Source organism: Carcharodon carcharias, chromosome 4 (genome assembly GCF_017639515.1).
Source record: "Carcharodon carcharias isolate sCarCar2 chromosome 4, sCarCar2.pri, whole genome shotgun sequence".
Lineage (NCBI taxonomy): Eukaryota > Metazoa > Chordata > Chondrichthyes > Lamniformes > Lamnidae > Carcharodon > Carcharodon carcharias.
The window spans coordinates 193,403,191-193,475,279 of record NC_054470.1 but is presented as its reverse complement, the minus strand read 5'-3'; the positions used below and the strand labels follow the sequence as shown (position 1 = coordinate 193,475,279).

The window sequence follows — 72,089 nt, the reverse complement described above, 5'->3', positions numbered from 1 at the left end:
ATACAGATAGAAAGATTAATGAGTTAATCTGGAAATGGCTGGAGAAACTATGAAATTAGTGCGTAACATCAAAGAAAGATACAATACTTTGGTCACATCATTAGAGATGGTAGACAGAGACAATTATTAGAATGAAAGATAGATGGAAAACATAGGAGAGGATAAAATAGATGACGGATTTAGTGGACTATGTGCAGTTGACCCATGTGGACTGTGTAAGGCCAGCACAGGACAGACAGAGGTACAGATCCATGGCAGTCAACGTTCTGGGAAAATGATGATACCATCAAAACCCAATAACAGAGAGATGTATCACCCAGCCCCAACTGCCACTGGGGTTCACACATGGGAGAATGCCCTTCAGAGGCTGAGGGAAGGTGAAAAAATTAGGAATAGTATTTTGAAAGGTAAAACTGACTCACTCTCTTCTGAATCAGCGACTGTGAGATTCCTGCCACCTTGAACTGAAGGAGAATGTTCCATTAGTCAGGAGGATGAATTTTAAACATTGAGAAATATCACTAAATGGAAAGAGGTGTAAAATATGTTGAACATCAGTTGATAGCCGGTTACCTTTTCTGCTGCTGCCAATCACTATGCTGGCATAGGTACAGGAACCAAGTTCAGCTGTAACACAAACAATATCCACTCTGAAACTGCATTATGTCTTCAGCCTTCTTACTCTAGATTCAAGGAACCTTTCAGCACTATAGCATCTTGTATTTATATCGCACATTTATCATCGTAAAGCATCACAAGTGCTGCCCAAGAATCAGACAATAATTCAACACCGAGACACATAAGGAGGTATTAGGACAGGGGATCAGACACTTGGTCAAACAGATATGGTACGTGGAGCGACTTAAAACGGGGAAAGACAGGGAGAGAGGAGCAGGAGATCTTTAGAGAGGGAATGCCAGAGCTCACAGCCTTGGTGGCTGAGGCGACGGCCATCAGTGGTGTTGCGATGAGAATCAGGGATACGCAAAAAGGCCATAATTAGAGGGATGAAGAACTCTCGGAGGTTTGTAAGGCTACAGGACGTTACAGAGATGGGGGCAAGGTTTTGTAGGGATTTGAGCACAAGGAGGAGAATTTTAAATTCTGCGACTTTTTGGATTTGTCAGCAGTTTGGGTCACCACACTTTAGGAAAGATATACTGTCCTGGGAGGGAGACCAGCGTACGTTGATGATATCGGGACTCACAGGGTTAAATTACAAGAAGGAATATCACAGTTAGGGTCACATTCCCTGGAATTTAGAAGGTTAGTGGTGATTTGATTGAAGTTCTCAAGGGAAAAAGGGGCAAATGGGATCTATGCTTCCAAAACTGTGGGTCTCAACCCTCAGTGGGGTCGCAAGACGTGATTTTGGAGCCACAAGCTCGAAGGCAGCAATGGCTGCTATAAAGCTCAGCCTGATTTCTGACATCGGTGAGGCCCCTTTAAACCTTCACTTTGGTGGGTGTGGCTAAATGGACTGCTCTCTCAGCCCCGATTGCTGCTGCAAAAAAAGCCTGTGAATGGGCAGGAAAAACCCTGCCTTTTCATTAACTCTCCCCACGAGGGAGATCGTGAGTGGAGTGGGTGATGAGGTAAAGGAGGGGAAGATGAGAGGTTGAAGGAGAGGGGGGAATTGGGAGGTGAAGGAGCTGGGATGGGAGTGAAAGGGAGAGAGACAGGAGTGAAGGAGGGGGAGATGGGGGTTGAAGGGGGAGGAATGGGGTGAAGGAGGGGGAGATGGGGGGGTTGAAAGAGGGGGAGACAGGTGTGAAGGAGGGGGAGATGGGGGTTGAAGGGGGAGGAATGGGGTGAAGGAGGGCGAGATGGGGGGGTTGAAAGAGGGGGAGACAGGTGTGAAGGAGGGGGAGATGGGGGTTGAAGGGGGGTGAATAGGGTGAAGGAGGGGGAGATGGGGGGTTGAAAGAGGGGGAGACAGGTGTGAAGGAGAGGGAGATGGGGGTTGAAGGGGGGGGAATGGGGTGAAGGAGGGGGAGATGGGGGGGTTGAAAGAGGGGGAGACAGGTGTGAAGGAGGGGTAGATGGGGAGTGAAGGAGGGGGAGGTGAGGGTTGAAGGGGGGGATGGGGTGAAGGGGGGGGATGGGGGGGTGAAAGAGGGGGAGACAGGTGTGAAGGAGGGGGAGATGGGGAGTGAAGGAGGGGGAGTTGGGGTGAAGGATGGGGCAGACTCAACTGTTCCCCCTCAACTCAACAACTGAAGCCTCTCCCCTCCCTTAGCAACTCTTGTTCCCCCCCTCCCCCAATATTTTCACCTGGGGGCCCATGATGCCTGAGGCATTAAAATGGAGTCATGCTGGCAAAACGTTTGGGGAGCTTTCCCCATGGAGGCAAAGAGTACAAAAGAAAAAAGTCACTCTAACCATTTATACGACACTGGCTAGGCCCAGCTGGAGTATTGTGTTCAATTCCAGACACCACATTCTGGGAGGGATGTCAAGGCCTTAGAGAGGGTGCTGAGGAAATTTAGTGAAATGGCACCAAGGTTGGGTTTTTCACTTTGTTGCAGAAGATGGAGGGTTTGGGATTGTTCTCCTTCATTCTTCAAGCAGAGAAAGTTTAGAGAAACCTTGATTGGAGGGTTTACTATCATCAGCCATCTTGACTTCATATTGGCTCACAAAAGGGATCAGTTTTAAGGCAATTGGTAAAGGCATCATCAGGAAAAAACATATGCAGTAAGTTGTTATAATCCTGAATGTGCTCTCTGAGAGCTTGGTGTTAGTCGTAACTTTGGAAAGGGGAATTGGATAAATACTTGAAGGAGAGATATTTTCAGGGCTTTTGGGTAAATAGCAGGAGAATGGGACTAATCGGACAGCTCTTTCAATGAGCCAGCATGGGTACAATGGGCTGAATGAGCTCCTTCTGTGCTGTATGATTCTATCTCTTGACACTCTTGCCTCATGACACTTCATCTACAACTCAGCCACGACCAATATGCCATGGTCATCAGCGCTCATGTCCTGTCCCTTGACTCTGATGAAGATACTGAGGAAAAATTCATCGCCTCTGTACCTGCAACCTACAGGCAACAGACAGCCCAGCTATCAATGATTGTTGTAACAGGTGAAGGGCCTATACTTCTGCGTTGCTTTGGTTGAAAGACATTAAACTCAACTGGTCAGAAATTTGTCAAGTTAGAAGAGGAGGAATTCCTGAGCAGTTAAAAAAGTATGACAGCATATTCCAAGACGAGTTGGGAAAGATAAAAGGCCTACAAGCAAAAATATACATAGATTCGGAGACAACACCCCAGTTATTTAAGGCCAGACCTGTGCCTTACGCCCTAAAGGGGAAGGTAGATGCAGAATTGTGCCGCTTAGAGAAGCGAGGAATAATCCAGCCAGTCCAATTTTCAGAACGGGCACGGCCATAGTCCTCGTGATGAAACTAGATCAAACTATTCGCATTTGCTGAGACTACAAATGAACTGTGAACAAGGATGTTAAATTAGTCAAATATCCAAACCCAAGGATTGAAGATCTGTACGCTAAGCTGGCTGGAGGAAAATCCTACACCAGACTGGACATGAGCCATGCATACCAACAGCTCGAGCTGGAGAACACAGCAAGAGGGTATGTAACCATCAACTCGCACAAGGGCCTGTACCAATATGCACACCTACTCTTTGGTGTGTATTCTGCCTGTGCGATTTTCCAAAAAACCATGGAAAGCCTACTGCAAGGACTTCCTCGAGCTGTGGTGTACCAGAACAACGTCCTGATCACAGGATCAATGGAAGCTGAACATTTGGCTAACCTAGAAGAGATTTTAAGGAGATTTTTGGAGGTTGGTGGACTATTGAAAAAAGAGAAGTGTGCTTTCCAAGCGACCGAAGTCACTTATTTGGGTCATCAAGTGGATAACAAAGAGTTGCATCCATTTTATTTATTCATTCATGGGGTACAGGTATCACTGGCTGGGCCAGCATTTATTGCCCATCCCTCATTGCCCTTGAGAAGGTGGTGGTGAGCTGCCTTCTTGAACTGCTGCAGTCCATGTGGTGTAGGTACACCCACAGTGCTGTTAGGAATGGAATTCCAAGATTTTGACCCTACGAAAGTGAAGGAACGGTGATATATTTCCAAGTCAGGATGGTGCGTGGCTTGAAGGGGAACTTCCAGGTGATGGTATTCCCATCAATATGCTGTCCTTGTCCATTCAGATGGCAGTGGTCATGGGTTTGGAAGGTGCTGTCGAAGGAGCCTTGTGACTTCCGGCAGTGCATCTTGTAGATGGTACACACACTGCTGCTACTGTACATCAGTGGTGGAGGGAGTGAATGTTTGTGGATGGGGTGCCAATCAGGCGGGCTGCTTTGTCCTGGATGGTGTCAAACTTCTTGAGTGTTGTGGGAGCTGCACTCATCCAGGCAAGTGGGGAGTATTTCATCACACTCCTGTCTTGATGGTGGACAGGTTTTGGGGAGTCAGGAGATGAGTTACTCGTCACAGGATTCCTAACATCCTGACCTGCTCTTGTAGCCACAATATTTATATGGCTAGTCCAGCTCAGTTTCTCATAGTCATAGAGTCATAGAGGTCTAAAGCACAGAAAAAGGCCCTTTGGCCCATTGAGTCTGCACCAGTCAAACAAGTACCTAATAATTCTAATCCCATTTTCCAGCACTAGGCCCATAGCCTTGTATACCATGGCATCGCAAGCGCACATCCAAATACTTCTTAAATGTTTTGAGGGTTTCTGCCTCAACCACCCTTTCAGGCAGTGAGTTCCAGATTCCCAACACCCTCTGAGTGAAAATATTCTTCCTCACATCCCCTCTAAACCTCCTGCCCCTTACCTTAAATCTATGCCCCCTGGTTATTGATCCCTCCACTAAGGGGAAAAGTTCCTCCCTCTCTACCCTATCTATGCCCCTCATAATTTTATACACCTCAATTATGTCCCCCCTCAATCTCCTCTGCTCCAGGGAAAATAACTCCAGTCTATCCAATCTCTCCTCATAACTAAAACTCTCCAGCCCAGGCAACATCCTGGTAAATCTCCTTTGCACTCTCTCCAATGCAATCACATCCTTCCTAAAATGCGGATTCCAGAACTGCAAGCAATACTCTAGCTGTGGTCTAACTAGCGTTTTATTCAGTTCCTGCATAACCTCTCTGCTCTTACATTCAATGCCTCAGCTAATAAAGGCAAGTATCCCATATGTCTTCTTAACCGCCTTATCTACCCGTCCATTACCTTAAAGGACAGGTGGACATGCACACCAAGATCCATCTGATGCTCAATACTTCCCAGGCCAGCCATTCATCGTGTATTCTCGTGCCTTGTTTGTCCTGCCCAAGTGCATCACCTCACACTCATCTGGATTAAGTTCTATTTGCCACTAATCAGCCCATCTGACCAGCCCGTCCATGTCCTCCTGTAATCTAAGTCTATCCTCCTCGCTATTTACTACCCCACCAATTTCTGATTAATGGTAACCCCCAGAATGTTGATAGTAGAGGATTCAGTGATGGTAATGCCATTGAACGTCAAGGGGAAATGGTTAGATTCCCTCTTGTTGGAGATGGTCATTGCCTGGCACTTGTGTGCCACGTATGTTACATGCCACTTGTCAGCCCAAGCCTGGATATTGTCCAGATCTTGCTGCATTCAGTATCTGAGGAGTCGTGAATGGTGCTGAACATTGTGCAATCATCAGCGAACATCCCCACTTCTGACCTTATGATGGAAGGAAGGTCATTGATGAAGCAGCTGAAGATGGTTAGGCCAAGGACACAACCCTGAGGAACTCCTGCAGTGATGTCCTGGAACTGAGATGACTGACCTCTAACAATCATCTTCCTTTGTGCTAGATATGATACCAATCAGTGGACAGTTTTCCCCTGATTCCCACTGACTTCTGTTTGCTAGGGCTCCTTGATGACACACTCAGTCAAATGTGGCCTTGATGTCAAGAGCAGTCACTCTCACCTCACCTTGGGAGTTCAGCTCTTTTGTCCATGTTTGAACCAAAGCTTGTAATGAGGTCAGGAGCTGAGTGGCCCTGGCAGGACCCTATCTGGGCATCAGTGAGCAGGTTATTGTTAAGCAAGTGCCGCTTGATAGCACTGTTGATGACCCTTTCCATTACTTTACTGATGATCAAGAGTAGACTGATAGGGCAGTAATTGGCTGGGTTGGATTTGTACTGCCTTTTGTGTACAGGACGTACCTAGGAAATTTTCCAAATAGCCAGGTAGATACCAGTGTTGTAGCTGCACTGGAACAGCTTGGCTAGGGGCTTGGCAAGTTCTGGAGCACAAGTATTTAGTACTATTGCTGTTGTATTGTCAGGGCCCACAGCCTTTGCAGTATCCAGTGCCTTCAGCCATTTCTTGATATCACGTGGAGTGAATTGAATTGGCTGAAGACTGGCATCTGTGATGCTGGGGACCTCCGGAGGAGGCCGAGATGGATCATCCACTTGGCACTTCTGGCCGAAGATTGTAGCAAATACTTCATGGACAGAGGCATCTGCGGCAGGCAGGTTGGTGATGAAGAGGTCAACTATGTTTTTCCCTCTTGTTGGTTCCCTCACCACCTGCCACAGACCCAGTCTAGCAGCTATGTCCTTTAGGACTCGGTCAGCTCGGTCAGTAGCGGTGCTACCGAGCCACTCTTGGTGATGGAAATTGAAGTCCCCCACCCAGAGTACATTCTGTGCCCTTCCCACCCTCAGTGCTTCCTCCAAGTGGTGTTCAACATGGAGGAGCACTGATTCCTCAGTGAGGGAGGGTAGTATGTGATAATCAGCAGGAGTTTTCCTTGCCCATGTTTGACCTGATGCCATGAGACTTCATGAAGTCCAGAGTCCAGGTTGAGGGCTCCGGGGCAACTCCCTCCTGACTGTATACCACTGTGCCTCCACCTCTGCTGGGTCTGTCCTGCCGGTGGGACAGGACATACCCAGGGATGGTGATGGTGGAGCCTGGGACATTATCTATAAGGTATGATTCTGTGAGGATGACTATGTCAGGCTGTTGCTTGACTAGTCTGTGAGACAGCTCTCCCAATTTTGGCACTTGCCCCCGGGAGTTAGTAAGGAAGACTTTGCAGGGTCGACTGCACTGAGTTTGCCATTGTCCTTTCCAGTGCCTAGGTGGATGCCGGGCAGTCTGTCCGACTTCATTCCTTTTTTGAGACTTTGTAGCTGTTTGATACAACTGAGTGGCTTACTAGACTATTTCGTGGGGCATTTAAGGGTCAACCACATCAGTATGAAACGCCGCCTTCGTACAAGATTGAGTCTGCTGTTCCCTGACTTGGAGGGAACCAAAGTAGTCAGGAGTGAATCATGATTTTCACAGTAAAGATTGAAAACTTACTGTGCGAGTGACAGTTATTCTGCGAAATTTTGGAACTGGACCGAGATGCATTCTTGGTACAATTGTCTCTGAAACAGGACCTTTGTCATACCAAATGGAAGCGGAAAACAGGATTGTTCAGAAACATGTGGATTATCTAAGAAGTAGAGAGACGCTCCAGCAATCAGTTCCTCCACCTGAACTTGAAGTTGAACCTTCAATCCCTGAGGCACCAGATTGACAAAGAATAGTCATACCTGATGTCCCTGTGGAAGTAAATAATTCTGAACTGCCATTGTCTAAGGATGTCCCTGATGCTGTAGTTCCTGGTCAAGTTGATCCAGTGGAAGAATATCAAGCCGTAGAGTTACATCGCTCTACCCGAATCAGAAAACCACCTCAAAGACTTAATCTATAATTCCATGAACTGTATGTATTTGTACATGTTATGGATTAAGATATTCTTTTAAATAAAAGATGTAAAACAAAATTAAAGGGGAAGGGATGTACTGATTGTAAGTAAAACCTTTTATACTGTTTTGAGGGTCATGTGACTGTACAGATGAATCAGCCCTAAGCGCAAGTAATCTTAGGGGCGGAGCTTTCTAGTGGTGGGCTTGGTGCAAATTTCATCAGCAGTTCTGTAAATAAAGTTTACTGTTTCTAAGAGGAAGCCTGTCCGGTACACCAAGTTTATTACAACTACCCTCATCAACTCTCTAACTTCAAATACCTCAATCAGGTTCCTCAGAAACAATTTGTGTTTAACACATCTGTACTGGCTTTTACTTATTAACCCAGACTTTCCCAAGCGCCAATTAATTTTGTCCCAGATTATTGTCTCCCTCTGCCAACATTTGACTCATGGGCCTGTCGTTACAAGGTTTATCTCTCCCCCCTTTAATTAACAGGATAAGAGAGCAAAGGAAGGAAAATGGAGTTGAAGTACAAATCAGGCATGGTCTTAATCGAATGTCCCCAGACAGATCTAATGGGCAAACACTTGCTGTGAGAGGGTATCATCCCAACTTACACACAATTTACACACCCAACAACTGGAATCATGCCCCCATCACTATGAAATTGACTGAATTTACAGTCAAAAGCTTTCATTTTGTCACATGACATTACCATCCTTCAATGGCATCTACCACTCCACAGCAGAGGAGACAGCTTAAGTCCCATAAATATTAACCCACCAGAGAAACCATGCTTATTAATGAGCAGACAGTGCTGCAGCTAAATGGGACAGTGTATAGGGGGCTTGATACAATATGCAACACCGGCTATACCTGCCCTGTTTGATGAGATAATGTAGACGGAGCTTTACATAGAAACATAGAAAGATTTACAGCACAGGGGAGGCCATTTGGCCCATCATGTATAAGCTGGCCAATAAAGTGCTATGCACTCTAATCCCACCTTCCAGCTTTTGGTCAGTAACCCTGGAGGTTTGGGTTCTTCAAATGCATGTCCAAGTGTTTTTTTAAATGTGATGAGGGTTTCTGCCCCTAACACTCTTTCAAGCAGTCAGTTCCAGACACTCACCACCCTGTGAGTGAATAAATTTACTCCTCAATTCCTCCTCCAAACATTCCACCTTAAATCCATGTCCCTGGTTATTGACCTCTCTGCTGTTGGAAATAGGGCCTCCCTATCCACTTTATCTAGGCCCCTTATTATCTTATCCACCTCAATTATATCTCCCTTCAGATTCCTCTGTTCCAAAGAAACCAACCTTTCCCATTCAATCTTTCCTCGTAGCTAAAACTCTTCATTCCCGGCAACATCCTTAAAATTCTCCCCCTAGCCTCTCAGGTGTGATCAGGTCCTTCCTATAATGTGGTGACCAGAACTGGATGCAGTATTCCAGCTGTGGTCCAACTGGTGTCTTACACAATTCTTACTTAACCTCCCTGTTCTTATACTCTAGGCATCGGCCAATATAGGAAAGTATCCTATAAGAATGCCTGACTACCTTATCTAAATGCCGTGCTACCTTCTACCGAGAGCAACACTCTAAGGTGCTTTTTCACCCCTACATTTCTCAGGATCTTGCCATTTGGTGTGTATTCTTTTGCCATGTTCAGTTTCCCCAAATACATTACTTCATACTTCTTCAGATTGAGGTACATTTACCACTTTTCTGCCCACCTGGCCAGTCCATTGATATCTCCCTGCAGTCAACAGGTTTCTTCCTCTATAAACCATACCACCAATTTTCATATCATCTGCAAACTTCTTAATCCCCTATGTGCAAGTCTAAGTCACTGATATGACATGAGCAGCAAGTGACCCTTTACTGAGCCATAAGGAACCCCAGTAGGAAAAGCATTCATAAGACATAGGAGCAGAAATTAGGCCATTCAGCCCATCGAGTCTGCTCCGCCATTCAATCATGGCTGATAAGTTTCTTAATCCCATTCTCCCACCTTCTCCCCGTAACCTTTGATCCCCTTACCAATCAAGAACCTATCTATCTCGGTCTTAAATACACTCAGTGACCTGGCCTCCACAGCCTTCTGTGGCAATGAATTCCATAGATTCACCACTCTCTGGCTAAAGAAGTTTCTCCTCATCTCTGTTCTAAAAGGTCTTCCCTTTACACTGAGGCTGTGCCCTTGGGTCCTAGTCTCTCCTACTAATGCAAACATCTTCCCCACGTCCACTCTATCCGGGCCTTTCAGTACTCTGTAAGTTTCAATCAGATACCCCCACATCCTTCTAAACGCCATCAAGTATTGACCTAGAGTCCTCAAACGTTCCTCATATGTTAAGCCTCTCATTCCTGGGATCATTGTCGTGAACCTCCTCTGGACCCTCTCCAGGGCTAGAACATCCTTCCTAAGATACAGGGCCCAAAATTGCTCACAATATTCTAAATGTGGTCTGATCAGAGCCTTATAAAGTCTCAGCAGCACATCCCTGCTTTTATATTCTAGTCCTCTCGAAATAAATGCCAACATTGCATTTGCCTTCCTAACTACTGACTCAACCTGCAAGTTAACCTTAAGAGAATCCTGGACTAGGACTCCCAAGTCGCTTTGCACTCCAGATTTCTGAATTCTCTCCCCATTTAGAAAATAGTCAATGCCTCTATTCTTCCTACCAAAGTGCATGACCTCACACTTCCCCACGTTGTATTCCATCTGCCACATCTTTGCCCATTCTCCTAACCTGTCCAAATCCTTCTGCAGCCTCCCCACCTCCTCAATACTACCTGTCCCTCCACCAATCTTTGTATCATCTGCAAACTTAGCCAGGATGCCCTCAGTTCCTTCATCTAGATCATTAATGTATAAAGTGAAAAGTTGTGGTCCCAACACTGACCCCTATGGAACTCTACTAGTGACCAGCCGCCATCCTGAGAAGGACCCCCTTATCCCCACTCTCTGCCTCCTGCCAGACAGCCAATCTTCTATCCATGCTAGTACCTTGCCTCTAACACCATGGGCTCTTATCTTACTGAGCAGCCTCCTGTGCGGCACCTTGTCAAAGGCCTTCTGGAAGTCCAAGTAGATAACATCCATTGGCTCTCCTTTGTCTAACCTACTCGTTACCTCCTCAAAGAATTCTAACAGATTTGTCAGGCATGACCTCCCCTTGATGAAACCATGCTGACTTTGCCTTATTTTACCATGCACTTCCAAGTATTCTGAAATCTCATCCTTAATAATGGACTCTAAAATCTTACCAACGACCGAGGTCAGGCTAATCAGCCTGTAATTTCCTGTCTTTTGCCTCACTCCCTTCTTAAACAAGGTACATTAGTGATTTTCCAGTCCTCTGAGACTCTCCCTGACTCCAGTGATTCCTGAAAGATCACCACTAATGCCTCCACTATCTCTTCAGCTATCTCCTTCAGAACTCTGGGGTATAATCCATCTGGTCCAGGTGATTTATCCACCTTCAGACCTTTCAGTTTTCCTAGCACCTTCTCCTTGGTAATGGCCACCATACTCACCTCTGCCCCCCAACTCTCTTGAACTTTGGGGATGTTACTTGTGTCTTCCACCGTGAAGACTGACGCAAAGTACCTATTCAGTTCCTCTGCCATTTCTTTGTTCCCCACTACTACTTCTCCAGCGTCATTTTCCAGAGGCCCAATGTCCACTTTTGCCTCTCTCTTACCCTTTATATATCTAAAAAAACTCTTGCAATCTTCTTTTATATTACTGGATAGTTTACCCTCATATTTAATCTTCTCCCTCCTTATTTCTTTTTTAGTTGTCCTCTGTTGGTCTCTGTAGGCTTCCCAATCCCCGGGTTTCCCACTGCTCTTCGCCACATTTTACGGTTTCTCTTTAGCTTTTATGCTGTCCCTGACTTCCCTTGTCAGCCATGGTTGCCTCGTCCTCCCTTTAGTATGCTTCTTCTTCCTAGGGATGAATTTTTGCTGTGTCTCCCAAATTACTCCCAGAAACTCCTGCCATTGCTGTTCCATTGTCTTTCCTGCTAGGCTCACCTCCCAGTCAATTCTGGCCAGCTCCTCCCTCATGCCACTGTAGCTGCCTTTATTCAACTGTAATACCGTTACATCTGATTCCAGCTTTTTCCTCTCAAATTGCAGAGTAAATTCTATCGTATTATGGTCACTTCCTCCTAAGGGTTCCTTCACCTTAAGCTCCCTTATCAAATTTGCCTCATTACACATCACTAAATCTAGAATTGCCTGTTCCCTAGTGGGCTCCACCACAAGCTGCTCCAAAAAGCCATCTCGTAGACATTCCACAAATTCCTTTTCTTGGGATCCACTACCAACCTGATTTTCCCAGTCTACCTGCATATTGAAATCTCCCATGATCTCTGTAACCTTGCCTTTCTTACACGCCATTTCTATCTCCTGGTGTATCTTGTACCCCACATCCTGACTACTGTTCGGAGGCCTGTACATAACTCCCATTATGGTTTTTCTACCTTTGCAGTTCCTCAACTCTACCACACAGATTCTGCATCATCTGATTTTATGTAATTTCTTGCTATCGATTTAATTTCATTTCTTACTAACAAAGCAACCCCACCCCCTCTGCCAAGTTGCCTATCTTTTCGATAGGATGTATATCCTTGGATATTTAGCTCCCAGTCCTGATCTCCTTGCAGCCATGTCTCCGTGATGCCCACTACATCATACCTGCCAATTTCAATCTGTGCCACAAGCTCATTTACCTTATTTCGTATACTGTGTGCATTCAGATACAAAACCTTCAGTCCTGTATTTCCCGTCCCCTTTCTCACTGTCATCCCTTTATCTGATGTGCTGGAAGTTAGATTCCTAGCCCTTCTCAAACACTCTGTCCTATTTTGTGGTCTGGAGACTTTAATAGCCTCTCCTGGGCTCTCCTTTCTTTTCCGTTTTTTCATAACTTTCCTTGAAGTTGAATCCGCCCTCCCCACATGATAACCTGCTGCTTTGTTTCCCATTGGTCATACTTTTGGAGTTTTACCCTTCCCTTCCCCCCCCCACTTTCTAGTTTAAAGTCCTGTTGACCACCCTATTTACCCTTTGCACCAGAACATTGGTCCCAGATCGGTTCAGGTGGAGACCGTCCTAATGGTACAGATCCCTCCTGTTCCAATACTGATGCCAGTGCCCCACGAAATGGAACCCCTCTTTCCTGCATCACTCCTTTAGCCACGTGTTTACTTCCCTTATTCTCACGTCCCTATGCCAATTTGCACGTGGCTCGGGTAGTAATCCAGAGATTATAACCCTCGAGGAATGTTCTTTAATTTAGTTCCTATTTCCTGATAATCCCCAAAAAGGTCCTCTTTCCTAGTTTTACATATGTTATTTGTCCCGATATGGACCACAACAACTGGATCCTCCCCCTCCCTCTCCAATATCCTTTCAAGCCAGTCAGTGATGTCCCTCACCCTGGCACCGGGCAGGCAACATACCATGTGGGACTTTCGATCCTGCTCACAAAGGAAGCTATCAATTCCCCTAATTATAGAATCCCCTACAACTACCACTTGTCTTTTTGTTCCCCCCTCTTGAATGGCCTCCTGTGCCATGGTTCCATGGTCAGCTGGCTCATCCTCCCTACAGCCCTGTTCCTCATCCACACAGGGAGCAAGTACCTCGTACCTGTTGGACAAGGTCAAGAGCTGATCCTCTGTTCCTGAACACAGGATCCCTCTACCTGCCTCACTTGCAGTCACACCCTGCTGACCCTGACCACTGACCGAACTTGAGGTACTTAATCTACCGGGTGTGACCGCCTCCTGAAACAAAGCGTCCAGGTAACTCTCCCCCTCCCGGATGTGCCACAGCGTCCGGAGCCTAGGCTCCAGCTCATCAATTCTGAGCCGGAGCTCCTCCAGCAACCAACACTTGTTGCAGTCGCCCAAAACTACCCATCGACCATAACACTTTGCTTCCTGCCGCTAAGACAGTTTTGCATCCAATTTGCCACCCTCCCTTAGATCCTGTGAGCTCTTAATTTTCTGACCAGTTTGCCACATGGAACCTTGTCAAAAGCCTTGCTAAGATCCACGTGGGCTACCTCAAACTGTGCTGACCCCATCCACCCTTCTGGCTACCTCCTGAAAAAATTCAATCAAGCTGGCCAGTCATGGCCTTCACTTCACAAGCCCATGCTGAGGGTGTGGTGCTGGCTGGGATGCACTTTATGAAGCAGCTCCTAAGGGGAGAGTTCATGGTCACTCAAGGCTGAACTGGGAGCTCTCATGTGAGATGAATTTCTGATGGTAGGACAGGCATGAATCTTGGGAGCGGAACGATCTCCCATTGCAGCATCCACCAACCTTTACTTAGGCTGCCAGACTCGCAAACAAGTCAGCTTTTAAGGATATGGGGGAGTGGGAGAGATTTGAAACTACATTTTTTCTCAGTATAAAAGGAGACATTCACTCACGGTCTTCTGAAGCACTAATTGTGAATCTCTTGCCACCTACAAAAAAACAAAACAAAAACTTCTGTTGGTTGGAGGATAGAAGTCTGAATACCAAATAACAACAGTAAACCATTAAGATGCAGTGTACCTGTTCTGCCTCTTTCAATCTCGGCGTAGGTGTTGGAATCGCCTTGCTCTGTAACACAAACAGGTATGAAACAGTGCCATTCATCTGACATAGCTGTCATTAGATATCAGCAGTGGCTCAGTGGGCAGCACAGACCCCTCTGAGTGAGAAGGTTGTTGGTTCAATCCCCCCACTCCAGAGACTTCCAACACTAAATCTAGCTGACACTTCAATGCAGCCCTGATGGGGTGCTGCACTGTCAGGGGTGCTATCTTTCAGGTGAGACATTAAACCCAGTTCCTGCCTGCCCTCTCAGGTGAATGTGAAAAATTACATGACTATGAGGGGTGTGGATAGGGAGCAGCTGTTCCCCTTAGTTGAAGGATCAGTCACAAGGGGGCATAAGCTCAAGGTGAGGGGCAGGAGGTTTAGGGGGGATGTGAGGAAAAACTTTTTTACCCAGAGGTTGGTGACGGTCTGGAATGCGCTGCCTGGGAGGGTGGTGGAGGTGGGTTGCCTCACATCCTTTAAAAAGTACCTGGATGAGCACTTGGCACATCATAACATTCAAGGCTATGGGCCAAGTGCTGGTAAATGGGATTAGGTAGGTAAGTCAGGAGTTTCTCATGCTGGGCCAAAGGGCCTCTTCTGCACTGTGATTCTGTGATTATTTCAAAGAAGAGAGGAGTTCCCCCTGGTGTTCTTGTCCACAGTCATCCCTCAATCAACATCACTAAAAGAGACAGGTTAACTGGTTTGAACGCATGCTGTTTATGGGACCTTGCTGGACACAAATTGGCTGTTGTGTTTCCTATATCACAATGAGTGAGGGGGAGAGTGGGTTTAGACTGGGTGGAATATCATAGGGTATGTGGGTTGGGGGGAAGAGTGAGATTAGATTGGATGGATATTGTAGGGTATATGGTGTGAGCAGGAGAGTCAGATTAGACTGGGTGGGGTATTGTAGGGTATGTGGAGAGAGCAGGAGAGTCGGGTTAGTCTGGGTGGGATATTGTAGGGTGTGTGGAGAGAGCAGGAGAGTCGGGTTAGTCTGGGTGGGATACTGTAGGGTGTGTGGGGTGAGGGGCAGAGTGGGATTAGACGGGATGAGATATTGTAGGGTATGTGGAGTGAGGGGGTGAGTGGGATTAGACTGGGTGGCATATTGGAGGGAGGTGGTGGCATAGTGGTATTATCACTGGACTAGTATTCCAAAGACCCAGGGTAATGCCCTGGGTACCCAGGTTCAAGTTCCACCACAGTAGATGGTGAAATTTGAATCCAATAAAAAAAATCTGGAATTAAAGGTATGATGGTGACCATGAAACCATGGTCAATTGTCAAAAAAACCCATCTGGTTCACTAAGTTCCTTTAGGGAAGGAAGTCTGCTGTCCTCACTTGGTCTGGCCTACATGTGACTCCAAACCCACAGCAACATGGTTGACTCTTTAAAAAAAATACCCTTTGAACAAAGGTCTAGGAATGGGCAATAAGTGCTGATTTAGCCAGCGATGCCCACATGTCATAAACAGATAAAAAAAATCTATTGTAGGGTATGGGAAGTGAGCAGGACAGTAGTATTGGACTGTGTGGGATAGTAAACAGTGTGTGGAGTGAGAGGGAGGGCGGGATTAGACTGGATGGGATTTTTTATTAATTCATGCATCAGATGTAGGCTTCGCTGGCTGGGCCAGTATTTAATTGCCTATCCCTAGATGCCCTTGAGAAGGTGGTGGTGAGCTGCCTTCTTGAATCGCTGCAGTCCATGTCGTGTAGGAAGGGAAGAAGCTTCCCCAGTTTTCAGAGAAAGTATACGTTCAAGTAGGAGAATGTCGTGTGAAGTGAGCAGGAGATGGTGTGACGAGCCTTGAATTAACGCTGCTCCCCCCCCCTCCCCACCACCAGTTACTGGGAGTCATTTTGGGTGACCGACACCCAACCTTCCTAGGCTGGTGCAAAAGGTACAAATGGTCTGTCTCATCAGATTATCGCCCAGACAGTGAAGGCGACAATCTGCTCCTAAATATCTGTCCAGTATTTCCTATTTGTCGATATTCTTTAAACTCTCTCGTTGCACTGTTTGAATAGACTTTGATCCAGCCATTGAAGTTCAGTCAGTACCCGGTGCAGACTTCTGGTGGGCCTGATCAGTCCTGGCAGTCATGGATGAACCTGGATCCTTCCTGAAAAATACACAAGGAGCAAAAATATTCAGAGGAAGCTAACAGTGTAATCCCTGGTGACATCAACCACTTGCTCGTGTTGTACAGAGAACAGTTTTCTGAGGGTGATGAACACAGTTAATCAATTGAACCCTGCTATAAATGATCATGATTGTGGATGCAATCAGGCTTGGCACAGTTGAATAGCTCGCCCATCGCTCACAGTCTACGCTTGGCACCTAGTGTGACTGGCACACGGAACCCAGGACATAGTCAAGCAGCTGCAACACCAGGAAGGCTGCGGAAACCAGCAAAAATCACAGTAACAAGTGATTCCAGGCAGTTCTGGTTATCTTTCAGTCACTAGATTCAGGATAGGGAGGGAGGGTATTGGAGGTATGAGTGAAATTTTTGCAAGGGTTTCTCGAGGCCATCTTTCGTAACTTTGGTGACAGAGCTGTAGAAGGCTTGGGAAACGGGGAATGACTGGGAGACCATCTCCTCACCCATTGGAAATTCTGCTCTTTGAAGGGGAAGGGAGAAAATAACAGGATGTAAAAGTACTACAAAATCAAATACTTCCACATTATTCTCAAGTATTCACTGCAAGCGATAATATTTCAATCTAGTAAAGTCTTTCCCTCCAGAAAGCATTCGTTGCAACTCAAAGTGTCCACAGGGGTAAACATGAGCAAGATCTTCATTTTTATACTGGGATGAACTGCAGGTTAATTTGGTGGAAGGAAGATTGCAGGTGAATCTGGAGTCAGGGGTTTATAAGTCTCTGGCAACTGGCAGATTTTACTCAGTAATGATTAATCTTTCATTCATCTCTCAGCCTATTTAGATCACTTTCCCCACAGCCAGTGTTTGAAAAGGATTACCATGTTAGCAGTTAATCACCAACGAGCTGCACTCTGTTTGTGAGCAAGAGATGTTCAATTCCACCCTGAACCAGAATATTTCTGCTACCTCGCATGTATCAATAACCAATCATCCTACCTTTTCAAAGATCTGGTGCATCCTATTAGACTTGAACACCCTAAAGAGATAAAAACAATTCATAAACGTTTAGATTATTTATTGCAAAATGTGCTACATTGTCTCTCCACCAGTGGAAGAATATCAGGCAAAACCAATCCTATTCAGCGATGGATAAAAATTGCCCAATTAAGTATATGTCTAGGGTTTGATATGCCTAAACTCTCTTACTCAAAAGTGCCCTACCTAGCCCAGTCCAATATCAATTATTGACCAATCCAGATTACCAATAGCAGGAATCCCATCCAACACTGAGCAAAAAACACAATGCACTTATCATGAGAAAGCTTGTGTTTCGACCAGTTCTCTCTATATTTATTCTTATCTATTTTCCTTGCCCACTCCTGTTTCTGTGATTCCATTAAAAAGCTGGTTCATTTCAGAAGAATCAAAGAATCTTACAGCACAGAAGGAGGTCATTTGGCCCAATGTACCTATGTTGGCTCTTTTGGAGCAGCTTTCCAATTAGTCCCATTCCCTTGGCCTTTCCTCATAACCCAGTAAATATATTTTTTGCCATATTTATCCAATTTCCTTTTGAAGGCAATTAATGAATCTGCTTTCACTGCTATTTCAGGTAGTGCATTCCAGATTACTGCTTATAGAAGCTGGTGCAGTAAAGAATAGATGGTCAAAGTACATCAAAGATCTACTTGACAAAGATGGCAAGCCAACAAAACTAGACCCAGAGACATCAAAGGCATTTCCAAGGATGATTTAGAAGCTGATGTTCTGGAGTATGAAATTTGGAAAAGAACAGAATAAAAGAACAGAAACCAGGAAAAGCAGAAGGATGTGATGGAAGTCCCACAGAAATAATAAAAGGGCTTGGAGAGAAGGCAACAAGAGAATTGATTAGCATCTGTAAGGAGATGGACTCAAAGGGAGAATGGCTGGAAGACTTCTTGAGGAGCACGATGGTCCCAGTGGAAATGAAGGCAAATACCACACAATGTGAAGAGCACTGCACTGTCACTTTTGATTACACAAGCACCAAGGTAATGTAAAAGATCTTAGCAAATAGGTTGGAAACTAAAGCATTTTGTTGACTGTAATCAATGTAATTTTAGGAAGGGCTGCAGAACTAGAGATTATAACAGTAATGAAAGTGCGAAGTGGAAGAAGCATAGAATACCAGCAAGAGGTGTACACCTGCTTTGTGGATTATGAAAAAGCTTTCAGCCAGGTGAACTGACAAAAGCTGTTGAAAATGCTGGGGCAATCAGAGTTAACTAAAGGGATAGAAGAATACTTGTAGCTCAGTACATGGGGCTGATTGGCTGAAACAATCAGGACAGTATTTGGAAAAAGTGAACCTGGAGTAATCATGTGCAAGGTGAGATAAGGGTGTCTATCATCATCATTGCTCTTTAACATCAATATGGAAGGTATGAAAATGAAGCAGTAAATGAATAACAGAAAGGTGTCTCAGTAGGAGGCTAACTGGTGAAGGGGGTGAGATTTACAGGCGACCAGGTCCTTATGGCTAACACAGCAGGAAGATCTAATGGATAGAATGAACAAAATGGTGAAAGCCTACAGAATAAAACTTAATGTAAAAAAGATGAGAGCTCTGAAGATTGGAAGAAATGATGGTGAGAAAGCTGGGGTAAATGGTCAACAGTTGGAACTGGTATCCCAATTTAAATCCCTGGGAAGGATCTTGTCAGGAGATGGTCATTGCCAGAAAGAAATCAGAGCTAGAACAGTAATGGCAAAAATTCACCAAACATAAAGAATTTCTCAGTAGAATAAGGAGCAGGGACTGTACGAAATGAATTATTAGGACTGGGATTTGGAGTGTCTTGTTATGTGGGGCTGAAACATGGATCGTAAGAAAAACAGACATTGAAAGTTGTGAAACGTTGTTCTGGAGAAGGATGGAGTGGGTCAGTTGGAGAGAACACAAGAACAATGAACAAGTTCTCAGGATGATGAAGGAGGAAAGATGGTTAGTGAATATCATCAAGAAAAGGCAACAAGGTTTGATTGGCCACATCCTAAAGCCCAAGAGCTTGCTGAAGGAGGTGATTGAAGGAAGATTAGACGGATGGAGACCAAGAGGGAGAAAGAGAATGATGATGTTAGACAGGGGGGAGGCGATGGCTTGGTGGTATTGTCGCTAGATGAGTGATCCAGAGACCCAGGGTAATATCCTGGTGATCTGGGTTTGAATCCTGCCACAACAGATGATGGAATTTGAATTTAATAAAAATCTGGAATTAAAAGTCTAATGATGACCATGAAGCGATTGTTGTAAATACCCATTTGGTTCACTAGTGTTCTTTAAGGAAGGAAATCTGTCATCCTTACCTGGTCTGGCCACATGTGACTCTTAAATGCCCTCTGGAATGGCCTAGCAAACCACTCAGTTGTTACAACCCACTACAAAATCACAAAAAAGGATTGAAACCAGGTGGATCACTCGGCATCAACCTAGGCACCAGGAACGACAATGGCAACTCGGCCCTGTCGATCCTGCAAAGTCCCCCTTACTAACATCTGGAGGCTAGTGTCAAAATTGGGAGAGCTGTCTCACAGACTAGTCAAGCAACAACCTGACAAAGTCATCCTCAAGAATCATATCTTACAGATAATGGTCCAGACTCCACCATCACCATCCCTGGGTATGTCCTGTCCCACCATTCAGGACAGACCCACCAGAGGTGGTGGCACAGTGGTATACAGTCGGGAGGGTGTTGTCCTGGGAGACCCTAACATCAACTCCGGACCCCATGAAGTCTCATGGCATCAGATCAAACATGGGCAAGGAATGCTCCTGCTGATTACCACCTACCACCCTCCCTCAACTCATGAATCAGTGCTCCTCCATGTCGAGCACCGCTTAGAGGAAGCACTGAGGGTGGCAAGGGCACAGAATGTACACAGGGTGGGGGACTTCTATGTCCATCACCAAGAGTGGTTTGGTAGCACCACCACTGAGCAAGCTGGCTGAGTCCTAAAGGACATTGCTGCTAGACTGGGTCTGCAGCAGGTGGTGAGGGAAAAACATATTTGGCTTCATCCTCACCAACCTGCCTGCCACAGATGCATCTGTCCATGACAGTATCAGTAGGAGTGACCACCGCACAGCCCTTGTGGAGACGAAGTCCCGCCTTCACGCCTCCGTTATGTTGTGTGGCACTACCTGCTAAATGGGATAGAGGTCAAACAGATCTCTCAACTCAAGACTGGGCATCCATGAGGCGCTGTGGGCCATCAGCAGCAGCAGAATTGTACTCGAACACAATCTGTAACCTCATGGCCCGGCATATCTCCCACTCTACCATTACCATCAAGCCAAAGGATCAATTCTGGTTCAATGAAGAGTGCAGGAGGGCATGCCAGGAGCAGCACCAGGCATACCTAAAAATGAGGTGTCAACCTGGTGAAGCTATACCACAGGACCACTTGCATGCCAAACAGCATAAGCAGCAAGTGATAGACAGAGCTAAGCGATCCCACAACCAACAGATCAGATCTAAGCTCTGCAGTCCTGCCATGTCCAGTCGTGAATGGTGGTGGACAATTAAATAACTCACTAGAGAAGGAGCCTCCACGAATATCCCCATCCTCAATGATGGAGCAGCCCAGCAAATCAGTGCAAAAGATAAGGCTGAAGCATTTGCAATAATCTTCAGCCAGAAGTGCCAAGTGGATGATCCATCTTGGCATCCTCCGGAGGTCCCCAACAACACAGATGCCAGTTGTCAGCCAATTCAGTTCACTCCACGTGTTATCAAAAAACAGCTGAAGGCACTGGACACGGCAAAGGCTATCGGCCCTGACAATACTCCAGCAATAGTATTGAAGACCTGTGCTCCAGAACTTGCCGCACCCCTAGCCAAGCTGTTCCAGTACAACTATGACATTGGAATCTACCTGGCTATGTGGAAAATTGCCCAGGAATGTCCTGTACACAAAGGGCAGGACAAATCCAACCCGGCCAATTACCGCCCCATCAGTCTACTCTCGATCATCAATAAAGTAATGGAAAGAGTCATCAACAGTGCTATCAAGAGGCACTTGCTTAGCAATAACCTGCTCACTGACGCCCAGTTTGGATTCTGCCAGGGCCACTCAGCTCCTGACCTTAGTACAGCCTTGGTTCAAACATGGACAAAAGAACTGAACTCCCGAGGTGAGGTGAGAGTGACTGCCCTTGACATCAAGGCAGCATTTGACAGAGTGTGGCATCAAGGAGCCCTAGCAAAACTGGAGACAACGGGAATCAGGGGAAAACTGCACTGGTTGGAGTCAGACTTAGCACAAAGGAAGACGGTTGTGGTTAATGGAGGTCAGTCATCTCAGCTCCAGGACATCACTGCAGGAGTTCCTCAGGGTAGTGTCCTCGGCCCAAACATCTTCAGCTGCTTCATCAATGACCTTCCTTCCATCATAAGGTCAGAAGTGGGGATCTTCACTGATGATTCCACAATGTTCAGCACCAATCATGACTCCTCAAATACTGAAACAGTCCACATCCAAATACAGCAAGACCTGGACAATATCCAGGCTTGAGCTGACAAGTGGCAAGTAACATTTGTGCCACACAAGTGTCAGGCAATGACCATCTCCAATAAGAGAGAATCCAAACATCGCACCTTAATGTTCAATGGCATCACCATCATTGAATCCCCCACAATCAACATCCTGGGTGTTACCATTGACCAGAAACTGAACTAGACTAGCCATATAAATACTGTGGCTACAAGAGCAGGTCAGAGGCTATGAATCCTGCAGCGAGTAACTCACCTCCTGACTCCCCAAAGCCTGTCCACCATCTACAAGGCACAAGTAATGGAATATTCCCCACTTGCCTGGATGAGTGCAGCTCCCACAATGCTCAAGAAACTGGACACTGTCCAGGACAAAGCGGTCCACTTGATTGGCACCACATCCACAAACATTCACTCCCTTCATCATCAACGCACAGTAGCAACAGTGTGTACCATCTACAAGATGCACTGCAAGAATTCACCAAATCTCCTTAGGCAGCACCTTCCAAGCCCACAACCACTACCACCTGGAAGGACAAGGGCAGCAGATAGATGGGAACATCACCACCACCTGGAAGTTCCCCTCCAATTTGTTCCTTCACTGTCGCTGGGTCAAAACCCTGGAACTCCCTTCCTAACAGCACTGTGGGTGTACCTACACCACATGGACTGCAGCACTTCAAGAAGGCAGCTCACCACCACCTTCTCAAGGGCAACTAAGAATGGGCAATAAATACTGGCCAAGCCAATGAAGCCCACATCCTGTGAATGAATGAAAAAAAAAACCTGAAAATGACAATGGGAGGCTCCTACAAGCAATCAAAGAGGAAAACACAAGATGGCGAGATATGGAGAAATGAGCAGATGACAAGCCCTTGGACAGATCACCAATACATTCCAGATCAGAACAACTCAATGCAGAAAAAAAGTCTCAGGCCACATCTGGCTCTTTTGCTAAATTACTCAAAACAGCGTCCCCTGGTTACTGACTCTTCTACCAGTGGGGACAATTTCTCCATATCTACTTTATCAAAACTCTTCATGACTTTGAACTCATCCTTTCAAGCTCTCCTTAACATTCTCTGCTTTAAGGAGAACAATCCCAGCTTCTCCAGTCTCTCCAAGTAACTGAAGACCCAAACCTGGTACCATTCCAGTAAATCTCCAGAAAAGACAGTTTTTGTACATAGACCGCTTTTCAAGATGTTGTTCAAATACACCGACATCTCTTAGGGTGTCATAACCATCACCTTACTGGAACATAGAAACATAGAAACTGGACCAGGAGGAGGCCATACAGCCCTTCGAGCCTGCTCCATCATTCAATCTGATCATGGCTGATCCTCTATCTCAACGTCATATTCCCACTTTCTCTCCATACCCCTTGATGCCCCTAATATCCAAAAATTTATCAATTTATTTCTTGAATGTACTCGATGACCCGGCCTCCACAGCCTTTTGTGGTAGAGAATTCCACAGGTTGACCACCCTCTGAGTGAAGAAATGTTTCCTCACCTCAGTCCTAACTGGCCTGCCCTGTATCCTGAGACAGTGGCCCCTGGTTCTAGACTCCCCAATCAGGGGAAACATTCTCCCTGCATCCAGTCTGTCTAACCCTGATAGAACTTTATATGTTTCAATCAGATCCCCTCTCATTCTTCTAAACTCTAGTGAACATAGGCTCAGTCGAACCAATCTCTCCTCATACGACAGCCCTGCCATCCCCAGTATCAGCCTAGTGAACCTTCACTGCACTCCCTCTATGGCAATCATATTCTTTCTTAGGTAGGGAGACCAAAACTGCATGTAATGTAGACAGATTGTTCTCACTAGAGCGACAGGGATTGAGAGGCGACTTGATAGAAGTTTACAAAATTATGAGTGGCATGGACAGAGTAGATAGTCAGAAGCTTTTTCCCAGGGTGGAAGAGTCAATTAATAGGGGACATAGATTTAAGATGAGAGGAGAAAACTATAGAGGAGATGTGCGGGGCAAGTTTTTTACGCAGAGGGTAGTAAGTGTCTGGAATTCGCTGCCAGAGGAGGTGGTGGAAGCAGGTACAATAGTGGTGTTTAAGAGGCAGCTTGACAAATACATGAATAGGATGGGAATAGAGGGATACGGACCCTGGAAGTGCAAAATGTTTTAGTTTGACAAGCAATATGATTGGCGCAGGCTTGGAAGGCCGAAGGGCCTGTTCCTGTGCTGTACTTTACTTTGTTCTTTGTTCTTAGTAATACTCCAGGTGTGGTCTCATCAAAGCCTTGTATAACTGCAGTAAGACATCCCTACTTCTGAACTCCAGTCCTCTTGCAATGAAGGCCAACATACCACTTGCCTTCCTAATTGCTTGCTGCAGCTGCCTGTTTACTTTCAGTGACATGTGTACAAGGACACCCAGATCCCTTTGTACATCCACATTTCCCAATACCTCACCGTTTAAATAATACTCTGCCTTTCTGTTTTTCACACTGAAGTATATAACTTCACATTTATCCATGTTATACTGCATCTGCTATGTGTTTGGCCACACACACAACTTGTCTAAATCACCCGGAAGCCTCCTTGCATCCTCCTCACAACTCTTGCAAGAGAATTGCTACTCGTAACACAAAACAACAAGAGTCATAATGGCAGTCACAAGATTCTACGGTTTGTTGCTCTTACCCAAATCTGCATATGTCAATGTCATGAAGGCTTTCCTTAATTTATCAACGTCAGCTGTCTCTATTTGGATGATGGGCAGCTGATTCATTCCACAACAGCAACTTATAATTGTACAGCACCTATAACATAGGGCACTTCACAGGAGCGTTATCCAACAACATTTGACACTGAGCCACAGAAAGAGATATGAAAACAGGCGACCAAAAGCTTGGACAAAGAGGTCAGTTTTAAGGAGAATCTTAAAAAAGGAGAAAGGGGTAAAGAGGTGGAGAGTTTTATGGAGAGGGTGCCAGAGATTATGGTCTAAGCAGCAGAAAATGGCTACCAATGGTGGGGTAAAGGAAACGGAGATGTAAAAGAGGCTAGGGTGCAATGAAAAAAGTTTGTGGAGGGTTCTATGGCTCAAAAAGGTTACAGCAATAGGGACAGAGCGGCCATGAGTGTAAGAATGAGAATTTTAAATACTCTAGATCATCAACACCAACATCACTGAACTCAGCAGCTTGTGACTGTTGTGTGTGTAATAAAGATATAGAAGCACCAATCACACATAAGGGATTGTGCAAACACATTATGGGATTCATTTATTAATTCTAGGCACATGTGAACAGATCCACATGAACAGAAAGCTTGAGGACAACAATGCTGCAGAGCTGTGTGCATGTGTTCTGCTCCAGGCCAAAGAGAAACTGAGGCTGGATCAGATGACACACTTCCCTTGAAGTGATGGCATGCTGCCTTCCCTTAAAGGTGCATTACAACAGTGACCTACAATGTACGCAAGGCATCTTGCACGTGCAATTTGACCAGCTAGCGAAAAGAAAGGGCTTGCAGGGTTTCCCCAACACAGATGAGTAAACATTGCAACATCCACACAGGCCTGAAGGGGAGGTCAGTTTTAGAAAAATACAACCATGAGACCCTGTATAGTGTATAGTCTCTTACCCAAAGTATCTTTGACACCATGTCCAGACTCCATTCATTTAAATGCCAAAACTATGAACGGGAGTTCATCCCTTTCTGTTGGATTGCATCTTCCTTTCTATTTCATTGGGTTTCTGTACAGTGGGTGTGAATGGAAAGGGATTGGTCCACTGGGATTCTATAGAGTGAGTGTGAGTAGAAAGTCCATTGGAGTTATATATAATGGGTTTGAATGGGACTGTCTGTGAATCACCTGAAATGTAAAATCATTCTGACACCAGAAAGCTCATACTTGAGTCGTGTACCTAAGAGTGGCTGACGATTTTCAAACAGGCCAGCACTTCCCCCCCCACCCCCCGGCCCAACCACCAAAGACAAAGTCGGTATCTTCAGGTAATGAAGGGAAAAGGGTAAAATTGGTGAGAAAAAAAATAACGCAGGACAATCATATGTTGTTGTTTCAAGCACACAACCATTTTGTTTTATTCGACCACATCCTGTACAGAACCCACCTCCTTTCTTCATGAAGATGATGAAAATGATGAAGAGGAAGAGCAGGAGAATCAGCAGTGGAATGAGCAGCAAATACATATTGAAGGTGGAATCAGATGGCTTCACTGTAAAACAGCAAGAACACCACTGATAAGCAACATCTCAAACTCAAGATGTCTTCACCCTTGAGCCATTCTCCAGCTTGTTTCAGTTGGTGCTGCTCTTGTCTCTGTCAGAAACCCATAGGTTCAAGCTTCATAACTTGAGTACCTGATCCAGGCTGAACAGTCAATACTGTAATGAATTGCACTGTTACGTTATCAGAAGTGTCGTATTTCGGTTGAGACGTTAAACCAAGCACCTGGCTGCCTGTCAGGAGCGGATGCTAAAGATCCCGTGGCACTTTTTAAAGGAATTCTGTTAACATTCTGCCTAGATTCCCGCTAACATACATGAGTGTGTGGCTATGCAGCAATTGGAAAGGTACCACTCCGGCTGCTCACAAATTGCTTCCTCTAAGATACCGTGAGTGCGAGCAACCACACAGCACATTTAAATGTACTGCACATTGAAATAAACAGGGCACAGAAAACAAAGAAAATTCAGAGGGAACACTGGTCCTGGACAACATTCCTTTAACCAACAGAAATTGGCTGCTGTGTTTGACCAAGTAATAAAAGTTGCTATACCTCAGAAGTAATTATTTGACTATGAAGCACTTTGGGATGTCCTGAGGGTGTGAGAGCTGCTATGTCACTGAAAGCTCTCTCTTTTTTCATTAGTATATACAGCTGGATATGTGGGGTGTGTTTTGGCACCCTCATGGAAATAGGTGGAAAGCCCTGGTTCTCAGAGGGACTTTAGATCCCCCGTGCCTCCACTGGAACTTGAAGTAAGGCTACAGAGAATTAGATTGAATGTACAAACTGGGCATTCACCCCACACAAGTCTCTTCCCACCCCAGTTCATCTCATCCTATCTGTATATCCTTCTATTCTAGCTCCCTCATGTATTATCTAGCTTTCCCTTCAATGTATCTACGTTATTTGCCTCAACTATTCCTTGTGTGGTAGTTAGTTCCACATTCTAGCCACTCTCTGGGTAAAAATATTTTTTCACCGGATTGGTTAGTGACTCTCCAATATTTATGGCCCTTAGTTTAGGTCTCCCCACAATTGGATTCATCTTCTTGACATTTACCTTATCAAACCCCTTACTTGATCTTAAAGATCATTGAGCTTAACTCTCAGCCTTCACTCTTCTAGAGAAGAGCCCCCCCCCCTCCTCCAAGCTGGTTCAATCTTTCCTAATAGGTAGTATCTCTCAGTTCTAGTATCATGCTTGAAAACCTTCTATTGCACTGTCTTCAGTTCTTTGATGCTCTTTTAGAATATGTTGACTAGGACAATGCATAATACACCAAGATTCTATGCAAGTTTACCATTTGCTTTTCAACTATGTTCCAGAAATGAGCCTCCGTGTGTGTTTGCCTTTTCTATTGACTTGTTAACCTGGAAAGGGGAAGTTTCTGATCAGGAGAAGTCTGTTCACAAAGTGAAGGTGTCATAGACCTACAGCTCTCCCCCCTTCCTGCCTACTTGGGTAGAGTGGATGGGAAGGGCCTATTTACCTCAGCAGAGAGGTCAGCGACCAAGGGGCACAGATTTAAAGTGATTGGTTGAAAGAATAGAGGGGAGATGAGGAAACTTTTTTTCACCCAGAAGGTAGTGGGGATCTGGAACTCACTGTCTGAAAGGATGGTAGAGACAGAAACCCTCAACTCATTTACAAGGTGCCTGGAAATGCATCTCAAGTGCCGTAACCTGCAGGGCTACAGAGCAAATGCTGGGAAGTGGGATTAGGCTGGGGGGCTCATTTTCCAGCCAGCGCAGACTCGATGGGCCAGGTGGCCTCTTTCTGTGCCATCAACTTTCTATGGTTTTATGTTTTATGCTCACATTTCTGTCCTCGGTCTGCTGCATTGTTCAGCGGAGCTCAACGCAAACTGGAGGAAGTAGCACCTCATTTGATTAGGTACTTTACAGCCTTCTGGACTCGACATTGAGTTCAACAATTTCAGACCATGAACTGTGTTCTCCATTTTGAATTTTCCCCCCCCCCAAGTGTCAGTCTGTGCCTTGCTCTTATGTTTTGGTTTTCAGACACCGCTGACCTTTAATCTGCTATTAACACATTCTGCTATTTTGCTTTGGCAATGCTAACTTTTATTCTGCTTTTCACACCTGGTCTGAACCAATGCTTTGGTGACTTTAATACTATCATTACCATGCCCATTGCCTGGTGTTCCATGACATCTTTGATATTTAACCCTTCCTGCCCTCTGACCTAACCCTGACCTTCCCTTTTGCTCCGCCTACCCTTCCCCTTTTCTCAGCAGCATAAAACCCATTGCATTCCTACCACTCTCCAGTTCCGAAGAAGACTTGAAACGTTAGCTCTGTTTCTCTCTCCACAGATGGTGCCAGACCTGCTGAGTTTTCCCAGCACTTTCTGTTTTTGTTTTTGCTCTGCTACCTCTCTAGTTTCAGGTCACCAATTGTGAAAGATGGATGTGACTGGAGATACTGGCTCCATGGAACTGTCATGTAAAATGATACACTTTTACAGCACAGAAGGCGACCATTCATTGGTGGAGCTATCCAGTTAGCCCCACAACCCTGCCCTTTCCTCACAGACCTGCAACTTTCTACCTTCCAAGTATTTATCCAATTGTCTTTTGAAAGTTACAATTGAATGTGTTTCCACCACCCCTTCAGACAGCACATTCCAGGCCAGAACAACACAACAGGGAGGCAGCTGGTTAATTACATGCGACACAGAATATAAGTTTAGACCAATATTCTAAATCATCCCTCAGAGCCATTCCCAGATCCTGTGCTGACTCACCTGGTCTCAACAGCGGAAGTAGTAAGGGCTGCATTTGTCTCCAGCTGCCCCCAGGTTGAATAAGAGAAGAATTGGCATTGGTTTCCCCCTCCTTGGTGTTACTGCCCCCTGTTGATAATCCATGTGTGAATGCTGGGCTAGGACAGGTCCAATATGGCTGTAATGCTCCCACAGTCAGATGGACATTTGGTTAACGCACTGCCATCTATGGAACTATTCTGGATGAAGGAGTGAACATTTTCATTTCAATCAAGAGCAACACTTACAATGTTGCACCTTCCAGCCAGAGGAGATGATCTAAATGTCAGCTTAAGGTTGAGTTAATTGGAGATTGAACTGAATGACATGTGTGTCTCAATGTCTTTCCGTAAGAACATTAGAATGAAACTAAAAAGATCAGCATATGCAAACTATATTCAAATCAAAAAACATCAAAGTTCACAGACTCAGTTAGGCCTTCGCTGTAAAAGCTCGAGACCCTGGAGAATGTGGGAATAGTTTCTTACCATGCAGTCGTGTCTCATTCTGGATCAGATATTGATAATAGGATAGTCCTGTGTACTCCACCACACAGAGGTAAGTGCGATTGTCCGTCATGTTCAGCTGGTTTATCCTGATTGACAAGTTTCCCTTCTGTGGGTTCCCGACAAGCTTGTACCGATTTCCAGCACTTACAACTATCCGTGATCTATTTAATTGGTCTCGAAATGTGACTACGTGTTGGTAGGGCTCCTTCCTTATCCATGTAACAGTGGTCAGGGTGAGGGAGTTATTGGGTATGAACATACAGGGCAATGTAACCGAATCTCCCTCTGTCCCACTCACCACTGAGTCATTTCTACCAACAACTGAGGAAAGAACAAATATCAGAATGGGTCAGGTCAGTGTGCAGAATTTTTAGATTCAACTTGTTATTTATTTTTCAACTTCACAATACAATAAATTCTTAAAAACTCTACTCATATTTCTCACAGGTCCATCCCAGACAGGCTGTTGTTTCTACTATGGGATTCAGCCTGGTCAAAATGTCCCCTCCACCCTTCATTTTGAACTTTGATACTTACAGATCAGAAAATCCATTAAACCCACCTGAATTCATTCATCCAGAACACGACATCACCTCCCCCGTCAATTGCTAAATGTAATTGTTACTTAAATCAATTCAAGGATTTTACCCCAAAACCCCTCCATCACTCTGTCCAGCAATCCCAATCTAAGTGTTGACCACTCTCAGTGTGAAGGAGAATTTCCACATATCATCCTAACATGACCTTTCACTACTTCAATCTGTGACATTTCCTATGCACATAGTGTGTCTTTTTTTAATTCTTTCATGGGTTTTGGGCATTGCTGGCTAGGCCAGAATGTATTGCCCATCACTTATTGCCCTTAAGGTGGCAGTGAGCTGCCCTCTAGAACTGCTGCAGTCCATGTGGTGTAGGTGCACCTGCAGTGCTGTTAGAAAGGGAGTTTTAGTATTTTGACTCAGCAACAGTGAAGGAACGGCCAATATATTTCCAAGTGAGGATGGTGTGTGGCTTGGAGGGGAACTTACAGGTGGTGGTGTTTCCATGCATCTGCTGCCCTTGTCCTTCGAGGTGGCAGCAATCGTGGGTCTGGAAGGTGCTGTTGAAGGAGCCTTGGTGAATTACTGCAGTGCATTTTGTAGATGGTACACACTGTTGCCACTGTGCATCGGTGGTGGAGCCGGTGTTGCAGGTGGTGGATGGGGTGCCAATCAAGTGGGCTGTTTTGCCCTGGATTGTGTTGGGCTACCTGAGTTGTGTTGGAGCTGCACTCATCCAGGCAACTGGAGAGTGTTCATCACACTCGTGACTTGTGCTTTGTAGATGGTGGACAGGCTTTGGGGAGTCAGGAGGTGAGTTACTCGCCGCAGAATTCCCAGCCTCTGACCTGGTCTTGTAGCCACAGTATTTATATGGCTGGTCCAGTTCAGTTTCTGGTCAATGGTAATCCCCAGGATGTTGATAGTGGGGGTTTCAGTGGTGGTAATGCCATTGGATGTCAAGAGCAGCTGGTTAGATTCACTCATGTTGAAGATAGTCATTGCCTGGCACTTGTGTTACTTACCACGTTTCAGCGCAAGCCTTAACATTGTTCAGGTCTTGCTGCATTTGGACATGGACATGCTCAGTATCTGAGGAGTCACGAATGCTGCTGAACATTGTGCAATTATCCACGAGTATCCCCACTTCTGACATTATAATGGAGGGAAGGTCATTGATGAAGCAGCTGAAGATGGTTGCACCTAGGACACTACCCTGAGTAACTTCTTCAGCAATACCCCAGGACTGGGATGATTGACCTCCAACAGCATCGTGTTGTGTGGCACTACCACCATGCTAAATAGGATAGATTTCAAACAGATCTAGCAACTCAAGACTGAGCATCCATGAGGACATCAGTAGCAGCAGAATTGTACTTGAATACAATCTGTAACCTAATGCCCTGCATATCCCCCACTCTGCCATTACCATCAAGCCAGGGGATCAACACTGGTTCAATGAAGAGTGCAGGAGGGCATGCCAGGAGCAGCACCAGGCATACCTAAAAATGAGGTGTCGACCTGCTGAAGCTATAACACAGGACTACTTGTGTGCCAAGCAGCATAAGCAGCAAGCGCAAGATAGGGCTAAGCAATCCCACAACCAAAGGATCAAATCTAAGCTCTGCAGTCCTGTCAGATCCAAAAATGAATGCTGGTGGACAATTAAACAACTCACTAGAGGAGGAGGCTCCACAAATGTCCCCATCCTCAATGATGGTGGAGCCAAACACATCAGTGCAAAAGATAAGGCTGCACCATTTGCTACAATCTTCAGCTAGAAGTGCCTAGTGGATGATCCAGAACTTACCGCACCCCTAGTCAAGCTTTTCCAGTGCAGTTACAACACTGGCATCCACCCGGCTATGTGGAAAATTGCCCAGGTCTGTCCTATACACAAAAAGCAGGACAAATCTATCCCAGCCAATTACTGCCCCATCAATCTATTCTCGATCATCAGTAAAGTAATGGAAGAGGTCATCAACAGTGCTATCAAGCGGCACTTGCTTAGCAATAACCTGCTTCCTCACGCCCAGTTTGGATTCTGCAAGGGCCACTCAGCTCCTGACCTCATTACAGCCTTTGTTCAAACATGGACAAAAGAGGTGAACTCACGAGGTGAGGTGAGAGTGACTGCCCTTAGGACATCAAGGCTGCATTTGACAGAGTGTGGCATCAAGGAGCCCTAGCAAAATTGGAGTCAATGGAAATCAGGGGGAAAACTCTCCTCTGGTTGGAGTCACAAAGGAAGATGGTTGTGGTTGTTGGAGGTCAGTCATCTCAGCTCCAAGACATCACTGCAGGAGTTCCTCAGGGTATTGTCCTTGGCCCAAACAACTTCGGCTGCTTCATCAATGACCTTCCTTCCATCATAACGCCAGAAGTGAGGATGTTCGTGATGATTGCACAATGTTCAGCATCATTCACAACTCCTCAGATACTGAAGCAGTCAATGTCCAAATGCAGCAAGACCTGGACAATATCCAGGCTTGGGCTGACAATTGGCAAGTAACATTTGCGCCGCCCAAGTATCAGAAAATGATCATCTCCAACAAGAGAGAATCCAACCATCGCCCCTTGATGTTCAATGACATTACCATCACTGAACCTCCCAATATCAACATCCTGGGGGGGTTACCATTGACCAGAAACTGAAATGGACAAGCCATATAAATACTGTGGCTGCAATAGCAGGTCAGAGGCTATGAACCATGCAATGAGTAACTCCCCTCCTGACTCCCCAAAGCCTGTCCACCATCTACGAGGCACAAGTCCGGACTGTGATGGAATACTCCCTACTTGCCTGGATGAGTGCAGCTCCCACAACACTCAAGAAGCTTGACACCGTCCAGGACAAAGCAGCCTGCTTGATTGGCACCACATCCACAAACATTCACACCCTCCACCACCGACGCACAGTAGCAGCAGTGTGTACCATCTACAAGATGCACTGCAGGAATTTACCAAGGCTCCTTAGACAGCACCTTCCAAACCCACGACCACCACCATCTAGAAGGACAAGGGCAGCAGATAGATGGGAACACCACCACCTGGAAGTTCCCCTCCAAGTCACTCACCATCCTGACTTGGAAATATATCACCGTTCCTTCACTGTCGCTGGGTCAAAATCCTGGAACTCCCTCCCTAACAGCACTGTGGGTGTACCTACACCACATGGACTGCAGCAGCTCAAGAAGGCAGCTCACCACCCACTTCTCAAGGCAACTAGGGATGGGCAATAAATGCTGGCCCAGCCAGTGAAGCTTACATTCCGTGAATAAATTTAAAAAAAAAACCACAGCCATCTTCCTTTGTGGACAGGACATAGCTGGGCAATTTTCCACATTGATGAGTAGATGCCAGTATTGTAGCTCTACTGAAACAGATTGACTAGGGTCACGGCAAGTTCAGGAGTTCTTGTCTTTAGTCCTTTTGCCGGAATATTGTCAGGTCCATAGCTTTTGCACTATCCATTGCCTTCAGCTGTTTCTTGTACCAGGGTAACCTTCTCCCAACTGTACACCACTTTGCCACCACCTCTGGTGGGTCTGAAATGTCACTAGATTAGGACATACCCAGGGATGGGTGAAGGTTGTGTCTGGGACATGATCTGTAAGGTATGATTCCATGAATATGACTATATCAGGCTGTTGCTTGACTAGTCTGTGAGACAGCTGTCCCAATTTTGGCACAAGCCCCCAGATGTTAGTAAGGAGGACTTTTCAGGGTCAGGTTTGCCATTGTCGATTCTGGTGCCTAGGTCAATGTCATATCTGGTTTCATTCCTTTTAGACTTTGCAGCAGGTTTAAAACAACTGAGTGGCTTGCTAGGCCATTTCAGAGTCAACCACATTGCTGTGGGTGTGGAGTCACATGTCAGCTGAAGATTGAAGATGTCCTTCCCTAAAGGGCATTAGTGAACCAGGAGGATTTATGACAATTGGCAATGGTCTCATGGTCACCATTGGATTAGATTTTAATTCTGGATTTATTAATTGACTTTAAATTCCACCAGCTGCTGTGATGGGATTTGAACCTGTGTCCCCAGAATATTAGCCTGGGCCTCTGGATTACTAACCCTGTGATATTACCACTATGGCACCACCTCCCATATAAAGGCATATTTCAGGGTATTTTTTCCTTTGCCACTTATGACCTTTTGGCTGCATCACCTCCAAAGATTAATAAGCCTCTGAGAGAAGAATTTCCTCTTCATCTCCATCTTAAATGGGAGGCTCCCTATTTTTAACCCACCTCTAGTTCTATATCCATCCACAAGGGGAAATATCTTCTCAGCGCCTACTCTGTTAATCCCCCTCAGAATCTTGTATGTCCCATTCGATCACCTCTCAATCTTCTGGAGGTCGCTGCCTCCATCAGGAGCCAAGTGATGTTCTCAGCCAATGAAAGCTCAGGAGGTACCAGGTCTATCTTGTCCTCGGCCAATGCCTGTAGAGGAGGGATCCCATTTGGAGATCTTGGAGCTTGGATTCTCAGTGATGTTTTTCTGCTCCCCAGCCCACAACATGAAGCCAGTTTGAACAGGTCAAATGAGTGAGTGAGTGTGTGAAAGACTGCGGGAGGTTTCAGAGACAGGTGATGGAATAGTCCATATCCCAGCCTCTACTCTCCTTCACACTGCCTCCTCCCTCAGGTCAACTGAAAGAGCCCAGGACAAGGAGCAAATCCGAGAGCTCCCAGACCAGGCGGAGCCTTTACCCATTGAACTCTCAGGGCAGCTACAACCCCTGAACATTGATTCTCACCTTCCACTGTCAGATTCGTTCCACTTGGTGTTTCAAATTTGCCCACATTGAGCTCCACACGACACCGATATTGACCGGTATCCTTCCGGCTCAGCTGCTCCATCATTATTGAGAGATCGTTGCTGCTGAGGTTCCCCACGAATCTGGATCGATTCCCACTGTCCCGCTGTGTCACATTCTCACACAGTTCACCCTGTGAATGGTCTGTACCAGGATATGTACATTTAAAAACAGGATGATGAAGGTCTGAGGGAAGTTTGTACCACATCACGGAGCCGTTGACCCTGCGGTGAATGTGTGGGTGGGTGAAACTACAGGGCAGGATAGCGGATCCCCCTTCCCGAACCCGCACATCATCCGCGACCATCATTGTCCAATTATTAACCGAAATCTCTGTAGGGGGACCGAGAGAGAGAGAGAGAGAGAGAATATTAAAACAGAGCAGGAAAGATATTCACGTTTCCAAATCAAAATACGAGACAATATACTGAGTCTGTTATATAGTTAGAACAGATGTAACATCGTTCGGTCAGATTGGGAAGGTTTATAAGCGGACATGAGACACTGTGGAATGAGTTAGAGGCTGGAGTATCACAGAGTGCTTCAGGTGATTTGTAAACATCTTCCCGACGTTAGATTGCGGGTGTTTTTATTTTATAGAGTCAGAGACGTCCACTGCACAGAAAAAAGGCCCTTCGACCCATCGAATCTGCGCCAGTCAGATAAGTACCTAACTATTCTAATCCCATTTTCCAGCACTCGGCCCATAGCCCTGTATGGCATGGCATCGCAAGTCACATCCAAATACTTCTTAAACGTTATGAGGGTTTCTGCCTCAACCACCCTTTCAGGCAGTGAGTTTCAGATTCCCACCATCCTCTGGGTGAAAAAATTCTTCCTCACATCCCCTCTAAACCTCCTGCCCCTTACCTTAAAGCTATGCCTCCTGGTTATTGATCCCTCCACCAAGGGGAAAAGTTCCTTCCTCTCTACCCTATCTACGCCCCCCATTATTTTATACACCTCAATCATATCCCCCCTCAATCTCCTCTGCTCCAGGGAAAATAACCCCAGTCTATCCAATCTCTCCTCATAACTAAAACTCTCCAGCCCAGGCAACATCCTGGTAAATCTCCTCTGCTCTCTCTCTAGTGCAATCACATCCTTCCTATAATGCAGATTCCAGAACTGCACGTAATACTCTAGCTGTGGCCTAACCAGCGTTTTATACAGTTCCAGCATAACCTCCCTGCTCTTATATTCTATGCCTTGGCTAATAAAGGGAACTATCCCATATGCCTTCTTAACCACCTTATCTACCTGTCCCGCTACCTTAAAGGACCGGTGGACATGCACACCAAGGTTCCTCTGATCCTCGGTATTTCCCAGGGTCCTACCATTCATCGTGTATTCCCGTGCCTTGTTTGCCCAAGTGCATCACCTCACACTTGCCCAGATTAAATTCCATTTGCCAATGATCAGCCCATCTGACCAGTCCATCTATATCGTCCTGTAATCTAACGCTATCCTCCTCACTAGTTACCACCCCATCAATTTTCGTGTCATCCACGCACTTACTGATCAACCCACCTACATTCAAATCTGAATCGTTTATATATACCAAACAGCAAGGAACCCAACACCGATCCCTGTGGAACCCCGCTGGACAGAGGCATCCAGTCACAAAAACACCCCTCGACCATCACCCTCTGCTTCCTGCCACTCAGCCAATTCTCGATCCAATTTGCCAAATTGCCTTGGATTCCATGGGCGCTTACCTTCGTTATCAGTCTCCCTTGCAGGACCTTATTAAAAGCCTTGCTGAAGTCCAAGTAGACTACATCAAATGCATTGCCCTCATCTACACCTCTGGTGACTGCTTCGAAAAATTCAATCAAATTGGTCAGACATGACCTCCCCTTAACAAAACCATGCTGACTGTTCTTGATTAATCCCTGCCTCTCCAAGTGTAGATTAATTCTGTCCCTCAGAATTGCTTCCAATAGTTTCCCCACCACTGAGGTTAGACTAACTGGCCTGTAGTTCCCTGGTTTATCCCTTCCTCCCTTCTTGAATAACGGTTCCACATTGGCTGTCCTCCAGTCCTCTGGCACCTCTCCTTTGGCCAGAGAGGTTTTGAAAATTATTGCCAGCGTCCCTGCTATCTCCTCCCTTGTCTCACTCAACAGCCTAGGATACATTTCATCTGGGCCTGGAGACTTATCTACTTTTAAGGCTGCCAGCCCACTTAGAACCTCCTCCCTTTCTATGCTAATTTCTTTAATTATATTACATCCTTCTACCTGATTTCCATACCCATGTCATCCCTCTCACTTGTGAACACCGACACAAAGTATTCATTTAGAACCTTACCTACGTCTTCCGGCTCCACACACAAATTACCGTTATGGTCCTTAATGGGCCCAGCCTTTTCCCTAGTTATCCTCTTACTCTTAATGTACTTGTAAAATAACTTTGGATTTTCCTTTATTTTACCTGCCAATGTTTTTCATGCCCCTTTTTGCTCTCCTAATTTCCTTTTTAAGTTCCCCCCTACACATTCTATACTCCTCTAGGGCTTCTGCTGTTTTGAGCCCTCAGTATCTGCCATAAGCCTCCCTTTTTCTCTTTATCCAATCCTGTATAACCCCCGACATCCAGGGTTCCCTGGATTTGTTGGTCCCACCCTTTATGTTTACTGGAACATGTTGGCCCTGTACTCTCCCTATTTCCTTCTCGAATGAGTCCAACTGCACAGACGCAGATTTACCTAAAAGGAGCTGCTCCCAGTCCACTCTGGCCAAATCATATCTGATCTGATCGACCTTCCCCTAATTTAGAACTCTGATTTCTGGCCCATCCTTGTCCTTTTCCATAATGGAGTTATGATCACTATCTGCAAAATGCTCCCCCATTGATACCTCTACCACTTGCCCGGCTTCATTCCCTAAAATTAAGTCCAGGATCGCCCCCTCTTTTGTAGGACCTTCTACGTATTGGCTTAAAAAGCTTTCTGGATGTATTTTAAGAATTCTGCTCCCTCTAAACCTATCACACTATGACTAACTCTGTTAATGTTGGGAGAGTTGAAATCCCCCTATTACTACCCTATTATTTTTACACATCTCTGAAATTTGCCTACATATCTGCTCTTCTCTTTTTCTCTGACTGTTTGGGGGCCTATAGTACACTCCCAGCAATGTGATTGCTCCTTTTTTGTTTTTCAGTTCCACCCATATGGCTTCATTTGAGGAGCCTTCTAAGATGTCATCCCAACTTACTGCTGTAATTGATTCCTTGATCAATATTGCGATACCCACTCCCTTTTTACCTCCCTCCCTGTCTCGTCTGAAGACGATATCCTGGAATATTGAGCTGCCAAAATCCTTCTCTCAACCATGTCTCTGTGACAGCAATGACATCATACTTCCATGTGTTAATTTGTGCCCTCAACTCATCTGCCTTATTCGTCAGGCTCCTTACATTAAAATAAATACCACCCAACCTTGCCAAACTCTCTTGTGCCTTAACTGGCCTATAATTTCTATGCCTTCCAGACTCACTTGCTCTCTCTTCTAATTTTGGCTGTGCATCTCCCCCTGCTGAACCTTCTCTCAGGATCCCATCACCCTGGCAAGTTAGTTTAAACCCTCCCCAACAGCATTAGCAAACCTCCCCGCAAGGATGTTGGTCCCATTCCGTTTCAGGTGCAACCTGCCCACCTGTACTGGTCCCACCACCCCCAGAAATGGTCCCAGTGTCCCAGAAATCTAAAGCCCTTCCTCCTGCACCATCTCTCCAGCCACGCATTCATCTGGACTAACCCTCTATTCCTATACTCACTAGCACATGGCACCAGAAGTAATCCAGAGATTACTACCTTTGAGGTCCTGTTTTTTAATCTGTTTTGTTGCTCCCTAAACTCTGCTTTCAGGACCTCATCCCTCTTAATACCTTTGTCATTGGTACCAATATGTACCATGATCTCTGTCTGTTTGACCTCCCCCTTTTAGTTCATTTGAAGAGAGGGTTTGGTGCCTGAGAGTTTTCTGAACACTCTCCATTGTGTCAAGAAGGCCCAGGGTTACCTGAAGAACAGATCTCAGGGCCCTCACAGAATCTTTTCTGTTTGCCATCACATTCTACAATATTGCCTGCAGCCAACAGTTTGATTTGTCAGTTGCAGCATGGTCATTCATATGGTTTGAAAGCCTTGAATGTGAAACTTTAACCAATGCCTTCTGAAATTCATGGAAATTCTATCCTTTTATCCAAAAGTTCAGTGACCTCTAGGGAGCTCTCATGGAGTGGTCAAGCAGCGTCACAGACCAAGTGCAGAGGTTGGAATAAGTATACTGGAACCAGTATGGGCACAATGGGCTAAATGGCCTCCTTCTGTGTTGTAAGTTTCCTATGATTCTATGAATCTTTGGAATTCGCTATACCAGCGAGCTGTGGATGCTCATTTGCTGAACGTCTTTAGGGCAAAGGTCAACAGGTTTTTGTGTGGGATTATGGGGATGATGCGGGAAGGTGGAGTTAAGGTAGAAGATCAGCCATGATCTTGTTGAATGTTGGAGCAGGCTCGAAGGGCTAAATTGCTGTCTCCTGTTCCTATTTCTCATGTTCTATGGAGCACAGCATTATTTTCAAAGCAGAGTCTGGAACTGGAAGTTCCCCTCCAAGCCTCGCACCATCCTGACTTGGAAATATATCGCCATTCCTTGACCGGGTCAAAATCTTGGAACTCCCTCCCTAACAGCACTGTGTGCGTACCCACGTCACATGAACTGCAGCGGCTCAAGAAGGCATCTCACCGCCACCTTCTCAAGGGGCAACTAGGAATGGGCAATAAATGCTGGCCCAGCCAGCAGAGCCCACGTCCTGTGGATGAATTAAAAAAAAATTGTGATAAAGACAGAAATGCTGCAAATACCCAAATAGCATCTGTGGAGAGAAACTGAGTTACCATTTCAGGTGAACAACCTTTCTTCAGAAATAGAGTTTTTTTTAATTAATTCATGGATGTGGCCATCACTGGCTCAGCCAGTATTTATTGCCCATCCCTAACTGCCCTTGTTCAGAGGGCATTTAAGAGTCAACCACATTGCTGAAGGTCTGGAGTCACATGTAGGCCAGACCAGGTAAGGACAGCAGATTTCCTTCCCTAAAGGACATTAGTGAACCAGATGGGTTTTTACAATAATTGGCAATGGTCATCATCAGACCTTCCATTTCAAATTTTTATTGGATTCAAATTTCACTATTTGCCCTGTGGTGGGATTTGAAACCAGGATTCCCAAAGCATTACCCTGGGTTTAATTGGAAAACTAGTCAGTGACAATACCACTAGGCCACCACCTCCAGACTTTAAGATGAGAATGGGATGGAGGGGAGGAAAGTACTGAATGAAATATCTGTAATAGGGTGGAAAGCAGGAGAGATTAAACGACTCAAGGGTTCATGGCGCAAGGCCAAAAGGAGATGGTAAAGAGACAAGTGAAGAAACAAAAGATCTGTCTAGAGATGTGAATGGCAGAATAGCTGTGGTCCGGAAAAAAAACCCAAATCTAAGAAAGAAGGAGGGAACAAGATGGGGGTCAGTGTTTACAGTCTGAAATGGCTGAATTCAATGTTGAGTCTGGACAGGTTTAAAGGGCCTCATAGAAAGATGAGGTGTTGTCTCTCGAGATTATGTTGAGCTTCATTGGAACACTGCAGGAGGTCAAGACAGAGGGGTCAGAGTGAGAGAAAGGCTAGAAGTAGTTTTGTTTCGAGTCAGAGTTTAGCGTAACTATATTAATCTAATTTCGTTTCTGAGACTCCCCTTTGGTTTGTAGTCAGTTTTTGTGTGCCAATGAAAACCTGACTCCAAAGATCTGAGTTCTGTGCTTGATTCCAATCATTTTTACCCCTCAGCATCCCATGATCCTATACAGCCGAGGTCCATCCATTCCTCAAGCACTTGGGTGGCTCCTCCAGCATCTATCTCAGACTCCTGAACAGGATCCTGGAAAACTACCTGCTACCTCTAGCATCAAATCTGTCTCTTCATCCAGACCTTTCCTCTCTCAGTCACTCGGCACTACTAAAAGTAATATTCCCCTGCATGCTCGTCTCCTTATTTCATCTGGACAGTGATGGAAAACTCTCTGTCCCTCTGTATTGAAGTCAAAGCTCATTATACTGTCTCCGCCTTCAATTCATTCTTTTTTGGCATCACACAATTGGATTCTCTCCCTTTGCTTTCCTTTCTTACATAGAATGCTAGCATGTATAAGGCACAGAAACAGGCCATTCAGCCCAACTTAAGCTTCTTCCCGTCCTTCCTCATTAAAATCTATCATTGTAACCTTTGATTCCTTTCTCCCTCATACACTTGTCTAATTAAATACATCTAGACTATTCACTTCAACCGCTCCCTGTGGTAGCCAGTTCCACATTCTCACCACTCTCTGGTTTCTCCTGAATTCCCTATAGGATTTCTTGGTGACTATCTTATATTGACGGCCTCTAGTTATGCTCTTCCCCACAAGAGAAAACATCCTCCCTGTCAAAACCTTTCAGGGTTTTAAAGACCTCAATTAGGTCCCCCTCAGACTCCTTTTTTCGAGAGAAAAGAGAGCCAGCCTATCAGTCCTTTCCAGATATAGATATGCCTACACATTTCAGGCATCTGCCTTGTAAATTTTCTCTGCAACGACTCCAATGCCTCTATATAATTTTTATAATATGGCAACCAGAACTGCACATAATACTCTAAATGTGGTCTAACCAAGGTTCAATACAGGTTTAGTGTAACTTCCTCACTTTTCAATTCTATCCGTCTAGAAATAAAACCTAGTGCTTGGTTTCCTTTTTTTTAATGACCTTGTTAACCTATAACGCAACTTTTAGTGATTGTTGTATCTGTAATCCAATATTCCTTTGTTCCTCTACCCCACCCAGACTTGCATTTTCCAATTTATAAGTGATCTCCCTGTTCTTCCTACCAAAATATACAACCTCACATTTGTTTTGTATCTTCACACACGCTTTTTTCCCATTTCGGGAAAGTTTTGAAAGGATTAGCAGGTTAAACACAAACCTGTTGAATCAAGTCACGAACGTGCCTGCTGTGGCCAATTTCCACTCCTGGGGCGGAATTTTCCCAAATTTGCCAAACAACGTTTTAGCTGCCGGCTGTGATGACAGGTTTTCACGTTGTATCATCCCAAGCCTACTTCGTTATTTATTCACTCCCAGGAAACAAGCTGTTTCCAAGGCGGGTGGGCTCTTGTTCGTCCACCACACCATCACCCTGCTGCTGCATCACGCCGGGCACCATGTTTAAAGTCCAGCTGCAAGCACACATCTCAGCGCTTCTGGCTCACCATTGCTGCACCGGAGACTTGGCCCTGAAACTGAAGAAGACTGCAGCCCCCAGGTTCAGCGGCGCGTCTCTCAAGTGACCTTTGGATGCCATGGAGGCCCGCTGGGATGCCCTCTACCCTTGGTTGCAGGATGGGAAGCAACCGCACCAACCCGCCTTAGGAGGTGGTGGCAGTGCTGGTCAGTGCCAACGCCCTGTAAAAGAGGAGAGCCACCCAGTGCTGCAAGAGGGTGAATGATCTCCTCCATGTTCCGCCAGGGTAAATCATTCATCCCATCACTCAACTCACACACTCACGAACCCATCACACATCCACAGGGCCTGGACTCACTGCCGGTTCAAGGGACATTGCCATTCACTCTCTCACACTCACTGTCATTGTCCTCATCCCATCTATGGGACCATTCAACATCCACACAGGCCAGGCATACTTATCATCTGGCCTGGCAGGCTTTCTGCTTATACTCTCTCCATCTCTATCCACGCAGGACAAGCTGGCACACAACAAGAGGGAGAGGTCACAGACTGGAGCGGAATGCCCGAAATCATGGTCCTCATGGACTTTGAAAACAGAGCCATCCAGCTGGACAGCGAGGATCTGGACCGGTCCTGTGCTGACGGTGAGGTTGGTGCTACTCTACCAAGTGAGGATCCAGCAGTGCAACATCCATCAGACAACCATGAGTGATATGTCCTCTTTCACAGGTCACTGCCATGCACTAATTATCTCCCCTTGCTTTCGCAGGGACATCTGCCAAACAGCCGACAGAGTCCATGACCCAGGGCCTCCAGTTAAGCCTGGAAGGAACCTCTGAAGAGGAATCTGAAGACACCCTCCCTGAAGTCCCATCACAGCACTCACCCACACCCTCCACCAGCAAAGAGGTACACACCTCAGTGGGACCTAGCTTTAGGATAGCCCCGGGATCACAATCTGGTGAGCACATCGCACTGCCTGGTGCACTGCAGCTGGTGGCAGGGACTTCCCAGGCCCCCAGCACTCGAAGAGCTGTTGAAGATCAGAAATTTGCTGAGTCTGAGTCAGATGATGAGCCTCTGGACTCAGTCATGTCGCAGCACTGATGCTGTGCTCCAGCTCCTGAAAGGGCCAGGTTCTGAAGGCAGACAAAGCATCAGATGCTTCTAAAGTTTCATGGCTGCATCTCTATGATATGACCTTGATCACAGAGTGCAAGCGAGCTGCCCTCAGCCAGACAGGAGTCAGACATTCTCAGAGGCTATGTGAAGATTTATGGCATGTCCTCACTGCATAATCATCATCATCCTCCTGCAATCGAACTGAGGGCATCCTGGCTAAGTTTGCAGATGATACAAAGATAGGTGGAGGGACAGATAGTATTGAGGAAGCGGGGAGGCTGCAGAAGGATTTGGACAGTTCAGGAGAATGGCTAAAGAAGTGGCAGATGGAATACAACGTGGGGAAGTGTGAGGTCATGCACTTTGGTAGGAAGAATAGAGGCATAGACTATTTTCTAAATGGGGAGAGAATTCAGAAGTCTGGAGTGCAAAGGAACTTGGGAGCCCTAGTCCAGGATTCTCTTAAGGTTAACTTGCAAGTTGAGTCGGTAGTTAGGAAGGCAAATGCAATGTTGGCATTTATTTCGAGAGGACTAGAATATAAAAGCAGGGATGTGCTGCTGAGGCTTTATAAGGCTCTGGTCAGAGCACACTTAGAATATTGTGAGCAATTTTGGGCCCCGTATCTCAGGAAGGATATGCTGGCCCTGGAGAGGGGCCAGAGGAGGTTCACGAGAATAATCCCAGGAATGAAAAGCTTAACATATGAGGAATGTTTGAGGACTCTGGGTCTATACTCGATGGAGTTTAGAAGGATGTTGGGGGATTTGATTGAAACTTACAGAATACTGTGAGGCCTGGATAGAGTGGACGTGGGGAAGATGTTTCCATTAGTAGGAGAGACTAGGACCCAAGGGCACAGCCTCAGTGTAAAGGGAAGACCTTTTAGAACAGAGATGAGGAGAAACTTCTTTAGTCAGAGAGTGGTGAATCAATGGAATTCATTGCCACAGAAGGCTGTGGAGGCCAGGTCATTGAGTGTATATAAGACCGAGACAGATAGGTTCTTGATTGGTAAGGGGATCAAAGGTTATGGGGAGAAGGCGGGAGAATGGGGTTGAGAAACTTATCAGCCATGATTGCATGGCGGAGCAGACTCGATGGGCTGAATGGCCTAATTTCTGCTCCTATGTCTTATGGTCTAATCGAGCGGCTATTAGGGCCTTCACCAGCTCTTTATGACAGGAGCGTTATCACAGAGGGTATTGGCACTGCCATAAGACAGACTGGAATGAAATGTTCACGAATGTGATGTGAGGAACTATGGGGTCACCTCACTGCATGTCGTCATCATCTTTCACAAACCTAGCAGCTATGAGGGCTTCCTAAGCACACCTGCCACATCTAGCCAGTGCGAGGGCCTCATCCCCATCATCGCTGCCTCCGAGGACCTCCTCAACCTCCTACCCATTGGCGTCCTCCTCATTAGAGGAGACATGCAGCTTCTCCATCTCCTCCTCAGCCTCCCCATTGGAGCACCAGGTTGTAAAACTCACAGCAAACGATGATGATGTGTGACACCATCTGTGGACTGTATTGCAGGGCTCCACCAGGCTAGTCCAGGGACCGGAACCAATCTTCAGTATCCTGCTGATCTGCTCCACCAAGTTGCGAGCTGCAGCATGAGCCTCATTATATTGTTGCTCTGCTGCAGTCTGAGGCCGCCACACAGGTATCATCAGCCACGGCCTCTGCGGGTAGCCCTTATTCCCCAAGGAGCCATCCCTGCAGCCTCTGTGGACCCTGGAAGACTCCAGGGATCTGTGACTGACTAAGAATGTAGGTGTCATCCACAAACCCTGGAAACCGTGCGCACACCTGAAGGATGTGTTTCTGGAGGTCACACACCGGCTGCACGTTCAGCAAATGGAACTCCTTGCGGTTGATGTAGTCCACCGTGTGTTGCGACAGAGATCTGGGCACCACATGAGTGCAGTGAATTGTGCCCTGCACCTGTGGGAAGCTCGAGATCTGGGCAAATCCAATCGCTCTTGCACCCTGACGGTCCTGGGCAAAATGCACAAAGTTGTGGTCCATGGAGATGGCATCCATGTCCTAATGGATGCATTTGTGGGTGGAGGCTTGAGAGATCCCACAGAGGTCACCTGTGGAGCCCTGAAAGGAGCCACTGGCATAGAAATTGAGCACCATGGTCAGTTTCACAGCCACTGGCAGTGGATGCCCTCCATGTCCCCTTGGCACCAAATCCTGCAGTGACTGGCAGATCTGAGCAACCAGTTCCCTAGACATACACAGTCTTTTGTGACACTAGTTCTCGGTCATCTGCAGGAATGAAAGGCGGCATCTATATACCCTGGGTGTCACTAGGCGCCAACCAGTGATGGCTGACTATGGCTCTTAGGCGGCGTGTGTGGGAGCTTCAGTCGCCCCTTCTTCCTGAGGGTGTGAGTGTGAATGTGTGTGTCTTAATTCGATTAAAGCCAGCTAGTCTGGATGCTTTTATGTAGAGTAATTTTGAGATGTGAAACAGGTAAGGTAAAAAGCACATATGCAATTTGTTGAATAAACCATTAAAAGACTGGGGGTGAATTCTTGCATCTATCTCAGAGAGACCAAGCAATATATTTATATTACTAATAAAATTGGTACTATGAAAGGGGTTTTGTTGTTTGAAGAGGTGGAGTTCAAAGGGCCTGGTGATACAATGAGAATTTGCATTCAAAGGGATGGCTAAGTATATACAGAACAGAATGGGGTTGAGAAACATATCAGCCATGATTGAATGGCGGAGCAGACTCGATGTGCCGAATGGCCTAATTTCTGCTCCTATGTCTTTTAGTCTTATGGATGCTGCCTGTACACCTACAACTGTGTGAAGGAACCACATTGAAAGGAACCTCATTTTGAATTCATAAGATAAAATTTGCTTTGCCTGGTGTCTGCTTAAAGTCTATGGGTTATTGATGCTTGGGGAAGGTTTACCTGGGAGTGATTAATTTGGGGATGTGTTTAAAAGTTATTATGGTAGTAATTTGTAGACATGTGCATGTGATTAATTCCTTGTAAATTAATAAATGTTTAATTGAATTTATATAATAAATCTCTGGAGGCTTGGTGGTTTCATTTCTGAATTTAGAGTTGCATCTCAAACATACCAATTGAAAATATAGGTTATGACAGTTGTTTAAAGTTTCCCTCTGGGATTTTAAATAACTCAGCTGTTACCAACTGCTGTGTCATAACACTTATTATAATTCCACAGTCCAAATTATCAACGTAAATTGTGAACAGCAGTGATCTCAGCACTAATTCCTGTGGAACACCACTTCCCACTTTTTGTCACTCTGAATAACTAAGCTTTCCTATGATTCTCTGCTTTTTGTCTAGAAGCCAGCCAGCAATCCATTCTCCCACATGTCCCCCGAGTCCACGTTCTCTGACCTTATTCATTAGTCTATTGTGAGGCACCTTATCGAAAGCCTTTTGAAAGTCCAAATAAATGACATCCACTTCATTACCATTGTCTATTCTCTCTGCTACCTCCTCAAAAAGTTCAATAAGGTTGGTCAAGCAACATTTTCCCTTTTGAAATTCATATTGACTATTCATTAATATATTTCTCATTCCCGGATGTTCTTCTATTCTCTCCTTTAGTAAAAATGCCATTATTCCCTGGACATGTTCTATCACCTTCTTAAATATAGGAATTACATTAGCTATCTGCTAGTTCTCAGGCACTACACCTTTTTCTAACAAATTATTAAATATTAGTAGTGATGTCTCTGCTATCTCTTCTCTAGATTTTTTTTAAAATATGGAGATGAAAACCATCTGGGCTGGGGCTTTAACTTCATTGTTCAATTTATTCAATACACCCCTTTTTATTTTAAATGCACTTATCTCAATGTTTATCTCATCATTCAATGTCTTGTCTACCTGGTAGATATTGAAGTGAAAAAATAATAATTTAATATTTCTGTCATCTCTCTATCATTACTTGTGGTATTATCTTGTTTGTATATTAATGGTCCTAATCTCATCATAGCCTTCATTCCTTTCTTTAATTGATGCACTTTTATATTATTTTATCTAATGTTTCTTGATAATTTAACGTCATAGTTCCTCTTTGTCTTCCTAAGTGCTCTTTTTTACTGATTTCCTAATCTCTTCATCTTCTCTTATCAATTCTCTGCTCCTATGCACTTAGTGTATGCCTCTTTTCCAACTTTCAACTGTTCCCTTATGCTTTATTTGTCTAAAGAGTTTTAATGTGTTCTTTCCTTTTAGCAGAATATATTTTTCCTACACACTTTTAATATTTCCTATTTAAATGTTTCCCATTGTTGATCTATATTGCTGTTTTCCAATTGTGCCAGCCATTTTATTTTCCCAAGTTCTAATCACAGCCCTTCAAAATCAGCGTTTCTCCAAACTATTAACCTGTTTTTCTTTTGTCATGCTTATGTTCTTCTCTATAATCAACTTCATAAGTAGTTTTTTTAAAATTTATTCATTCACAGGGTTTGGGCATTGCTGGCTGGGCCAACATTTATTGCCCATCCTTAATTGCCCTTGAGAGGGTGGTGGTGAGCTGCCTTCTTGAACCGCTGCAGTCCATGTGGTGTAGGTACAGCCACAGTGCTGTTAGGGACGGAGTTCCAGGATTTTGACCCAGCAATAGTCTCATTATCATCGTCTCGTCGGCTGTCTCTCAGTTGGGGTATGATGTCTGCTCAGGGCCATGAGGGTCTGCCATTAGTCTTCATGTGACTGAACAGACCCAAAGATCTTTGGGTACATGGAGCATGACATCCCATGACATAGTGGGATCCAGAGTGCAGGATTTGCTTCCTTTTCTTTCCTTCTGATGCTGCTCTGCCTCATTAAGACGTTGTGACTCAGAGCCTGATGCAGCTTGATGGACAAGCTGTTGCCATTTTGAGTGATTGGTAGCGAGCTCCTCCCAGTCATTAATGTCAATGTCGCACATCGAGGACAGCTTCAGGGTGTCTCTGAAGCATTTTCTTTGTCCTCTCTGGAACGCTGGCCATTTGAGAGTTGAGAAAACAGGACCTGGGGTGGGAGATGCTTCTTGGCCATCTGGACACAAGTATCTCGTCCATTGAAGTTGATCTCGGAGTTTTGCCAGAATGCTTGTAGAGCTGGCTTCAAGAAGGACACTAGCATTTGTTCGACGGTCCTCTCAATCTGGTAGACACGGCAGAGACATCGCTGATGGGATTTCTCTGGTGCTATTATGTGTCGCTGACACACAGACCGGGTCTCATTGCAGTACAGCTGTGTGGTAACGACAACTGCTCTGTACACAAGGAGTTTTGTTGAGTTGCAGAGGTATTTGTTGTCAAACACTCAGTGCCGTAATTTGTAGAAGGGGGAGATGGTGGCATTGTGGTGATGTCATTGGACTAGTAATCCCAGAAGCCCAGGTTCAAATCCCCATCATCGCAGCTGGTGGAATTTAACTTCAATTAATAAATCTGGAACATAAAGCTGGTCACAGAAATAGTAACCATGACAACAACTATCATTGATTGTTGTAAAAACCCACCTTTTCACTAAAGTCCTTTAAAGAAGGAAATCCGCCATGCTTACCTGGTCTGGCCTACACATGGCTCCAGACCCACAGCAATGCGGTTGACTCCTAAATGGCCTAGCAAGCCATTCAGTTCAAGGACAATTAAGGGTGGGTAACAAATGTTGGCTTTGCCAGTGATGCCCACATCCCATGAAAGAATATAAAAAGAAGGCTGAGCTGGCGCAGCAGATCTGGTGTTGGATCTCCTCGTCAATGGTGGCCTTTAGAAAGAGGTGCCTGCCAAGGTATAGGAAGTAATCAACATATTCTAGAATCTCTCCTTCAAAGTAAATGGGAGGTGGAATATTTGGCTGACCAGGAATCATCCGTGCCCGCTGGCGTCGGGCATGTTCGGTAGCATGAGCGGACAATATGGCGAGGCCAAAAATCAGTTTCACAATGTTGTGAAACCAGTTTGCAATTGTCTGCTCAGCCCATCGATGGTGGGCATGTTCCCCGCCATCGGACATTGCGAACCTCATTGTAATACATCAGCATATTATTATAATGCCAGCCCACCAGACTCATGCCTTACCCCCCCATCACCCCCGCTGAATCGTCCACCCACATTGGCAGGCAAACACGCTAGTGCAGAACATGTCTTAACAAGTGTGACATGCAGAAGTCGAGTCTTACCGTCAGGGTCTTGCTCACATTGTGGACACCCGAAGATGCCGGAGCCTGACAGCAACAGCACACTGGAGGAACATCCATGGGATGCTGGGTGGATTCTCATGGGCATGGCTCCGCCGTGAAGCAGCTCACGGAAGGTGGAAAGTCACCATTGATACTCGCAATGGATGATGTCGTGGGGGTGGGAGAGGAAGGACTAGGATTGACAGGGAGAGGAAGAGGTGTCAGGAGGTGAGGTTGAGAGAGGGAGAATGAAGGTGTCGGGGGCAGTAACTGGGAAGGGGGAATGAAGGTGTCAGGGGAGGTTGGGAGGGAGGAGGGAGTATGGTGGGGGGGAGGAGGGGGTAACAAGGGAGAAGATGGTACCTGGGGATGTAGGTGTAACGGGGGAGGAGGCATGGAAGGTGTAAGTGAGGGAGTTTGGAGGGGGTAGGAGTGTGGAGAGAAGATGGTGTCCAGGGGGAGGAAGGAGTGCAGATAGGATGGAGGAAGAAGTAACGGTCTGAAGGAGTCAGGAAGAGTCAGCATAGTTTTGTGAAAGGGAAATTATGTTTAAGCAATTTATTGGGGTTCTTTGAAGGAGTGCTCTAGGGCATGAGTCACAAAAAATTAGTGTGCAAATAATTAAGAAGGCTAATGGAATGCTATCCTTTATTACGAGAGGAATTGAATATAAAAGTAAGGATGTTATGCTTCAGTTATACAGGACATGGGTGAGACCTTGCAGCAAGATGTGGACAATATCCAGGCTTGGGCTGACAAGTGGCAAATAACATTCGTGCTGCACAAGTGCCCGGCAATAATCATCTCCAACAAGAGAGAATCCAACCATTGTCCCTTGAGGTTCAATGGCATTACCATCACCGAATTCCACATTATCAACATCCTGGGGGTTACCATTCACCTGAAACTGAAATGGACCAGCCATATAAATACTGTGGCTACAAGAGCAGGTCAGAGGCTAGGAATCCTGCAGTGAGTTCACCTCCTGCCTCCCCAAAACTTGTCCACTATCTACAAGGCACAAGTCAGGAGTGTGATGGAACACTCCCCACTTGCCTGGATGAGTGCAGCTCCCACTACACTCAAGAAGCTGGACACCATCCAGGACAAAGCAGCCCACTTGATTGGCACCACATCCACAACCATTCACTCCCTCCACCACCGACGCACAGTAGCAGCAGTGTGTACCATCTACAAGATGCACTGCAGGAATTCACCAAGGCTCCTTCGACAGCACCTTCCAAACCCAAGACCACTACCATCCAGAAGGACAAGGGCAGCAGACACATGGGAACACCACCGCCTGGAAGTTCCCCTCCAAGCCACTCACCATCCTGACTTGGAAATATATTGCTGTTCCTTCACTGTCGCTGGGTCAAAATCCTGGAACTCCCTCTCTAACAGCACAAAACAGGGTTTACCTACACCACACGGACTGCAGTGGTTCAAGAAGGCAGCTCACCACCACCTTCTCAAGGGCAACTAGGGATGGGCAATAAATGCTGGCCCAGCCAGCGAACCCCACATCCTGTGGAAGAATTTTTAAAAATCTATGGTGCCCAACCTAGAGGCACTGAAGAAGTTGCAAAAAATATTTACAAGGATGATACTAGGACTGAGTAGTTCTGTAAGAGATGCCAACAGGTACCATGGCATCTTGAAGAACACTCATCAAACCTGTGAGGAAACACAGGAAGAAGTTAATTTGCCAACAGTCAGACCACTATATGAAGATTTCACATTACTGGCTCAAAGCTGAGGGATTCACAACAGAGTGTGCAGGAGGTTCAAGGGTCAGGTTTTTCTGCCAAACTTCAGTTATGGCAGCAACAAGACCAAACATGCATGTTCCTCAGGGTTCAGGAAACACTTAATCCCCAATATCAAGGAGCTCGCATGATGAGTGACAGGACTTTTTGTGCCAAAATCTCTCACCAAGGATCTCTGCAAAAAGAAGTGCGGGAAAGGTTGTGCAGAGGACAGCCCAGTTCACGATCAAGATCACCAATTCCAAAGCAAAGTTATGCAGCAGAGGGAATGAGTAAAGTGACGGAGCAAAGCTACAGGGTTCTTTAACAAAAGTCTGAACTACAGAAAAAAAAGTAGTATATAACTGCCAGGTTGGGGCTCTTCCCTTGAAAAAAGAGAAGGTTGAAGGATGACCTGATGGAGGTCTTTAGAATGATGAAGGGGTCCAATAGGGTTGACAGGCAGGGCATGTGGAGGAACCAGAGTCTAGAGACCGTAAGCATAAGTATAACGGGAAGCTTTTTGCTTCAGTGAGCCGTTGAAATGTTGAAACTGATAAACCATGGAGTGGTTGAGGCTTGAGCACAGATTTATTTCAGGGGATGTTCAATAAACACAAGGCAAGAATAGAATAGAAGAAGCCGCAGATAGGGGGTTAGATAGAGAGGGGTGGGAGGAGGATCGTGAAGAGCATAAAAACCATCAAAAAACCGTTGTCCCAAATGGCCTGTTTCTGTACAGTAAATTCCAATTAATTCCACGGGCGATAATTTGTTGTAGCAGGACACCTAACGTTGTTTGCTGTTAAGTAGACTTTCCCTTGCAAGTTTAGATTTTTACACTTATCGTGGCCAGTTGCTAATAGTGTGAAGAGGAAATCGGACATCTGGGACCTGAGCGAAAGCAAATAACTGCGTCTCCTTAATCAATCCTATTAAGTATGGTAAAAAAAAATAACAGTGCAGAAAATGAGAAGGGAGGAGTGACTGAATTCAATGCCAAGTCAAGTACAAAAAGAGAAATAAAGTGGGGGAAAGAAAGATTAGAATAAGACAGAGAGACAGAGAGGAAGAGACAAAAACGGAAAGCAACAAAAATATTTGCTTTCTTTTAAATGAACAATTAAGACTAGAGATTTCACACTTGTCACAGTTACATTTCAATACCACAGTTGTTGACTGACAGTGATGAGCTCTCACCACATCGTTAAAAGGACATTTCGAGTGAAACTGATTAAACTTTAACTTTCTGTAATGAGTTTAGTTTGCATTCGCCACGTAATTACAGCAACCTCGCGGTGTTCAATAAATCTCAATGGTGAGTCAAGCAACAGGATGCAGGTTTCATGATGCGGCAAGTTTTGGATTACCATGTTTGTCCGTGTGTGAAGTTGCTGTGCCATTTGTGCATAAATAATAAATGAGCGCCATTAGCCTCAACATTATGTTAACAGCAAGTTAATGTCTCTCTGAAACCTGCATTCTATGTCTCCGCTCACACCCTGAAAGTTCCTATTAGCTTCTGTGTGCCATGTCGCCAGTGGAGCTCTGGTGTTGCTTCAGTTAAGCAACCTTGTCCCGTTTTGATATTTGTTTGACAACCAAAACGCGTCTCGCCATTAAGAAACATAATGCTGGACAGGGTTTGGAAACTAAAAGTAGACCCGCAGATGAGGTAACATTGGGTGATCTAACCAAATGAATTTGAACAGGTATGATCCTTACTTACTGTAACTTTGCACCAAGGCTGACAGGAGGACGACAGAAAGTAAGAAGTAGAGAGAAGTCATTGCCAACTCTTCAGCGTTTCGTTCTTTCTTGCTCAATGCTTCTTATCTTTTGACACCTAAAAACAGAAGTTGCTCAAAGTGTTTCCTCATTTTCGGTGAAATTCACACGAGATGTTAATCAAGTTCCTTCGATATAACTGCAAAGGGGAAGTCCGTGTATGTTGAACAGCAGAGATATTTATATAACTACTGGAAATCCATGGCACGAAGCACAACATCTACTGAGAATGAGAGATGCTGCAGCAGCTTCCAACATAGCTCTCAGATACTCACCAGACTCTGTAACCCTTGAAGCAAAGATTTCTATTTCAGTGTCAGCATCAAACACTCCCAGAGCTGGTGCAGTACCAGGTGGATACAGAATAAATCTTGTTCTACACTGTCCCATCAAACACTCCCACAGCTGGTGCACTACCCGGTGGATACAGAATAAAACTTGTTCTACACTGTCCCATCAAACACTCATATGTCAGCTGTACTATAGCACATTAAGGCTCCTTTAGTTCTGCCCAAAAATGTCCCTTAGCACTGCCTCAGGCCAGCACCTCTTCTTGCACAGTGTTTTATTTCTGTTTCCCTCACCAGTGCTCTCTCTAGCATTTGCGTGCCAATTTTGGGGCCGTAGACCCACTCAGCAGAAAATGCAAAAACTGATTTCATATGAGTGAGCTGAGTGAGTGGGCAAACGCATGGCAGATGCAGTATAATGTGGATAAATGTGAGGTTATACATTTTGCTAGCAAAAACAGGAAGGCAGATTATTATCTGAATGGCTATAAATTGAGAGAGGGGAATGTGCAATGAGACCTGGGTGTCCTTGTACACCAGTCGCTGAAGGTAAGCATGTAGGTGCAGCAGGCGGTAAAGAAGGCAAATGGGGTATGTTGACCTTCATAGCCAGAGGATTCGAGTACAGGAACAGGGATATCTTGCTGCCATTGTACAGGGCCTTGGTGAGACCACACCTGGAATATTGTGTGCAGTTTTGGTCTCCTTGTCTGAGGAAGGATGTTCTTGCTATAGAGGGAGTGCAGCGAAGGTTTACCAGACTGATCCCTGGGATGGCAGGACTGACATATGAGGAAAGATTGAGTCAATTAGGAATATATTCACTGGAGCTCAGAAGAATGAGGGGGGATCTCATAGAAAACTATAAAATTCTAACAGGACTAGACAGGGTAGATGCAGGAAGGATGTTCCCAATGGTGAGGGAGTCCAAAACCTGGGGTCACAGTCTGAGGATATTGGGTAGACCATTTCGGACTGAGATGAGGAGAGTGGTAAGCCTGTGGAATTCATTACCACAGAAAGTAGTTGAGACCAAAATATTGTATGTTTTCAAGGAGTTAGATATAGTTCTTGAGGTGAAAGGGATCAAAGGGTATGGGGAGAAAGCGGGAGCAGGCTATTGAGCTGGATGATCAGCCATGATCATAATGAATAGCGGAGCAGGCTCGAAGGGCCGAATGGCCTCCTCCTGCTCCTAGTTTCTATGTTTCTACATGGCTCAACTGAGTGCAGTGAGACCGAACGCTTAACACTGGGAATTTGGAAAGCGAGGGAGTTTGGTGCAGTGAGAGAGGAGGTGCTGTACTAGCCTTTTACAAAAAAGGGTGTGATGCAAGAAAGGGAGCCAGGGACAGCGATACCTGACAGCCGGAACCCAGAGGCATTAATTAGGTGAGCAGCTACATGATTGGCTGATGAGTTTTAAGTTCTTATTTCTCTCTAAACTGGGGAAGTATTTTAAACTGATACTCAGGAGATATAAGTATTGTATTAAATTTATAGATTAACCAGTTGAACTGCTTAATATAACTACAGACAATCACTGAATGATATTCCTACATTTGAAACCTAAGTAGTTGAATAAAGCATGAAAGATGTCAGGGCAGGTGATGTGTTGCAGCTATAGAATGTGGATCCTGATGGAGACCAGTGTGATCCATGGCAACCACGTCTGCAGTGAGGTCTGCAGCTTGAGGAACTCCAGCTCAGAGCTGATGAACTGGAGGTGAGCTTCAGACGCTGCGATACATCAGGAAGGGGGAAAGTTACCTGGATACTTTGCTTCAGGGGACAGTCACACCCCTTAGGCTAGATTCTTCAAATTTGGTTCATAAGTGAGGAATAAAAATGGAATGGTGATCCAGAAAGTGGCAATGAAGGAGCCTTTGCCCTCACACTTGTCCAACGGGTTTGATGTTCTTGCATCTTGTGTGGACAAGAGCAGGGACTGCACAGTGGATGAGATACTGCTCACTGCTGTCGAGAATGTGGTTCCCAAAGGCTGCATTGCCTGCCCAGTGCCAGGGTTAAGGGCATCCCCTCGGAGCTCAGGAGGAACTTTGGAGTGGGAGGAGAAGGATCTAGTTGTCATGGTCCACATGGGTGCCAACAACATAGGTAGGATTAAGAAAGAGGTTCTGCTGAGGTAGTATGTCCAGCTATGGGCTAAATTATAAAACAGAACCACAAAGGTAATAATCTCTGGATTAACACCTCAGCCGCAAGCAAATTGTTGTAGGATAAATAAGATTAGAGAATTGAATATGTGGTTCAAAGATTGGTGTGGGAGAAATGGATTTTGATTCATGGGGCACTGACGCCACTGACCCTGGGTAAAGTGGGAGCTGTACCACTGGGATGGGCCTCACCTGAACCACACCAGGATCAGTGTCCTGGTTGTAGAGGGTGCTTTAAACTAAGTAGTGGGAAGGGTTTATGTGATGGGAGATTTGGGAAGTTAAAGAGAAACAATAAGGCAACAGTGCGTGGTAGCAACATGGGTAATGATCACCGGAGTTTGACAGGAAGGGACAGAGCATACAAATATATGAATGCACCAGCAAATAAGGTCAGGGTAGGGGAAAATAGTAAAAAGACAGAATTAAAGGCTCCTTATCTGATGGCATGCAGCATTCGTTATAAGATGGATGAAGTGTTAGCACATATTGAAATAGACAAGTCTAATGTGAGAACCGTGGTTGTAAAGTGACCATGGCTGGGATCTGATTATTCAAGGGTATTTCACATGATTTTGTGAAAGGTAAATCATGTTTGACAAATTTATTAGAGTCCTTTGAGGATGTAAAAAGCACAGCAGATAAAGGGGAACCAGTAGATGCAGTGTATTTGAATTTCCAAAAGGCATTTGATATGGTGCCACATAAAAGAGAACTGCGCAAGATAAGAAGCATCACTTCCCTCTCATTGCACTAAGTCCAACAATGGGCATGAGAATCAACATTCTACCTGCCGGCCTCAATGGCGCGTTTTCGTGCCAAATTATCCACTTGCCGCCGCATTAATTATTTACACGCAGGGGTAAAACACTGGATCACGGGTTAGCAGTCTTTGATTTGCCTGCCCATCGGTGAGCTCACCGCTTCTTCACTCCAGGTGCCATATTTAAACAGCACGCGTGCACAGCTTTTTTGTTGTCCGCAGACCAGAACTGCTCCGCCGAAGGCATGGCTCCCAAACGGAAGAAGCCTGCTGCTCCGAAGTTCAGTGACACCTCCCTGGAACGCCTGCTGGATGCAGTCGAGGCCCACTGCAATGTCTTGTACCACCACTCTGGCCACAGGAGGTCCAGCAAACTCACTAAGTGGCACACCCAATGCAGAAAGAGGCGATCTCATCCGTGCCACCAGGGTAAGTCAACCATCTCATCACTCTCAACTCACACACTCACCAGCTCATCACACATTCAATGGCATCTTACACGCTTCCAGCTCAAGGCTCATAACACCCTGGGAGTTACCCTTGACCAGAAACTGAACTGGACCAGCCATATGAATACTGTGGTTGCAAGAGCAGGTAAGAGGTTAGGAATCCTGCAGCAAGTAACTCACCTCCTGACTCCCCAGTGCCCCTCCACCATCTACAAAGCTCCAGTCAGGAGTGTGATAGAAAACTCCACAATTGCTTGGATGAGTGCTGCTCCAGCAACATTCAAGAAGCTCGACACCATCCAGGACAAAGCATCCCGCTTGATTGGCACCACATCCACAAACATTCACACCCTCCACCACCGACGCACAGTAGCAGCAGTGTGTACCATCTGCAAGATGCACTGCAGGAATTCAAAGGCTCCTTAGGCAGCACCTTCTAAACCCATGACCACTACCATCTAGAAGGACCAGAGCATCAGATAGATGGAAACACCACCACCTGGAAGTTCCCCTCCAAGCCACACACCATCCTGACTTGGAAATCTATCACCATTCCTTCACTGACACTGGATTAAAATCTTGGCACTCCCTCCTTAACAGCACTGTGGCTGTACCTACACCCCATAGACTGCAGTGGTTCAAGAAGGCAGCTCACCACCACCTTCTCAAGAGTAATTTGGGATGGGCAATAAATGCTGGCCTAGCTAGCAATGCCCACATCCCATGAATGAATTTTTTAAAAAATCACCATTCACTGTCTCACACACACCTTCACATATCCCTCTAGCCTCATATCCTCCACAGTTCATATCCTCATCCTATCCATGGTTGCACTCAGCACCCACACATGGCAGGTATCCTTATCATTTGCCCTGGCATGCGTCCTACTCACACTCTCCATCTGTCTTTATGCAGGACAAGTTCTCACACGATTGAAGGGAGTGGTCTCAGACCGGGAGTGGAGTGGCCAAAATCAAGGTTCTCACTCCCTACGAGAATCGAACCATCGAGCTGGTCGGAGAGGATATGAACCCTGCCTGCGGTGAAAGAAGTGTGCAGTGCACACCAAAATGAGGACCCTGCACCAGCTCATTCCTCAGACAGCCATACTGTGAGTGCATTGTCCTGTTTTAGTGTCGCCTGCCATGCACTAAATATCTCCCCTTTCTTTCATAGGCACTTTTGGAAAGCACTCAAGGGCATCCACAAGGCAGGCCCTCAGCTCCAGCCCCAACGACACCTCAGATGAGGAACCAGAGGAGAGCACCATACATAGAAGACTTGTCACAGCGCTCACCCACACCCTCCACCAGTGGGGAGATACACACCTGGTGGGACCTATTTCTAGAGCAGCCTTGAGGTCACGACCTGGTGAGCACACAGCACACTATTTGGTCCACAGCAGGTGGAGGCAGGGACATCTGAGTTCACCAGTACAGGATCCTGCTGCATCCGAGTCAGATGACGAGCCTCTGGACTCGGTCCTCAATCAGTCCGTGTAGCTGCAGCGACAATCATGCAAACATCAGGAAGGGGTGTCAGCTGCATTCCTCAGATTGCAACGGGCGAAGGAGGAGTCCGTCCGCTTTCAGTTGGAGGTGATAGCGCTAGCATGCACCAAGGCCAACATTGGTAGGATGGCAGCTGCCATGGAGATCTTGGTCCAGGAATCAGTCCTGCGCTGCTGCAGGAGCAACACTCCATTGCTGTAGCACTTGGTGGCATTTGTCAGTAGCTACACGAGAGGGGGGCAGGGCACCCAGATCTCACTCCAGCTGCCCATTATGCTCAAGGAGTAAGCTAGGGACCCTCTGGTACCCAAAGGGAGGTGGACCAGCAGCTCAACACCCCAGGGCCATCCACCCAGGCGACTCTGGAACTGTCCTGCTGATCCCAATCCCCTCTTCCTGTGACCCATCACCTCCAGCTCCACAGGCCGAGGAGGGTCCAGCTGCCCCACAGCAGGATATCCAAAGCAGGCCGAGGCCCTCCAGGTCTCAGCCCTCCAAGGGCGCCCGCCAAGGTCATCACAGACAACGGGATGTAGCAGTCCGCAGGCTGCCTCCATCTCCACTGTGGAGGTTGGGTTAGGAAAGTTAAAAAGATTTAGGAGCACAATGGTGGCACATGGGTTCACAGCATGTATATAATATTCACAAATGTAAATAGAATTGCACCCATTCCACATCTCCTCTTGCCCCTGCCTCTTGTTTCTGATGAGCTGCGTTGCTGTCAATCAGGTTGATACCATGGTCCCTCCCCCCACTTATCTATCGCACGTCGCTATCGTGGGCCTCTCGTTCATGTAGTGTGTTTCCATATCACCACAGTGTGTGGCCCTTTTCCAAATCACTCTCGACATCAGTGATGCCTTGACTTTAATGTTAAGTGTACTTTGGAACAAACCTCATTCTCATGCTTGGCATGGACATGTTATGTTTATTCTTGGCTGTGTGAGATTGAGCAGAGATCCTAATTCGTATGTTCATATGTTAATGTTATCCTATTTCATCTGAATTCTTGAAAGCTGAAGACGTAGTGTACAAGGAGAGATGTCTTCACGCATGGAGAAGGATCATATATCGTGCAACTCCATGTGCTCTCTGCCTTCCAGCAGGATTTTCACACTATGAGCCCATACTCAGTGCTTGTGTGCGCTGCTGCCAACCGCATTTCTGAATTTCTGAGTGTAGATCTGCTAAGCTGACAATAAATGGGAGGATCTTGCCACTTCAAGTTGCTGAAGCTGTCTCTCTCAGCCACATTATTACCCTGGAGCCGACATTATTACCGCTCGAACCTACGACCTTGAGTGGATCTCAACCTGTAATTGTCTGAATTGCAGCCACAAAGCTCTCGTCACAATGTTGGGATGCAGTGCTGTGCAAACCATTGCCTAAACATTCGATAAGTCAAGTGATCCTAGTTGCAAATGGTGATATTTGGCGGACAATAAAGCCTTTGAGCGTGCTCTAGAAGTGCACATCATAGCTTTAGTCAATGTTGAGGGGAGCAATGGGATAGGAGTGGGGATGTACTGAAGCTGAAGTCTGGTCTTTATTAGCAATGACTTGTGACCTTGAGGGCTTCATGGTGTCTGAGAATTTTGGAGTTTGCAAGGACCAGGGCACAATGTGTGTCTTAAACAGGAGGCATTTTAATGTCTGGCACATAAATGTGTCATGAAAATACAATAATTTTCATAATATTATTGTGATTTATTGTAAGGGTTGATCAATCATGGGGTTTGGATTAGTTTCTTTGTGTGGCTGTGTGAATTGCAGACAGCTAGTCTGGAGCTTTTGAGTGGTAAAAAGGGAAGTTAGGTTTGAAATGCTAAATACGTAAACATGTTTGAAGTTTTAGAATGTGAGGTTTGAAGATAAACCAAAGTAGTTTGAATTTCAAAGAGATGATGGGATGTTACACCTAGCCATATGAAGCTAAGTCAAACAGTGTGTTTATTTTTCCCAAAGGCTACTGATAAAATGAGTACTATGAAAGATGTATATTATGGAAATAGTAACGTTGCAAAGACATTAGAACAATGGGATTTACATGAAAATGGAGAACCATGTATAAAGGAGATGAGGTTATTTGTAAGGAGGAACATGTTCTAAGATTTAACAAGTGTGAAAAGGCTCCAGCCTCTGGGCATCAAGCTGATGTATACAGGAACCAAAGCTGAGAAAACTCACTTTGAATATCCCAGGGTATTGTGTGCTTTGCCTGAGTCTTTTGAAATCTATTTTGTTTTACTATTGCCTTAACAGAGGTGTAACTGGAAGTCAGCTTAATTAGGGGAATTAGGAGTTATTATAGTAGTAATTTGTGTGTGTGCTTAAAATCTTTTCCACTATTAGTAAATGTTTAATTTAGTTTTGTTAAAAACCTCTAAGACTGGGTGGACTTATTACTGCTGAATTCAAGGCATGCACCTCGAAATAAAAATACAAATTGCAAAACAGTTGTGGCAGCTGTTTCAAGTTTCCCTCGGGGACTTGAGCAGCTCAGCGTTTACCATCTGCTGTGCTGTACCAAATGGCTGAACGTCGTCATCCTCAGGTGGTCCACACACACAGTAAGGTGAGGATAAAAGCGGGCCAACATCCCTAACTGAGAGTGCCAGATGTTAATGTGATAGAGAAGGAGGTGTCACAGGGGATTGAGTTATGCCACAACAGATGCACGCCTGCGGAACGTCCTCAGCTACCTAGGTCCAAGTGTCACCTATCGGTCTCACCATGGACATTGCACAGAATGCATTGTCCCGTTGCTGGGGATGGATCTCCTTGAGGAGCTTTATCACACTGAAGGCTTCACAGCTAACGAGCCCACTGAGGATGGCGGGACAGCTCCTGGCTCTCATCGGCTGCTGTTGCGACTGGGATGCTGGTGATATGCTTGAAGAGGCAGCGCCTCCTGACATCTGTTCCCAGGACCCCCTGGTCCAGTTAGCACCTCATCTCAGCAAGGACACATGCACCCAAGTCTTCATCGTCCTGAAGTGCATGGTTGAAGTGAGAGGAATAGCAACGCCGTTGTTCATGCTGGCCCGTGATGGAGGGCAATTGTCCAAGAGGGTACTCACTGCAACTCCTCATCATCTCATGGAATCTGGTGGCAATGAGGGTCTCACGTGCATGTCTGTCTTGTCTGGCTTGTGCTATGTGCTCTTCCCTTGCAGCTTCTGCTTCCTCGAACTCAACGCCTCATCCCCATCGACACCCTCCTCAGCGGAGCAGATGTGTAGCTCCTCCATCTCAGCATCTGGCAAGTCCTCCCGCCTTTGCAGTGCCAGGTTGTGCAGCACGCAGCAAACCACAATGATCCGTGAGACCCTCTGAGGAGTGTACTGGAGTGCTCCACCTGATCTCCCCAGGCATCGGAATCATATCTTTAAGATCCCTATGGTGTGCTCCACTAATGCTCAGGTAGCAATGTGAGCTTCATTGTACCGTCTCTCTGCAGGAGTCTGAGCTGCTGTACAGGCGTCATCAGCCATGTCCTTTGCGGGTACCCTTTGTCACCGAGGAGCCAGCCCTGGATGCTGTGGGTTCCTCGAAGATGTCCGGCATCTGTGGTCTACTCATGATGTATGAGTCGTGGACGCTTCCAGGGAACCTGCATGATAAGTTCCTTATGGTCACAGACCAGCTGTACATTGAGCGATTGAAAGCCTTTCCTGTCTGTGTGTTGGAGTGCCTCTGGCCCGTGAGCCTTTATAGCCACATGAGTGCAATTGACGGTACCCTGCACCTGTGGGAATCTAGAAATCTCAACAAAGCCCAGTGCTCTAGCATCTTAGCTTGCTCATCTCTGTCAAAGTTGGCGTAATTTTGGGCCTTGGCAAAAGGAGACACCAGTGACACTGCTTCTCGCTCATCTACAGATAAGACATGCGAGTTTTATGCACCCTGGGCTGCCCTGCGGTTGAGGCAACTAAGGGGTGGGGGCAAGGGCTGCCCTGCGGTTGAGGAGACTTGAGGATAGGAGCAAAGGCTGCCTTGCAGTTGAGGCACATTGGGGAGGAGGTGGGGGGGCCAAGGTCTGCCCTGTGGCTGAAGATCATGCACAAGCACATGCAGGTTGGGGGAGGGAAGCAGATACGCATTAGGGAAAGTATAAAGTGACCATTCCTCTACAGAAGAGACAGTTCAGGCGCAGCCACATTGACATGCGTGGAGTTGGGCCTCTAGCTTATCTGCCCACTCGAGCAACGCAGGGGCATGAAAGTGCCACCGAGTGCTCCAGTTTTTTTCACTCCTTGGGCACAGACTGCAAACTAATGAGTGTTTTAGTGAACTGCAGAATAGTTGGACGACTGGGCACGTTGTACAATCTCCTTGCTGAAGCTGGGCCATGGAGCAGTCACTGCTGGAGGGGCTCACAGCCCCTTGGCAATGTCAGCATCCCGGTTTGGACCAGTCTCCCCCATGGTTCAAGCTAACAGGGCAGCCTTGCAGTGTGGGTTAGGAAAATGCCTGTGTCTGAGCTGAGGGCACAGCCTGCAGTCCAATAGGCAAAGCGGCCGCTAATGGGTCAGGTGGAGTGGGGCGGAGGGGGGTGGGGTTTTGAGCAACCCATGCAGCGCACTAAACTCGCTGTTCAAGATGTGTTAAGGGGCCTTCACACCTAACCAGGCCAGGTTCTTAGTACACCCAAGCTAACCCACATGTCTCTCTCTTTCATCCTGCAGGAGTACATTAGGATCATGGAGCCTGGTGAACTATCTGTATGCCTTATGGCCTGCAGTGAGCAGAGATGATGGAGAAGAGATTGACGGAGGTGCCTGGCTGCACAGAGGGAGGAGCAGCACCCTCAGGAAGAAGAGGCAGCTGGGGCTCCCGCATATGCTGCTGAAGAGCCACAGCGAGCCGGCACTGGTTGGCACCTAGCTAGACCCTGGGTCTATTGACGCCGCCTTTCAGTCCTGCAGATGACCAACAAACAGTGTCGCCAAAGACTGCGCATGTTTAGGGAACTGGTTGGTCACATCTGCCAACTACTACAGGAGTTGGTCCTTTGGGGAAATGGAGGGTATCCACTGCCAGTGGCCGTGAAAGTGACTGTGGTGCTCAATTTTTATGCCAGTGGCTCCTATCAGGGCTCCAAAGGTGACCTCTGTGGGGTATCACAAGCCTCCACCACAAACGCATCCATGAGATCACAGGCACCATCTTCGTGAGGGAACACAATTTTGTACATTTTGCCCGGGACCAAGGGAGCCAGGATGAAAGACTGTTTGGATTTGCCCAGATCTTGGGTTTCCCACGAGTGCAGGGTGCGATCGACTGAACTCATGTGGGGCTCAGATCTCCGTCGCAACAAAGGGGTGAACTCTTATCAACTGCAAGGGCTTCCATTCACTGAATGTGCAGCTGGTGTGCGACCACCACAAGCGCATCCTGCAGGTCTGCGCACAGTTTCCAAGGAGAGGACACGACTCCTACATTCTCAGTCAGTCACAGATCCCTGACGTCTTCCAGGGTCCACAGAGGCTGTAGGGTTGGCCCCTAGGCAACAAGGGCTACCTGTAGAGGACGTGGCTGATGACACCCATGCTGCCCTGCACCCCTCTCGCATACACACTGTTGGAGGTCAAATATGGCATCGGCGATGCAGTTCAGCCCGCGCAGCAGTGCAGGAGTGACGTCCTGGAGCAAGGTCTCCATGGCAGCTGCCATCCTACCAGTGTTGACCTCTCACCGAGGCTGGCATGTCGGCGCTGTCACTTCTGCCTGAAGGCAGACGGACCCCTCCACTGGGGGAGTGCAGCGGACATTGCTTCCTGATGTTCCCTAGCTTGCCATTGCACCTCCAGCAACTGTGACATGACCGAGTCCAGAGGCTCATCATCTGACTTGGATTCAGCAAATTTCTGGCCTCCAGCAGCCCTCCGAGTGCTGAAGACCTGGGAAGTCCCTGCCTCCGCCTGCTGTGGATCAGAGAGGAGTGTGATGTGCTCGCCAGATTGTGATCCCGAGGCTACTCTAGATCTAGGTCCCACCAAGGTGTGTGCCTGCGCTGGTGGACGGTGTGGGTGTGAGCGCTGTGACAGGACTTTAGGGAGGGTGTCAAGAAAATAAGAGATTGTAACATTTTTCTTCTGCTAATAACCCTGTCATATTCTTATGTACTGGAAGACGGGCTGTTGGGATGTAAATATGGTAACTGGAGTAAAATCCAGAGTAACTGCAAGAGCCTAAAACCAGCAGTAAGAAGTGGTTTTGATATGTTAATGATCCAAGAGGAACTTCAGTCAGAATTTTACATAAAGCAATAACAAGAGTAATTTTGAATTGAGTTGTTTTAGTTCAGAGGGGGATGTGTACAGGTTGTTAAAAAACAGTTTAAGTACATCAGGTTAAAATAGAGTAAGTCTACTTTTTCTTGAACCTGAGAGCTAAAGTAAAGAAACATCTAATCAGTTCTGGGAAGAAAAGTACTTCTGAAGAGATTGTTTGAGACAATAGAGAGCCCAAAGGGAAGGAATGCATTTAAGGAAATACTGAAGGTTAGGTGGGAGTAAAACAAAAACAGAATTACCTGGAAAAACTCAGCAGGTCTGGCAGCATCAGCGGAGAAGAAAAGAGTTGACGTTTCGAGTCCTCATGACCCTTCGACAGAACTTGAGTTCGAGTCCAAGAAAGAGTTGAAATATAAGCTGGTTTAAGGTGTGTGTGTGGGGGGCGGAGAGATTGGACTCGAACTCAAGTTCTGTCGAAGGGTCATGAGGACTCGAAATGTCAACTCTTTTCTTCTCTGCCGATGCTGCCAGACCTGCTGAGTTTTTCCAGGTAATTCTGTTTTTGTTTTGGATTTCCAGCATCCGCAGTTTTTTTGTTTTTATCTCTATGTTAGGTGGGAGTAGCTGATCAGATCAGCAGATTCAGTGAAGATTGCAGGAGGGCATGCCAGGAGCAGCACCAGGCATACCTAAAAATGAGGTGTCAACCTGGTGAAGCTATAACACAGGACCACTTGTGTGCCAAACAGCATAAGCAGCAAGTGATAGAGAGAGCTAAACAATCCCACAACCAACAGATCAGATCTAAGCTCTACAGTTTGCCACACACATTCGTGAATGGTGGTGGACAATTAAACAACTCACTGGAGGAGGAGGATCCACAAATATCCCCATCCTCAATGATGGGGGACCCAGCACATCAGTGCAAAGGATAAGGCTGAAGCATTTGCTGCAATCTTCAGCCAGAAGTGTCAAGTGGATGATCCATTTCAGCCTTCTCCAGAGGTCCCCAGCATCACAGATGCCAGTCTTCAGACAATCCGATTCACTCCAAGTGATATCAAGAAACAGCTGAAGGCACTGTATAATGCAAAGGCTATGGGATCTGACAATATTCCAGCAATAGTACTGAAGACTTGTGCTCCGGAGCTTGGTTCCTCGCCAAGCTGTTCCAGTACAGCTACAACACTGGCATCTAGTCGGCTATGTGGAAAATTGCCCAGGTATGTCCTGTACACAAAATGCAGGACAAATGCAACTCAGCCAATTACCACCCAGTCTACTATCGACCATCAGTAAAGTAATGGAAGAGGTCATTAACAGTGCTATCAAGCAGCGCTTGCTTAGCAATAACCTGCTCACGGACGTCTAGTTTGGGTTCCACCAGGGCCACTCAGCCCCTGACCTCATTATAGCCTTGGTTCAAACATGGACAAAAGAGCTGAACTCCCAAGGCGAGGTGAGAGTGACTGCCCTTGACATCAAGGCAGCATTTGACCAAGTGTGGCATCAAGGAGCCCTAGCAAAACGGGAGTCAATGGGAATCAGGGGAAAAATCTCCGCTAGTTGGAATCATACTGAGCACAAAGGAAGATGATTGTGGTTGTTGGAGGTCAATCATCTCAGCTCCAGGACATCACCGCAGGAGTTCCTCAGGGTAGTGTCCTCGGCCCAATCATCTTCAGCTGCTTCATCAACGACCTTCCTTCCATCATAATGATTGCACAATGTTCAGCATCATTCATGTCTCCTCAGATACTGAAGCAGTCCATGTCCAAATGCAGCAAAACCTGTACAATATCCAGGCTTGGACTGACAAGTGGCAAGTAATATTTGCTCCACACAAGTGCCAGGCAATGACCGTCTACAACAAGAGAGAATCTAACCATCACCCCTTAATGTTCAATGGCATTACCATCACTGAATCCCCCATTATCAATATCCTGGTGGTTACCATTGACCAGAAACATAAGAACATAAGAAATAGGAACAGGCCCCTCGGGCCTGCTCCACCATTTAATAAGATCATGGCTGATCTCCGTGTGTTTCTGTTTCCACATTCCCATCTAACCCCGATAACCTTTGATTCCCTTGCCTACTAAGAATCTATCTACCTCTGCCTTAAAAATATTCTATGACCCCGCCTCCACCACCTTCTGAGGCGGAGAATTCCAAAGTGGCACAGCCTTCTAAGAGAAAAAAATTCTCCTCATCTCTGTCCTAAAGGGGCGACCCCTAATTTTAAAACAGTGCCCCCTAGTTCCAGACTCACCCACAAGAGGAAACATCCTTTCAACGTTCACCTTGTCAAGTCCGTTCAGGATTTGTATACGTCAATCAAATCACCCTTCTACACTCCAGTGGAAACAAGCCCAGTCTGTCCAACCTTTCGTCATAAGGCATCCTGCTCATTCCAGGTATCAATCTAGTAAACCTCCTCTGAACCACCTCCAACGCATTTACATCTTTCCTTAAATAAGGAAGCCAAAACTGCACACAATATTCGAGGTGCGGTCACACCAATGCCCTGTATAACTGAAGCATAATATCTTTACTTTTCTGTTCAATCCCTCTCGTAATAAAGAATAGCATTCCATTAGCCCTCTTAATTATTTGCTATACTTAAATATTAACTTTTTGTGTCTCATGTGCTGGAACCCTTAGATCCCTCTGCACCTCAGAGTTATGCAGCCGTTCTCCATTTAAGCAGTATTCTACTTTCTTCCTGCCAAAGTGAACAACTTCACATTTTCCCACGTTAAACTCCATTTGCTAGATCTTTGCCCACTCACTCAATCTATCTATATCCGTCTGCAATCTCACATCCTCTTCACAAAATCCTTTCCTACCCAACTTTGTGTCATCTGTAAATTTAGCTACCGTGTCTTCACTCCCCTCACCTAAGTCACTGATGTAAATCGTAAAAATTTGAGGCCCCAGTACAGACCCCTGTGGGACTCCACTCGTCACATCCTGCCAATCAGAAAAAGATCCATTTATGCATACTCTCTGCTTTCTGCCAGCCAGCCAATCTTCTATCCATGCTAATATGTTACCCACTACACCATGCACTTTAATTTTCCATAACAATCTTTGATGTGGCGCCTTAACAAATGACTCCTGGAAACCCAAGTACAGTACGTCTACAGGGTCCCCTTCATCCACTGCACATGTTACTCCTTCAAAAAACTCCAATAAATTGGTTAAACATAATTTCCCTTTCACAAAACCTTGACTCTTCCCAATTGCCTTGAGCTCGTCTAAGTGCCCAGCTACAACCTCCTTAATGATCATTTCTAATAACTTCCCCATGACAGACATCAAGCTAACTGGCCTATAGTTTCCTGTTTTCTGCCTCCCTCCCTTCTTGACTAGAGGGGTTATACTTGCTCCTTTGCAACCTGATGGAACCTTTCCAGAATCTAACAAATTTTGGTAAATTAACACCAGCATTTCGACTATCTCATTACCCACCTCTTTTAAGACCCTAGAGTGTAGTCCCAGAGAGCTGCAGCTCCATCAATTTGCTCAGTACCTTTTCCCTAGTGATTTCAATTTCACCAAGTTCCTTTCTCCCGTTCACCTCCTGATTTGCAGCTATTACTGGAATGGTTTTTGTATCATCTATAGTGAACACAGAAGCAAAATATTTGTTCATTTCTTCCGCCATTTCCTTCCTATTTACTATCACTCTCTAGAGGACAAACACTCACTTTGCTTCTTTTTTTTCTTTTAAGTATCTGTAGAAACTCTTGCTATCTGGTTTTGTATTTCTAGCTAGCTTCCTCTCACACTCTCATTTCTTTCTCTTGATTAACATTTTAGTCATTCACTGCCATTCTTTATGTCCTATCCAATCAACTGGCGTGTCACTCATCTTTGCTGAGTTGTATGTTTTTTCCTTTAGTTTGATGCTTTCTTTAACCTCTAGTTAACCACAATGGTGGGTCCTCCCCTTAGAAATTTTCTTTATAGTAGGAATGTACTTATTCTGAATACACTGAAAGATCCCCTTAAATATCTGCCACTGCTTTTCTATTGATCTATCCTCCAGCCTAGTTCCCCAGTTCATTTCAACTAGCTCAGCTTTCTTCCCCACATTGTTGCCCTTATTTAAGTTTAAGATACTAGTCTTAGACCCACTCTTCTCCCTTTCAAACCAGATGTAAAATTCAATCATATTGTGGTCGCTGCTACTGGGGATGCCTTTACTCTGAGGCCATTAATGAATCCTGTCATGTTACACAATACCAAATCTAATATAACCTGCTTTCTGGTTGGCTCCAGAACATGCTGCTCTAAGAAACTATCTTGAAAGCCTGCTAAAAACTCCTCATGCAGGCTACTACTGCCAATATGATTTTTCCAGTTTATGTGTAGATTAAAATCGCCCACGATTATTGCTGTCCCTTTATCACAAGCACACAATATTTTCCCTTGAATATTTTGTCCTACACTGTGGTTACTGTTAGGGGGCCTGTAGACCACTGCCACTAATTATCTTTTCCCCTACTATTCCTCATCTCCACCCAAACCGAACCTACATCCTGATCTCCCGAACCAATGTCATCTCTATTGCACCAATATCTTCTTTGATTAACAGTGCTACCCCTCCACCATTACCTAGCTTCCTGTTCTTCTTGAATGTCATGTACCCTTCAATATTAAGGACCCGATCATTGTCGTCCTGCAGCCTAATCCTAATTTGCTTCCTAATTTGGTACCTAGCTCCTCATACTGACTTTGCTGAACGTCTTTCCGAGTTCTAGCTATGTCATTGGTGCCTACATGGACCACGACAACTGGATCCTCCCCCTCCCACTGCAAATTCCTCTCCAGCCCTGAGCAGATGTCCCAAACCCTGGCACCAGTCAGGCAACACAGCCATCTGGACTCTTGCTCTTGGCTGCAGAGAAGAGTGTCAATTCCCCTCACTATACTATCCCCTATGACCACTGGTTTCCTCTTTGCTCCCCACCCTTGAACCTGTACAACAGCGCCATAGCCAGCCAGCTCATCCACCATGCAGACTTTGCTTTCGTCCACACAGGCTGTGAGCACCTCAAACCTGTTTGACAATTGCAAAGCCTGAGGTTCCTCCCCTACTGTCTGCCAGGCCCCATTACCAGCCTCACTGACAGTCACATCCTCCTGTCCCTCACTGCTGACCAAAACAGATGACCCTATTCTAAGAGGTGTGACTTTCTTCTGGAACAAAGTATCCAGGTATTTCTCCCCCTCCCATATGTTGCGCAGTGTCTACATTTCAGCTTCCAGATCAATAATCCTGACAGAAACATAGAAACATAGAAAATAGGAGTAGGAGTAGGCCATTCGGCCCTTCGAGCCTGCTCTGCCATTCATTATGATCATAGCTGATCATCCAACTTAATAGCCTGCTCCTGCTTTCTCCCCATATCCCTTGATCCCTTTCGCCCCAAGAGCTATATCTAACTCCTTCTTGAAAACATACAATGTTTTGGCCTCAACAACTTTCTGTGGTAGCGAATTCCACAGGCTCACCACTCTCTGGGTGAAGAAATTTCTCCTCATCTCAGTCCTAAATGGTCTACCCCATATCCTCAAACTGTGATCCCTGGTTCTGGACTCCCCCACCATCGGGAACATCCTTCCTGCATCTACCCAGTCTAGCCCTGTTAGAATTTTATAGGTTCCTATGAGATCCCCCCTCATTCTTCTGAACTCCAGCAAATGTAATCCTAACTGACTCAATCTCTCATCATTTGTGAGTCGCGCCATCCCAGGAATCAGTCTGGTAAACCTTCGCTGCACTTCCTCTATAGCAAGAACATCATTCCTCAGATAAGGAGACCAAAACTGCACACAATATTGCAGGTGTGGTCTCACCAAGGCCCTGTATAATTGCAGCAAGACATCCCTGCTCCTGTACTTGAATCCTCTGGATATGAAGGCCAACATAACATTTGCCTTCTTTACTGTCTGCTGTACCTGCATGCTTGCCTTCAGTGACTGGTGTACAGGACACCCAGGTGTCGTTGCACATTCCCCTCTCTCAATTTATAGCCATTTAGATAATAATCTGCCTCCCTGTTTTTGCTACCAAAGTGGATAAACTCACATTTATCCACATTATACTGCATCTGCCATACATTTGCCCATTCACTCAGCTTGTTCAAATCACACTGAAGCATCTCTGCATCCTTCTCACAGCTCACCCTCCCACCCAGCTTTGTGTCATCTGCAAATTTGGAGATATTACATTTCGCTCCCCCCTCATCTAAGTCATTAATATATATTGTGAATAGCTGGGGTCCCAGCACTGATCCCTGCGGTACACCACTAGTCACTGCCTGTCATTCGGAAAAAGACCCGTTTATTCCTACTCTTTGTTTCCTGTCTGCCAATCAGTTTTCTATGTCAATACACTAGCCCCAATCTCATGTGCTTTAATTTTACACGCCAATCTCTTATGTGGGATTTTGTCAAAAGCCTTCTGAAAATCTAAATAAACCACAACCACTGGCTCCCCCTCATCAACTCTACTAGTTACACACCGAAAAATTCCAGCAGATTTGTCAAGCATGATTTCCCTTTTCTAAATCCATGCTGACTCTGTCTGATTCTGCCACTGTTTTCCAAGTGCTCAGCTATTAAATCTTTTATAATGGACTCTAGAATTTTCCCCACTACCGACGTCAGGCTGACTGGTCTATAATTCCCTGCTTTCTCTCTGCCTCCCTTTTTAAATAGTGGGGTTACATTTGCTACCCTCCAATCTGTAGAAACTGTTCCAGCGTCTATAGAATCTCGGAAGATGACCACCAATGCATCCACTATTTCACTATTTCCAGAATTCCTTAAGCTGCTTACACTTCCCACAGGCGTCTTTGTCATGGATTGCTTTGACGTGCAAATTATCCCACATCCCACAGCTGCAACATAACACCTGTCCCACTATTCCAATTTGTTATTTAGTTAATTTACTTTAATTACTTTCTTCCAATATATGCTACAATTTACTGTGTTTATGGAATGCTAGTACCACTGACAGCTAAAGGCTTTTTGCTTCTTAATTACAAGGTATGTGTTTTAGATGTTTGTTTAAATTTATTTTTATTCCTTTTTTATCTTTGAAGCTATCAAATTTTAGTTTACAATTTTAAAGTTTTAGGTCTTTTAATTTGTAGATCTACCTGAGCTCGCCTGTCCTAAGCTGGTTTCTCATACTCTGTCCCTTAGACTGAGCACTTACCGACCAATCAACTTACTAGCTTCCTGTGACGTCACAGTTGCTATTTTCCTTGTTCCCTAGCTGCATCCTTTTCAAACTGAAGTCCCCGCCACTCTCCACAACCTTTTCAAACTGAAGTCTCTCTTACTCTCCGCGTCCTTTTCAAACTGATGTCTCTCCTGCTCTCTGCGTCCTTTTCAAACTGATGTCTCTCCTGCTCTCTGCGTCCTTTTCAAACTGAACTGGACTAGCCATATAAATACTGTGGCTACAAGAGCAGGTCAGAGGCTAGGAGTCCTGTGATGAGTAACCCGCTTCCTGACTCCCCAAAGCCTGTCCACCATCTACAAGGCACAAGTCAGGAGTGTGATGGAATATACCCCACTTGCCTGGATGAGTGCAGCTC

General features: G+C 45.9%; 1 protein-coding gene and 1 long non-coding RNA gene across 2 annotated transcripts in view; both read right to left on the bottom strand.

The window, feature by feature from the left end:
- LOC121276748 overlaps window positions 1–627 on the bottom strand; it is a 2,299-nt gene extending 1,672 nt beyond the window's left edge. The window contains exons 1-2 of the long non-coding RNA XR_005942741.1: window positions 574–627; window positions 423–464 (exon numbers count right to left, since the gene is read on the bottom strand). This is a non-coding gene — a long non-coding RNA (uncharacterized LOC121276748). The remainder of the gene's footprint in view (window positions 1–422; window positions 465–573) is intronic.
- Window positions 628–14,202: 13,575 nt separating this feature from the next.
- LOC121276821 lies at window positions 14,203–53,066 on the bottom strand. The gene is made up of 7 exons (XM_041185365.1): window positions 52,983–53,066; window positions 34,843–35,235; window positions 29,517–29,858; window positions 17,482–17,521; window positions 16,439–16,500; window positions 14,338–14,385; window positions 14,203–14,246 (listed from the first exon to the last, which is right to left on the bottom strand). Exons 1-7 carry the CDS (start codon window positions 53,041–53,043, stop codon window positions 14,203–14,205), a joined length of 990 nt encoding a protein of 329 aa, XP_041041299.1. The 5' UTR covers window positions 53,044–53,066.
- Between the last annotated feature and the right edge of the window lie 19,023 nt (window positions 53,067–72,089).

Excerpts from the sequence above, each read along its gene's own strand:
- LOC121276821 (XM_041185365.1), bottom strand. The coding sequence starts at position 53,043 with ATGACTTCTCTCTACTTCTTACTTTCTGTCGTCCTCCTGTCAGCCTTG. Across the intron at positions 14,386-16,438 it reads CCACCAGAAGTCTGCACCGG|AGCAAGGCGATTCCAACACC; the intron begins GTACTGACTGAA and ends TTTGTGTTACAG. Across the intron at positions 14,247-14,337 it reads GATTGAAAGAGGCAGAACAG|GTGGCAAGAGATTCACAATT; the intron begins GTACACTGCATC and ends GTTTTTTTGTAG.